This window comes from Lissotriton helveticus, chromosome 11 (genome assembly GCF_964261635.1).
Source record: "Lissotriton helveticus chromosome 11, aLisHel1.1, whole genome shotgun sequence".
In the NCBI taxonomy this organism is placed as follows: Eukaryota; Metazoa; Chordata; class Amphibia; order Caudata; family Salamandridae; genus Lissotriton; species Lissotriton helveticus.
The window spans coordinates 742,042,371-742,114,459 of NC_136072.1; positions in this window are offsets into that span (position 1 = coordinate 742,042,371).

Here is a 72,089-nt window from a genome sequence, read left to right on the forward strand (position 1 = left end):
GCAACTTAAAACGTGGATATTTGACAAGTAATCCTCCTCCCATCCCTAAGCGCCTTGAGACCCTCCGGGTATGTAGTGCGCTATATAAATTCTTTGACTTGACTTGACTTGACTCTGTTGCCAGTGCTGTGAAGGCACAGTGTGATTCCGGCTTCGTTTCCCGATTTTCCACTGGCCTAGCAGGTCCTAAAGGATCTGTAGAATGCATCTTTTTGCATCCTCACCCAGGGCAAATAAAAATGGGTGACCAGAATATCAAAAGTTTTGGCCTGCACAGATGTCCTACTGGGGAGATGTAAAGAGCCAGTTTATGTAGAGAGGACATGAAGCAGTTAAGGGACCACCAAAACATCGTTTGACCAAGGCTATGGTACCTTAGGTTCACTGTACAGGAGACCATTCACCAAATATATACGTTGATCACCAGAGGTGCTACAATAGGCTCCTAAGAGAAGGTACGTCTGCAGTTTCATAATTCTGCCTGCCATTGTCCTCCTTCAGCTTCCCAACCTACTAGTCCAGGCTCATTTCTCAGGGCATTAGTGTCCTCGCTGGTAGGGTCTGTGAGGTCACCGTCAGGTTCAGGTTCTTCTCAGACTGTGGAAACTTTAGGGGCAGGTTTCCTTTGCCACCTGTTCTTCCTTTTGCTGGCAGGCACCTGCTTCAGGCTCAAGGTCATTTTACCTCCACTTCTGGGCTTCCATATGGTCATAGGCACCACTCAGGTAATTCCAACATTTGCAAGTGAGATCTGAGCTCCTTTGTTAGCTTCAGTTTCCGCACCTTGCTCAACTTTTCAGCTCTGCCACAGTGAAGCTTTCAATGTTGCTGAGATCTACCTCCAAGCTGGCTTCTTTGTGAAAATAATATGGACACCAAAGGCACTCTCAGATCAGTGCAGTTGATCCCAGTTATGGCTCAGTTGCTACTGGACATTTTAAGCCAACTATGGAAATACTTATAAATGCAGGAGAGTCTGGCCATGAATTAATAGATGATTGAATGGTTAAAATCATGTGCACTAAACAAAAAGGTAACTCTCTATGGCAAATGCAATTACTTTGATTTAAAGTACATTGCGTTCTAGTGAAGAACAACCGATCATAACAAGGCATTTAAGAAATGTGATAGAGGGCCATTGGTGTAATGCGGATAGAGTTGGACTGGGACAGAAAATTGGCCTGTCAACCAAAATAAAAGTGCCCCCATTAGTGAATTTGACACCTAAAAAAGGGGCCCATGTTTGCAAAAGGGTTACAAAAGGGGGTGGTGATGGACGGAGCATCTGAGCCAATCAAACACTCACACCCACTCAAAAGATCTGGGTTTGATCCATCACCGTTCTTTAGCCCACTCTGCCACCCCAGTTCAGACATGGCTATATGCAAATCAGTCTGACCCTGTGCCTCATGGGAACAGTCCAGCCCGAACTGCCAAGCCATGTCTTTCCTGGACCGGAAACAAGCTTCCGAGGACCGGTTTCTGGCATTCCAGCCGTCTTCAGCCCGGCTTGCTTGAATCAAGTGGCAAAGTGAGCAAGGGACTCACGTCTGAGCATACCCTGCCACACTTATGGCGGCCAAAGCGGTACAAAAGGGGGTGGTGATGGACAGAGCATCTGAGCCAATCAAACACTCACACCCAGTCAAAAGATCTGGGTTTGATCCATCACCGTTCTTTAGCCCACTCTGCCACCCCAGTTCAGACATGGCTATATGCAAATCAGTCATATAGCCATGTCTGAACTGGGGTGGCAGAGTGGGCTAAAGAACGGTGATGGATCAAACCCAGATCCCTTGACTGGGTATGAGTGTTTGATTAGTTCAGATGCTCCGTCCATCACCACCCCCTTTTGTACATGTTTGCAAAAGGGCCATTTTCAATTTGTAAAGATATATTGTATGTGTTTTGCATGATATGAAAGACTGTACGGATTTGAGCTTGCTGCAGTTATTGTTTGTTTCAATGTTGGGGAAATCAACAGTAAAACCCCGCACAGCAGTTGATAAAACTGGCCCACAATAATAAAAATGCCAACCCATAAACTGACCTGTGAGACCAGCCCTTCGGGCACTGCTTTTATACTATACAGGCCAGTCTGACCCTAGATGCATGAACGCACATTTTTTATTAGAATGCCTGGTAATCCATGCCTCATAGATAGGAACTGTAACACTTCGCAAGGAGTTATCTGGCGCACAACCAAATAACTTGGTGGAGATTTTGCACTACACTTCATTAATGCTTGAGAAAAACCAAAGAAAGGCTTGGATGACATAATCACTAGTAGAGCTGGGAAGAGAATGGGAGGTGGAGTAATGTTTATCAAGGAGATCGTGCAAATTATGTGTTCTGGTTTATTGACATGAGAGATGGGGCAACTGAAATGGTTGTACAATGTCTATCTATCACAGTAGAGATGCTTATCAGGTGGAGAACAGTATAACCCTTTTTCTTTCCGTATATATCTATATGTCGGATTGATCCTGATCAAGGGTCGTGGAAGTGGTGTTGCGGCAGACAGAGCTGCTGTATTCAGAACAGGGGAACCAGCTTCTAGTCCCAGCGTTGGCGCAACATCCTCTGATTCAGGGCTATTCACGTAGGTCCTGATTATGAGTTTGGCAGCCTTCCTGCGGGCCGCAACACCAGAGCCCCGCTGGAAGACAGCCAAACTCATAGCCAGACCGCCTTTTAGGTTATGACTTCAATCATGATGGATGATGCATGCTGCGGCCGTCCCACAGCGGTGCCTTTCTAAGGCTTAAAGGACAACGTTAGATAGGCCTCGCCTTGGGAGCACGGCAGCACGATCCTGCACAGGAAGAAATTTACCATTTTGTGCATTTCTTCCTGTGCAGGAATAGAGGGTGCAAAAATACAGGAGGGTACACCATGTGCCCCCCTGCATGCACCACTACGGGAAAGCGCTTAGAGACCCCCGGGTGATAAGGCGCTCTATAAATCCAAAATACAAATACAAATACAAATACAAAGAGGCAACATGGGGCCCTGCTAAGCCCTGTTAGTTTCCTCACCACCAATCTGTTCATGGTGGGCTCACTGCCATGAAAAGGAGGGTGGTGAGGAAACTCATAATATGCGCTGCACTGCTGCAGTAGCACCACCAGCATATTACGTCTTTGGACCGCTGGGCCATCACCACAGGATTACAGACCCCCGGTGGTAGCAGTGGTCCTGTGGTGGTCCAACCGCCAAACTTGTAATAAAGCAGGTGGACTGGCAGTCTGGCGGTCCATGGACCATGACTACGGCGGTTCAGTGAACCACCATAGTTATAATCAGGGACTTAATCTCCCTAAACCTAATAAACATGAATGTGATCTTGGTAATGTAACAGGTAAAGAGCTCAAATACCATTGTCTAGAGTTTGCGCTATATAAAACTGCAAAACAAAAAATGCTTTCCTATACAGCATCATGGATGATGTTTTTCCCATGTCTCTCACTACCTAGATCTATGAATTTTATGATATCCTTATTGAATGTGTCACTCATAGGTGTGCATTTAGTTTCCCGCCTATTGCAGGTCCTTCTGAAACAACCAAAATGTCCAGAGAACGTTTCGATATCAGTTAACTGCAAAATTTCCCTTCGTAGAATTTAAGAATAGCCCTGAGCATTAGACTCTGGGTTATAGTCCACCCCATATGAAGTCCTTAATACCTTGTAGAATTTAAAGGTTCAACTTACGTTCAACTATCTCATTTCCAATATGTAATTTCAGATACATGCCATCTCCATGTGAGTTGATTCTGTCTTGCCACAAAGCAAGAGTTTAAAGTTTCTCTATTTAAAAAAATCCAATGGCTTCCTACCCTGTTAGGCACATATTTGACCTAGCAACATTCTATTCAAATGCATTTTAATCTTAATGCCTATATTGATTACATTTTGATTTTGCTGGTGTGAATCAATGTGAGAGCATCCCCCTTTGCCATAATTGTGTGCATAATGAGGATACCGAAATTGAATACCCTACATTACTAAATCTTTTTAATGAGTCGTCTTTTGTTTATTATGTTGTCTTTTAGAACACTGTGTTTAATTTTTCCTAGTGCTGAACCAAATGCTGACATGTTATAATTGCCTCTGATTGCAAAAGACAGGGAATGAAAATTATGAACAAAGACTGCTTGATGGGCTGTATAATGTTATCTGCTCCACAAACAGAATTCTGGAATCGCATGGAGAAGCTGAAATAATATTTATATGTAAAAAAAAGATCTTATCCTTTCAACTATCACCTCCCTGCTGGTCTGGAGCTTTTGGCAAAATATTTCAGAACTTACTTTGGTTCCTGATATTGCCTTGCTCATAGGTGTACCAGAAGCCCATCTTGTAGCAATGTGTTAAATGTAATTTGTACAGAATCTGCTTCCCCTGCATTGTCACCCTGCATCATTCACCTTCATTGACTGTACTTTGTGCTCTGGATCTCCTAGTCAGTGCCACTGTGCATGTGCTCTGGTCCTAAAATGCTACTGTTAAAATGTAATTTATCCAGTTGGTCTATTTATAATTCCATATAGCTTCGGAATGTGGCTAGGTTAGACCTTCCACAATACCATTATTATAATAAAAAAATACCAATAATGTCTGGGAGGTGCTGGGAGGTGCTCAAGGGAACAGTTGGAAAACAGCCACTAACGTTTTTACAAGTTTTTTGTGCCCAATGGGAAACAGAGAGCTGATTATAGAAAAAGATCCCGTCCCGAGCAGAGAGCAAATTTATATCATCAGGAGGTCAGTCCAAGAACATATCAGTCCAAAGCTTATGTGTTCATATTCTTCTTTATTTTCTCATCTTGTTCACAGCATTAGAAATTTTACAAATGGCTCATGACAGAAAAGAGGCGAAGCTGGTATAGCCGAGATGTAGCCAACACGTGTTTCGTCTTGGGTATATCGCCCATCCACTTCCTCTGGGCAAACGCGAATTCAAGAACAGGTCCGCCAAAATCCAGGCAGAACCTAGAATAGTCCCATTCAGCATGGGTCGTAGTAGAGAGAGACCATGGCAAGGAGGAAGAAGGCAGCCCAGAGGCACCACAGTAAAGGTAAGTGTGTTTTTTTCTTCTTTAATTCTTTTTCAAATTGTTTTATTAGTGGGGGGAGGTGGGGAGCGGAGCAGAACAGAGCGGAGTTCCAAAGATTTTTTTCTCCAAATCCGTGGCACCATGCCAGCTCCGCCCGGGGTCAGAGATGACAGTGAACATACACATGAATTAAGCTCCTAAACAGTGACAACTGTAAAGTGTGATTAGAGGAGAACAAAGCCTGCCCTTGGCTTATAAAGATAAGTGTCTTGTACTGATATGGACACCCACCACCAGCTGCATCCTCTGCAATCAGTCCCCCTGACTATGGCTGCCAGGGAGACACCAAAATTGTCTCCAAATCGAGGCACCACACCCCTCATGTTTCACTCAAACTCCTCCTTGTGTTGTTATACCTGTGGCTGTGATGATGTGGGCATGTGAGGGTCAGCCAGACATGGCCTATCTCATCATGCTGCAGATGTTTACAGAGCTGTGCATGAAATGAGGAGAAAATGCATGAGCTCTGGTCACCCTCACTGTGAGTTTCAATTCCCTGACTGTAGCCATGTTGTATGCCCAGCCCCCACACCACTGTCAATGTCTTCCCAAGTCTGTTGCACCACACCGTTTCCCCCCTACACCTTGTGTGTCCCAACCCGGTGTGGTGCCTAGTACTGCACTGGCCAGCCAGTGGCCCACATCAGACTCAGAGGACCTGGACATTGTGCAAATAGAGGACGACCGGAAGGAAACTTGACCTGTTGGACAGAATTTTCTAATTTGGACAAATATTTACTTTGCCCCTTGAACATTGACTGGCTCCTCTGATGCTCCCTGATGTGTTATATTTATGTTGCTTCACCCCAATCCAAGTTCCCTTCTCTTTCTGTAGTAAGAACATCATTTGTTTTCCTTTCTCCCTTCCAAACGGACTGTTGTTGTTTTTGTAATCCAACACTTTTTTTTACATAAAATGTTACTTTGAATCATACTATCTCTATCTTCTTTAGCTTTATTGTGAATGCCTTGTACAAAATATAGACATATATTTTGGGAGTCATCTTCTCTGCAAATGAGAGCTTGTTGCAATGAAGGGGATACACTTGTACATGTGTCACGCACACACATACATCCTCACAACTCTTGGGCACCACAATTGGAAAACAATTACTCATTAGGACATAATATGCAACATAGTCTTGCCCTGTGATGAGATTTTCTATTTATTTACACATATTCACACTGGTCAAAAATATTTTGATAAGATCAATGGGATCGTGCTTTCAACTTCGCAAATTTTGAGGTGAGGATCGCTGTGAGGGAGTATATCTGGGTTTTCGCTGAGGTGCAGGTTGGTGTGATGTATGTGCCTATACAGGGTGAAGTTCATGTGCAGGGGCGGATGGTGTCTGTACTGTTGGTGTTTGTGCATGGACAGGGGGTGGTTGTGCAGTGGCAGTAGTGCCTGTTCAGGGGGTGGTGGATATGCTGGTTGGGGGAGTGCCTGTTAAGGGAGTGGTGGTGGATGTGTAGGTGGGGGAGTACCAGGATAGGGGGAGAGTGGGTCTGTGCCCTTGCTCCGGCCATGTGCAGTTTGTGATACAGGTGTGTGGGTTTGACGTACTGCAGGCAGATGTGATGGCACCCCTCCCTGCATTGACCGTGAAGGGAGACTTTGCATCACTTTCAGCATGCCCTCAATCATCTTCATCGCCAAGGCATGGTGTCTTGCACTCTCTTCCTATTGGAAGGATGTCATGTTTTTTATATTCTTTTACATGTCTTGCCAAGATCTATCCATCCTGTCCAAACATGGGTCAGTCTGTCTCCCACCTGAGGGATTTGGTGCCGGCTGTTGGAAGAAGTACTGCTTCCACTGGCCATCATAGCCAGGTCCAGGCCCTCTCTGCAGGGGTCGGCCATGGATGAGACTGCCAGGTCCAACAACAGGGGAGATGGTAGCAGGTGGAAACCTGTGAACAGGAGAAAGGTGCCCAGGGAATACCTGCACCAGAACAGGGTTGGTAATTTCCTCAGATGGTGGAGATGCCTTGTATGCACTGTATAAGGAGGACTTTGTAGGGGAACCGCCATGTCTGCACCGGATGTGAGGCCTATGAGGGAGTGCGTGTGAGCTTTGGCTGGTTAGCTCTATGCTGAGGACAGGCAATCTTTCTTTGTTGAGGCTAAGGTACTTTGCTGGGCGGAGGATGTGAGGCCTGGCCAAATTTGGTAGATGTAGAAAACATTCTGGCCATGGAGTCTGAATCTTCAATCTCTGAGAGGATGGACTGATAGTCTTCATCATCCTCAAATTCTTCAGCCTCCTCAAGTACTTCATCTTACTCCTCTTGTGCAGTACTTGCAGCCAACATTACTGCCTACAGGAGCAGCGGATTTTCCCCGTTGATTGCCCGTCGCCCAACAGTGGTGGAAGGTCCATCCTCCTCCTCATCATCATCATCATCATCACCACCTGGAACACAGAGGTTGCAACAGGATAATTAATTGACCTAGTATAACAATGGTTGGTTCTACTGTACTTCACATCAACAGAAGTAGCACATGTGACCTGGATTGGGTACCCCTGCATGTGAGAGCTCACACTATATCACTGAGGTGTTGAACAGAGATGTACAATGCACAATCAAACTCACCAGCTCCAGCCACAGCTTTGTGTCCCTTTGCAAACCCCCTTGATGTCAGCTGTTAAACCTGGCTCCTCTTGGGTGTAGTTGATGACGCGGTCCCCAATCCAGCAGCTAGAGAAGGAAGTGACACCATACTCAATGATCTGCATTGCTAATTTACAAACAGGCACATGTGACGCTTATAGAAAAATTAAATGTTATGTATGTAACTTTGTAAACACCGATTGCAAATTCTATGCAGAACGGGATTTGGATTTTTGTCATGGTTTTGGAATCTATGGTAGAGATACACTTTATGCCACGCTTAAACACGTACATTTTTTCAGATTTCCGACGGCAGTAAATGCTGTCGAGTCACGGCTCTCAGGAGCGAGATTGTGACTGTAAAAACCAATGGAAATATCAAGTGTAGTTTTGTATATTTTATGAACAAGATTATTTACCAGCGCAGAGCTGTGTGGGTTTTGCACTGCAGAAGTGCGACAATAACTATTCAAATTACGGTTATCCAATACAAACCGATATGAACCGTCGGGTTTTGATATCGTAAAGAGAGGATTATTCATCAATGATGTACATGATTCAGTCACTCCTTGATAGTCTAACTTTGTTAGAATGTCACAAGTGTGAGCCTTTGCTTCAGGTCTGATTGGATATTGCGGTTGTGGCTGTGGCATAGAGCGTAAAGGTATTTTTATGAGCCGGTGAGTCAGCATCCCAAACCACCTGATTACGATACACAGACAAGGCAAGGGCCAAACCCCACTCAGCTGCAAAAGCTGTTGTATGTTCCTCAGGGACATAACTAAAAAAACTTGGAAGTATCACATCTTCCCCTCGGGAAGCAGCTAACACAAAGGGGGGAGGGCAATCTGCCTCTGCTAACAAAATGTCATACGAGGAGGTTAGATTCTCCCATAAAAACACCTTGATTAGACGAGGTATATCACCTTTAATTTGGAAAATAATCTTATCGAGCCTCTACGGGGGTGCAACCCGGGTGTCTGCAGTTTCTACTGTAATGAATGTATCAGTTGCTGTCGCCTCCAGAGAGTGATGCAGAGCCTCCCGCACTATGGTAACCTCCGCTGAGCTGTTGAGCAGAGTCATTGCCCACTTCCAGTCCAGGGGTTGCGTTCTCACCAGATAAGGCATATCTCGCTGTTAAAGAGGCAACTTTTTTCTTTTGAAACGGAGGTTGAAAACTAGGCAAATCCTCTTGTTTTCCTTTAACCTCAAACTGTCAAGGCTGATCTCGTCCCTGTGGCGCAGGTTGACTATTGCCACAATCTTGGAGTTACCCTCCACCGACTTGAGAGCCTGATGTGTCCTGTAAAGAACGAGGAGAGCGCTGATCAGGGACTTGAAATCTATCAGGACTCTTAATTTTTGCACAATCGCGCAAGTCATAAGTACGCTCAGAAGACTCAGGTTTCGATGACCCAGCATGCAAACCTTACTTCTGCTGTTGCTGCCCTGTTTTTTATTCTTCCAGTTCTTTTCAGGAAATAATAGATGCCCATCTTTATCAGTCTGTGCTTTATGTTGAGTTTAAGTTTGTATTTGCATTTGAGTGATCGGCTTAAATCCCAGACTATTGCGGCCTATGGTCTTATAAGCCTTTGCACTAATCTTTGGTAATTTTCGTGGCTTGTCTGTATTTGGGATAGCCTCCAAGCGGTTTGTCACTTGAAAGCTCACCGCATTGCCCTTGACATTGGCAAGGATCATATCAGCAACCATGTCGAACACCCCCACCAGTCTCATACCCAACTCAACAGTCGCTTCGGGCCCATGTTCATCTTGAACACTCTTAATCACGGAGGGGAGTACGGTCATGGAGGAAGTACCAAAATACTTTGTATATACCGCTGCAAACACCTTGCCCCAGGTGTTACAATCAGCTAACTCGGGAAGTAAGGCTTTAGGCAAACTAATATGCCATGTTTCTGCACAGGAGAGGTATTTGGAAAAACAGCCTCTAGTTGTCCAACTTTTTCAGCAAGCCAGTAAGGGAATTCATCCTTATTCTGTGGTTGCTTGCCCATGACTGAATTAACCATAAGGGGACTGATGGTCACGCCACCAGGTCCAGCAGGTTGTGCAGCAATGCCAGGTGCCACCTAGAAGTTGTGCGAGGTGAACTGTATAACAGCTCTAAGTATGCCTATCAAAGACGTATGTAACACGCAGAGTTCTGCAAGCGTCGCTGTTGTCAGTCGACCCGAATGTGGGGTATACCCAGCCAAAACGTCCCACATGCCCCCATCTATTGATAAAGGACCTAAAAGTACCGGCATGTTTTCTGTGAGGAAGCACGCCATTAAACCAAATCTGGTGTTTCCAAGCTGTGAGCGGAACCTCAAGAGGCTGATAAGAATGAGGAAGGACCAGGGCAGTATATTCATGAAACAAATCATCTGTTCCATCCACTGCCAGAAAGGTGACCCAAGAAAAAAACACCTCGAAGCGGAACGCTGGATCCGCTTCAACAACAAATATAAGCGCGGCTCCGGCATCAGGCACTCCATATTGAGTTAAATATGCCTTGATTGGGACGCGGCTATAAGGCGGAATATCAATCGCCATAACAAAAAACAAAGAACAACAACCTAAAGCCCGGCAGCGCAATAACGGGTCAAGAATAAAGAGAAACAAGCTTTTAAAACTTCAAGCTTGAAGGAACCTATAAAACATCAATATAGGAGGTTACACCGTCAAAGCTGTCTCCAGAAACAGAAGTGAGGGTTTTGTGGACACAGAAACAAAAAAGTCCCTAATTGGTGGGGATATACCCTTGGGCGTAAGATAACCTGGCCAAAGGGCTTGAGGGTTATCATCGCTCACAACAGCTAGAAATATGTCAACATACCATCATTCTATCATTCTAATAGCGGCCAACAGTCAGTGTGGGGACCCTAACTATATGAACACACAACAGTTAAAAGACTGTAATCTTTACCAGTGTAAAATCAACAATTTATTTAAAAACATACACAATCAATTTGCATCAGAAAAAACATTATACAAAAATACACAATTAAAAAAAACCAAAGGTCGACGCGGCGTTTCGGTGTCTTTTGTTGATGGTGACACCTTCTTCAGGACAGGGTTTTTTTGATTAAAAATATCTAAAAAGGTAAAGTTACAGAAACAAATAATCAATAGGGGCCTATTATACACTGACTGTTATGCTTATACTAGGTGTCACATATACTTTACATGCAAATCCATTATTTGGCATTGTAAGATTAATACATAGCAATTCACTATCTAGAAGCACTCTGAACATTCTTAAACATATATTTTATAAGCAACGAATGCATGACTACAATGGTCATCCCTCTATTCCAACTTTCTTATACAGAGATACAGAGATTCTTGTGTGTACATTAATTTACTATGAACGCAACAGAATGAGTAACAGTTGCTGAAACATTCACAAACATTAGTTGTAGCTATTTAAATTAACCTGGGCACGCACACAACAAATGATCGGGCACCTTTCAAATTTGAGATTTTTTTCTATTCATAAAAAATTTTTGGGATATTCTTTACTCAGCCCTGTCCCATTTCTTTGTCGGGATGTACTCATTCTTTAAATTCACGGTCTATATTTATTAATAACCACCTTTTGGATATACAACCTACCTCAACATTTATGGGAGATACAAAGCATATGTAGTTTCATAAGGATGCAGATTTTTTCTATCTTTACTCTGCCACCCAAGGACTTATCTTCGTTGGCGGAAATATGTCAATAGTTATTCCACCTAAGGGGTAAATTGCAAAATTCAAATGTACCCAGCTTTATTTTGAAATTAACCTGCTATGCTTGTTAACTAGTCTTATCATCAAAGGCTCATTACCTGAAAACAGAGTTTCCTATATATGGTCTTTGCTGTATCTGGGGCGACCACCGTATATCTTTTAGGCTTTAACCACATATAACTGCAAGAGGACAGAAATACATAGTAGTATTGGTAAACATTGCAGGTTTCTTAAGTTGAACAAAAAGTTCAACTTAAGAAACCTCCAATGGAAGGAAATAACTACAAGCTGGTAGAAGGAAACGGAAAGTAGAAAACGTATGCCTCTACCTACAAATGAGAAATTGGAGCCCTGTATAGATGACACCACAAAAGGTATAGTCTGTGGAATTTAAAAAACTTTTTGGTCCTTAAAATAAAAGGCTGAGGTTCTCTATCGTTTTCTGCAATGTTTACCAATACTACTATGTATTTCTGTCCTCTTGCAGTTATATGTGGTTAAAGCCTAAAAGATATACGGTGGTCGCCCCAGATACAGCAAAGACCATATATAGGAAACTCTGTTTTCAGGTACTGAGCCTTTGATGATAAGACTAGTTAACAAGCATAGCAGGTTAATTTCAAAATAAAGCTGGGTACATTTGAATTTTGCAATTTACCCCTTAGGTGGAATAACTATTGACATATTTCCGCCAACGAAGATAAGTCCTTGGGTGGCAGAGTAAAGATAGAAAAAATCTGCATCCTTATGAAACTACATATGCTTTGTATCTCCCATAAATGTTGAGGTAGGTTGTATATCCAAAGGGTGGTTATTAATAAATATAGACCGTGAATTTAAAGAATGAGTACATCCCGACAAAGAAATGGGACAGGGCTGAGTAAAGAATATCCCAAAAAAATGTTATGAATAGAAAAAAATCTCAAATTTGAGAGGTGCCCGATCATTTGTTGTGTGCGTGCCCAGGTTAATTTAAATAGCTACAACTAATGTTTGTGAATGTTTCAGCAACTGTTACTCATTCTGTTGCGTTCATAGTAAATTAATGTACACACAAGAATCTCTGTATCTCTGTATAAGAAAGTTGGAATAGAGGGATGACCATTGTAGTCATGCATTCGTTGCTTATAAAATATATGTTTAAGAATGTTCAGAGTGCTTCTAGATAGTGAATTGCTATGTATTAATCTTACAATGCCAAATAATGGATTTGCATGTAAAGTATATGTGACACCTAGTATAAGCATAACAGTCAGTGTATAATAGGCCCCTATTGATTATTTGTTTCTGTAACTGTACCTTTTTAGATATTTTTAATCAAAAAAACCCTGTCCTGAAGAAGGTGTCACCATCAACAAAAGACACCGAAACGCCGCGTCGACCTTTGTTTTTTTTTAATTGTGTATTTTTGTATAATGTTTTTTCTGATGCAAATTGATTGTGTATGTTTTTAAATAAATTGTTGATTTTACACTGGTAAAGATTACAGTCTTTTAACTGTTGTGTGTTCATATAGTTAGGGTCCCCACACTGACTGTTGGCCGCTATTAGAATGATAGAATGATGGTATGTTGACATATTTCTAGCTGTTGTGAGCGAAGATAACCCTCAAGCCCTTTGGCCAGGTTATCTTACGCCCAAGGGTATATCCCCACCAATTAGGGACTTTTTTGTTTCTGTATACTGCTTAACCGGTCCCCTAAACGGTCCTAAGGGTACCTCCCTCCTTGTGTTGTGGGTTTTGTGGACAAGCACTACTCAAGCGTCTCGCAGATAAGAACCAGACCACACATTGGCAGCGTCATGTTGCAGGGATTCTGCACATACACAGAACTATACACAGAAAAACATGACCTCAGTGTATAGGGGTGTACCAACCTACCACATTAGTACCCAAAATCACAAAACCGACTAGCTATAGTGTCTCATTCGTTCTCCTCCAAATATCACGAAGCTACAAATGATGAGACAACCCAGACACAACACTTCTGATTCTCTCAGGAATTGCAGGAGCAAGACATACTCTTTCGCTCACTCGCATGTACTTGTCCACAACAAGAATTGGCAGAGTTATTGAAATAGTTAAAAATGTTTATTTTAACTATCGTGCTGTACAATACAGTATATGAGCCACTACCAGCATCAAAATTCATAAACTCAACACAGTTAGCTTTATTACAATTCCATAGAGTACAAAGGGGGAAGTCGTTATATAAACACTGTGGAAAAAGGACAATGAGGCCTAACCACCCTCCCCTTGACTAGTAGAAGTTTATTTCATATAAAGGGAGATATATGGGCTTTGATAGCAGACCCCATATCTTAAAGCCTGGATGTAAGTTTTACATCATAGGAACAGCAGAGCTCTTCTCCATGGAAAAGCTTTTTCCAAGTGTGTTAAAACAGCATGCAACGCAGTAATATCAAAGCACAAGTCTTCAGTATTGCAGCTTTGTGTAGCATGTTATGTCTAGGTGCCAGGGACTGACCAGAACAGAATAACAAGGGGTACTGTTTATCGACCTTGCACATTGTGTTCATACTAAACTCCAGGAAAGGCAGAGAATGCAAAAAGCAGCCTGTTCTAACGTGAAAGGCACAAACAGATTCTTGCACAAATAAAGTAATGTAGTAATGTGCACAAAAGCTGCATCCTGGCAGCAAAGCTCATGCTAACTTAGCAATGTCAACAATGTCCCTAAGGGCCATACAACAGGGACACCTTACAGAGTGCCTGTACCTGTCCTGGCTGTCAAAGGAACAAGAACAGTACTTCTTCTGCCTCTATTTCTGGTAGGAAAAAAAACAGATTAGTCTCCATTGATCTAATCAAACCACACTATGTAACCAATACTGAATAGCAGGCCGCTTGGGCTCCTGGGTAGCCATCGCTCTCCTCTCGCTACCATTCAGGAAGTTCAGACACCAAGACTGATAAAGTTTGAATATTCTACTATACAAATTAATGGAGTTACCAAAAGTGGAATGGAAATTGTGCCTATTGAATTTGAAAAGCAACAAAACACAAATGAAACATGGATCTCAATTCAGCCTAATACCAATATCTATGTGAATATGTCTCGAAAAGAGTCAACTGCCAGTTCTGCACAACCTGCTGAGCTACCAAAGATAAATCGTATGGTGTATGGCTACTTAATTGATTTTGATAGCTTTCCTCCAAATCTGAGTGAACCTGAGATATCGCCAGCTTTTGTTTCCCATGAAGAAAAAACATATGATCTCTACCTTTGGCTAAAAAATACTTTGTTTCTCCCAGGTCACTGCTCTGGATTACAATTGGTCTACTTTTCCTAGTCCTTTGGATAGGTGTAGTGACTGTCATTTTCCTGCTTCTGAATGGACACTATCTCCCAGAATGCTCCGTAGTACCACATGTGATCTTGGTCCTGAACCCACATACATCATCTCATCATGAACACAGAGACCTGTCCTTGGTGAACATTACAGCAGTTCCCGTTCCTGAAGGAATAGTTTGGTAGGGTTCGGATGGTGTATTTGGTCCCACTGAACTTTTGAAAATATCACATTTGTTTAAAATTTCTTTGAATGATATCATCACCTCCAGGACTTTGGCTTATGATTGGGATTTTGAAACTGTAAATTCAATGCTGTCGGATTTAGAACGATCGGCTGAATTCTCCAGTAAAGAATTGTATGATGATACATTTGATTTTGACACCAGATATTGTTACCAACACTTTGGCCATCATTTCTTGCACAAAGCAAGTACTCCACGTAATGTTTTCACTTATCATCAATGGGTATATTGCCAAACACCACTGAAAGGTAGTTAACAAATGTTTGCACAGAAGTTTGCTTATTTTTCTGGGTTCAACATTTCAGACCCGACATCTTACTATTATATGGTTGAGCTAACTCCTACAAGGAAAAATATGCTCACTAACAGGGTTTCGACTTTTTGGAGGACACCATAGACACAAAATCAGTTGGGGGGACAACAGATTGGAAAGTTCAGGGAACTGAGGCATTATTTAGAGCATGTCTCATACCACTTCAGATTATTTTCCTAAACAACACAGTGCAACAGACTTTCTGCCTTGGGCTGGTCAAGATTAACCGCATGCGTGCGGGCAGAATTCCGCTCGCACGCTGAGATTTTCAAAACCGCACTTTACATGACGAGCTGGGCTCGTCATGAGCGTGCGAGGAGGCTACCTCATGACGAGCCCAGCTCGTCATGAGCGTGGAAGGGGTTAAAGACTTGAACACACCTCAGATTTCCTCAATTGCAAACTTAGAGAGGTGGCAAAGCTGTACACAACATAGTATGCATTTTTTTATGCAGAGGATGCGTTTGATGACATTATACATGATGGTTCATACAATTCCGCAGACCCTAATTGGAAGGAATGGTTGGTTTGGTCTATCGACAGAAATGGGTGTCAGTCACAATTCAGGGGTAACACTGAAGGGTTTAGTATCCATAGGCCTGACCAGTGCTACGTACAACGAGAACACTCAGGAGTGGTGAAAACTTACAGTTTTGGAAAGTTATGCCTAGAGTGGCTAAAAACCTCAAAACTGTCTCAAGTGAAACAACACTTGTTCTTACTATCAGATGACATGGATCTTAGGGACTTTTTGTTAGGTCCTCAGAAACCACATCAGAAATGCTTTTTATATGCTATTTATAACGAAATATGGAATATCTAGCAACAGGAGGCTGCTGGGGGATTGCATGATATTTACAGGATTATTCTAGAAAAGACTTTGGCAGTGGTCGACAATGGTATGCCCACACTAACATCCAGGATTTATTCACTGGGCAACATTGTGTCTTCTGCAATAGATATAATAGAACATGATTTGTCTATTCTTCAGCATGGGAAATCATAATTTTGGTCCATTATTTCTTTTAGCTGTACACTACACTCATTGTGCTGAGGTCACTTGCCATGGCGCTATATTAACAGTATGTCTCGGTTCTTTGTATATAATCTAAAAGAAAGGTAGACGACAATGGCACGAAGAGATCCAAAGTATGCAATGCTGCACATTGAAAAATTATTGGACCAATTACCTTTCACCGTGGCTGGGTCACCCTCCACAGAATGGTTAATCCATGGCCATATTATAGTACCGTGACGACATTCCAATTTAAATATTGTCTACAGTATCGCCCAGTAGACAGGTATAAAGCGTTGGGCAAGGAGTACATACATGAATCGTGGGAATTACCGTAAATATTTAGATGCAGGAATGGGGACACTGAAGTATTTCTCAGCTGAAAGGATACTGAGCTGCTGTGATTCATCCAGTGTTCAAAATTCTCTTGAATGGGAGTTATTTGATGTTGAATGATCAAGGTTGTTGTGAGATGCTTCCAGGCATTGCATATCTGCTCACAGTAAGTTCCAGGGTTACTTGTTATATGCAAGTATTGTTTCCAATGACCCACACAGTCAGGGAGGCCCCCTATGGTCTTCATTGAATGTTTCCCTTATACATTTTGATTCTGTGAGAATACTGAAAGCCATACTTTTACTGAAAGATGTGGCCTTAACTTCAGCCCAAGAGACTTTTGATCTCTAGACTGCAAGGTCTTCGGATGAGATACAGGCATTAGTCTGAACTAACTTCCCACTCTATTATGGGGAAATGGTACATTGTATCTTTAACATGTCTGATATGAGTGGGATAGTGCCCCTGTGTTAGACCTGTCTGCCTTTTGGAAGTCCCTCCAATTTATTATTTATTTTTATCCCCTTTCTGCCCCTCATACCTCTTAATTTTTATGTCCACTGGTTATTTTTGTGGTGATGGTCTGGGGGTTAGATGCTCTTTTTGCCCTCATAGTCTTTTACCAAAGGCCTAGGAGCCTGATCTGACTAAAATGTACCCAGACCTACAAAATGGAGGACAACAACTGCCATAACTGCCATTCCTGTGGCCTGACCCATAGGGAAGAGTAGGGACCCTCTAGAACCTTCGGGTTCCTTCTGGACCTCCTAGGGTCAGCCTATATAAGGCCAGAACTAGGGCGGCCATTTTGTGTTGGTTTTGGTGTGAAGAGGAGAGGTGGACGACCGGAGTAAAGGCGGCTGAAGGAGGAGACTGGTGCACTGTGAGGATTGATAGACCTGCTCGGTCGCGGTCCCTGTGGTGGTGAAACTATCCCTCATCTTCCGACCTGACCCTGTCAAGACGTGGACTCAGGAGACCCCCCTTTTGGCGAGAGTTACCGCTGGGGCTCCTATGTGGTGTCTGAAGGCGAGGACAGTGAGGCACCGTCAGGTGAGGGCAACCGGGGGCGCCCCCCTAGATCAGGGCCAGGCCTGAGTGGGACGAAAAGAAGGAGATCCCTGTTTCCCAAACCACCGGTGTCCGGTGAGACCGACGTAGTGACTTAAAAGAAGTGTCCTGCCTAAATCCGGCACGTCGGAATAGAGGTTACTAAGGGTGACTCACCTCAGTATTGGATCCTCTGCCAGTGAGGCGCCGCATCCCTCTGCCGGGAGTAGTGTTCCAGGCGCTGCGCAGGCTCCGTGGGGTGCAGAGCAGTACCGGGGAGGAGAAGCGCCGTCTCAAGGCCGCGCATGCTTAGTGCCAGTGCGAGTGGTTCCTGAGGCGCAGAAGTATCCGGAGTGCCGAGCAGGCTCAGAGGTATGCTAGGAGGCCTCTAGGCTCGGTAGAGGAGCGGAACTACGTAGACCGGCGGCCGGTCAGGCCGCGTGAGTGGAACTAGCAAAAAGGGAAGGAGCGCCGAAGTTCCCGGGTGTCTACAAGGAGGACCAAGGGTTAACACAGTAAGCGGTCCGCTTTGGTGAATTCCCAGAGCTGGGCGATTTTATTTAAAAGCGGCAGGGTTCGTGGGAAAGGAATGAAGCAGAGTCCCTGAAGCTCGACCAGACCACGAGGCGTAAGCTCGTCTTCCTAACTTCCGATTGGGACAAGACGAGTCCTGGTATAGAGAAAGAGTCCTGAACTCCTATGTTATCCAACGCTGTGGGGAACCGGCTTGTATTTTATGCCTGTGTGTTCCTTTGATTGCCCGGATAGTTGGGAAAAGGTTCCTGGCACTGTCCAGGCAGCAGATCTGGCCTATGAATTGAAGCTAGACAGAATCCACCAATTGACAGTAGAAGTAGGTGGTATCTTGGAACAGGTTCTCCAGGGTGGAAAGAGGAACTGTGGTGAGAACTGTACAGCTTATGCAGTCGTAGTAAGAGCAGGCCTCTGGCAGAAGTTAGATTTAGCCTGCCTGACTCCAGTTTTGCATTGAACCGTGTGGGGTTATCTAGCCCATGGGGTCAAATGTGGAAACCTTTGTTGTCATCATTACTCTGAGGGTTTAAAAATGCTGATGTTCTTCTGGGGGAATTGAATAGGCCGACGGCCTCAAACCACTGCTCATGCTGTTCCAACTGTGCAGTATTAAGGGAAATCTGGTGGATAAAGTTTAGTGTGGAATTCCTAGGTAATGTGTCAAAAGGAATGAAATATGTCTTTGAAATGTGATAACAAAGTTTAAAGGTGAAAAGAAACATAAGGAGAAATAATGGTGTGAAACCAAAGGAAAAGGATAAAGTGAAACAAATCTATTTTTATAAATCAATCCATATTTTTCCAAAACATTGGTGTAGTGTCATTTTTGTGTGGAAGTGCATTAAGTTACTGCATGGTGGTGCGCAACCTTTACACTTGTGCTTCTGGAAATTGACTGTCTTACCCTAGGCCAGGCTACCCTCTGTGACTTGGCAAAACTAGGTCCAACACCCTGTTTTTAGAGCATAGGTTCCAGACTATTGAGCACTATTCAGATGATTTTCCGAGTGACTCCATCATTTAAACACTCCATATCGGGAAACATTTTTTGAGGGCTTCCGTTGGGCCTACTGCTTATAGTGGGTATCCTGGCGTCAATTTTTCTGCTACGCAATGGACGTCCCAGTTTCGAAACAGATGGAAAAAGCACTCATTGTACGATGTTGCCATGAACACATGGTACTCCATCTGGGCACACCTTGGCTTTGGGAGCTAAGCGAGCATTGGTTCCTATTGTTCAGATCAATCTGTGCTCCACTGCCTATTCTGCGGATACAAACATATGTCTAACACTTCCATCGGTTGCGCCTCTGAACGTGGACGTACTGCTGGGTCCATTAAAGGCCCACGTAGTGCAGTGTCCTCAGCGTATTCCAATGTTGATTTTGACATTCTTAGAGCCACCACGGGATGCTTCAGCTCCTGCCAGAAAGTGCACACTTTTTAAAGAATCCAAAGCTCAAGGGATTTCTGGATAAAAAAATATATCTTTTACCGAAACATCCTTTGTAATACACATTAGATTTGGATCTAATTCTGACCACAACTAGATACTATGATTGTGATGTTGAGGTTGTAGGGTCTTTTATTTTAATCATTGTATTTTGTAAATGTCCTAAATGGATGATTTTCTGTATACATTCTATGTTTAATTTTAATGGTATCCTTTGAGAAATCAGTTGAAGGAGCGTTTTAACCTTTGCACAGAAGCAAGTATACTTCTGGTATTTTTATAAATAAATACTTGCTAGCACTACTTTCCAGTTTAGTCTTATGTTTATGCCACAGGTGTTGAACCTCTACAGGGTTGTATAAGTGAGGGATGAATGAGTGTTAAATATGACAGCGTTGTGAGATGCAAGTTACAGGTGTTGTGTGTACACACATGCATACTTCAATCCAGAGGAATTCTCTTTGCTTTCCTTTGACAAGGCTCAGTCCCCCAGGATTTTGCGAGCCACCGCTCTCTTTTTTGTCTATCCTGTTGCTCTGCGGCCAGATAAGGATGTCTGGACTAGTTCCCTTGAACTCAGAAGCTCCAGAGGGCCTCAAAGGGCTTGCTGAATGGCCTTCTGTGTGAGCTACAGGGACACAACAAGCTCCAGAGAACTGTGCTGTATCTGCCCTGCTGACCACACCCAACTGGTACTACATTAGCCCTTATCAAAAATGGAGCGCAGTTGCGCTCCTCTGCCAGACCCACAGCTTAATTTGTGAAGGTTCACAAAGATGCCGTAGACTTGTCGATTTTTTACAGTTTTATTCCATTTACTCTAGAGTTCTTTTTCTTTCATTACTTTCTAATGTGCCTACTATCACTCCTTCTTTAGATATACTATGTTAGCCCTGCCACTGGCCTCTGCCATTTCCTCAAGCATGCCCCACCAGGTCTTGGTCCCTTGGCTGGCATTTGAGTGTACTCCTGAGCAACCCATCAATCCACTGGTAGACACATACATTTTGGGTATGGCGGCACTGGGGCTAACCCTGAAAGTAAATGGGCACCCTGCCCCCATTGGTACCTGGTGCACCAATTTGAAGGTGTGCTGTGGTGCAAACAGGGACAATGAGACCGATTTGTAATATGGCCCCATGTATTCATCACATTGATAGAGGGTGACAAGTGATGAGGATGGCGTTGTGTGCATTCATGACTGGACCACAAACACACCCAAAAATCTAATTGAACTATTAAACGCTTCTGCCAATGATATATAAAGAAGTAGTTGTGTGTTGCCTGCATACACGTAGAGGGAAATGCCTAATCAAAAAGTAGATGAGAGAGTGAAAAAAGATAACCATTGCATAGACGAGAACTAAGCCTTGGAAGCCTTCATCTCATCTCACCTCCACACAACTGGGTACAGATGTAGAAGCAGAGGAAAGCTCCTAACAGTACAGCTTCAGATCTATCAGCTAAGAAGAATTATATCCAGATTCTGTCCTTTGCAACAAATCCTGCATCATGCTTGTAATACAAGAGAAGGAAACCAAAGGGAAAAAAAGAATATTTTCAGATAATACCTGTAGGAGGGATATCTAAAAAATATGCAGACTTGAAATTCATCCAAAATGTAGGACATTGAAGTGGCCGTAAATGAAAATTGTTCCCTTTGTGTGCTTTTTCCTATTTAATGCTATCCCATGCACACCTGCTCCAATCACAACCACTCTCGAAAATCATCTTCATAAGGATCACAACATTCCCTTTCTTATGGTATATCAAAAAGTATAGAGAGTAGAACCACAAAAGCAAACAAAATGTTTTGCTAGCAAATAAATAAAACAGTGATTAGCTTAGACAATGTGAATTATCTTATGACTCCAATTTATTAAAACAATATATCACAATACATTTATTTACTAAAAACGTAGATTCGTTATGTAATGAATCTTATCAAATACATTTGTTTTCCAAATTACAGTTCTTTTAAGAATTTTCATGCATTCAGATGTCAAATTGCATGATTATAATTAAAATCAGAATATCACAATATAAACAATATTTGTAAAAAGTATTCACTCCAAAACCAGAAATGTGTTGACGCGTTTCGATGGATCTTGCTATTATGCACCACCTTCCTCAGGACAATATTATAAACAATGATCTCATATTATAAAATATAGTCATCCTTTGTTCTTTATAGATGGGGAGTATGTGGATATTTATCAATATCAATCCACATGCCTTGGTTTTAAGAGGGGAGACATCCTCATACTTATTGTTAATGGGACATCCAGAGCCGTTGTGCCCCTACTGTTGCTCGTGCCAGGAGTGCATTACCAATATTTATTTTTTGGGATCCTTCCTCAGTAAAAATCGGGTATGCACTTTTCGAATAAACAGACCGGAGTTATGAAGATATCCACCTCTTTTCTCCACATGGGATTAATCAATTTCCCACAGGTCCTTAGAACTTTAAGGTTCGCCAATCTGTCTCGTATTGGGATTCTTTTACTTTTACAAATGCGTTTGTGATATATTGTTTTAATAAATTGGAGTCATAATAAGATAATTCACATTGTCTAAGCTAATCACTGTATTTTATATTTGCTTGCAAAAAAATGTTGTTTGCTTTTTTTGGTTCCACTCTTTATACTTTTGTGTGCGAGAGATAGCATAAGTTAGGAAAAACCACACAGAGGGAACAATTTTAATTTATGGCTGTCGTTTGCCCAGTTCCCTTTGGTGTAAAGGGTTACTCTTTATTATTGTATTTTGGACATTGAAGTGGTACATTAACAAAAGGGTTGTTCAATGCATGAAATCTGAGAAAGATGATAGGTTACATCAGAATGTGGCGAAGGAGAAAAGGACTTTGAATAGAGAAAGTTAGAATCCGAGCATGTATTATAACATTTAACTTTCATGCATGCTGTGTTTTAAAAACACATTTCATTTACTTCTATTGCCATTAGTCTGATATGTAGAAAATCGTGTATGAGTATATGATTGATATAGGAGTGCAACAAACATTGTCATTTTTGGAATTTATGCTAAACTTGTAAAGACCGCTTAGATGAGTTGTTATAATGTTATTGTATTGTGGTCACTAGGAACCTGAATTACATTTACATGATAATGAAAAATCCTCTGGTTTGCAAAAGGAGCACGAAATCCAGGGTATAACCCAGTCATAGAATTTTATTTACTGTACTATCTCAATAGGTCTGAACATTTTTCATTACCACCTACACACAAGTGGGTAGATTCACAAAGGGAATTTACACCTGCGAGTAATTTGCACATCCAATGGACTTTTACCATTTTTTTATAACATTATTACGTTGTATAAAGTTATTCATCATTGTAGACATACATGCCACCACCTACTGAGAAAGAGAGTGGAGCTTAACCTATGAGAATAAGTTACTACTACCAAAAATGAAACAGTACTAAGTCTAACACCACACATGACCAACCACTAATGGTGCAATACCCTCCCATAGAAATCAAAGGACTTAAAATAAAACTTCATAGGAAACAATGTTACATTTTATTTAATTAATTACAATATGTAAACTATAAATAAATGTAATTACATGGACACAACTATATTAAAATAAAAATATTTATCATTTAATTATAAAATATCTCAGCTTTTTTGTAATAACAAATTAACATATGATTACATTTAATACGATATAGCTAAACTATCCGTAAGTATATCTATACATCCCTATTAATATTTAGTAGTATATAATAAAAACTGTATTTTTTTAAGTGGGAATTTATTATTTAATTTAAAATTCAGAAAACACATTTTAATTTAAATTAAGATATTTAAGTAATGTAGTTTTCAAATCAAAATTGTGTATCATGCTGTGGCATTTTTTCTTGCATTCTATATTTAGATAAATATACAAAATTATTTTACATTAATATTTAACAACAAAATACTTTTACACATGTTTTCAAGTTTCATAAACGTATTATTGTTTGCCTATTCTTTACCATACGAAGATCACCAAAGTTTAGATTTCCCTATGTTAAGGAACAGGACATTTTTCCCTACACTTTACCATAATAAAATCCCCACCCCAACTGTGAAGTTTTTTCTGAGCTGGGGTAATTTACCACCATTTAGAGGAGCCTTTCGGGGTAAGTAACATTAAAAGGGTGGTTTCTGCATAGCGATGGCCTTACTCTTTTGGGGGTGGGTGCATACCCCTCTGTAAACCCCTCTCTAATACTCACAGAATACCTCCTTCTTCCCTTTAGGTGTAGATATACCTCATATTTTTTGCTCCCAACTGTCCCTTGCGCATTTGCAACTGAAATGTATACTTACGTGTGCAGAGCATCCTACGTCAGGGCTGAGATCTCTGCTCAGCAATTGATAGGAGAGGTGAAGTCTTAACCTCTACACGTACGTTTGAGTATAGCATGTTGTAGCACATTTATAGTATGTTTATATTATGTTTGAAGTACTATTGTATTACTACAAAACCTATTAAAAATGCTGTTTGTGAATAGGCCTTAAAGCATTTTTTAATTGTGTTGGAATAGACTGTATCACATTTTTTGGTATGCTAAGTCGGTGAGTGTGATTTGTACTCCCCTTAATTACTGTGTACAGTGCTGATGACTGAGGGTGTGTAATGAGAACTCTTACTCTGCATTCCTTCCTGATTTGCCCTTTCAATGATTTCCACATTTTTTGTTTGCGGTTGAGTCAAGGGATCTCTGGTCAGATTTTAGTATTGGCTGGGATTGGATGATAGGCAAAGGAACTCAACATTGCAATCATGAGGGTACTGCATTATGACTACATCACATTTAACGAACGCCCACCCTGCACACTTCATACCTGACGCAGGTATAAAGTGGAACAGGGCTTTACAAGGTTACGCATATGCCTAGATGCATCACTTTGTACATACGGCGCAACGTGGTGCATAATTCACGCTGCAAGCACATCAAGAAAATGGCGCACCAGCGGCGTTAAAGTGTTGGAAGGGGATCATGAATAAGTCCCCTGTATTGTTCCCCTACGTTGACGCACAATGACTGCCAAGCGCCAATGGAGGCACCACTGCGCCATGGTGCAAGGGTGACTGTGTTGCGGAGTGGATTGATGTTGTGCTGGAAGGGACACCTACCTGCACAAAACCAATCAATACAGGGTATTTCCTCTTTCTCTGTGTGCTGCAGAATGCTGCATACATTGAAAAAATGAAAAAAGAGGAGAAATGAAAACAATTATTCTCATAGCCACCTAAACTTTGCCCTTGGGGTGGTATTAGATTCTGACAAATTCCGAAGGTTTATGATTACTCGTAAACCTGGGAATGCTTCAGGTTCCATTGGTTTGGCGTGGGTACTCCCACAGCAACACCCATTGAATGCCTTGTTCACACTGTGAAATGCGTGAGAGGGGCACATATTTATAAGTCCGTGAAAAGCCACGTGAAGTAAATGGCCTTGTAAACATGCTATGGCACAGTGCGCAACAGGAAAGTCAAACACCTGACATCACAGCATTGCAAGAGTGCCACTAAGGCCTCGCAAATGTGGTTCTTGGATAATAGAACTCCCACAATTCATCTTTGGCAAGGTCAACAACGCCAAGGACCTCCTGCCATTGCAGCTTGGAGCATCAAGAAGATCACCACCACCACCCCAGACAAACATCTCTCACCTGAACAGCTGCTCCATTCCCTCTGGGTGACAATGGGATCTGATCTCCTCTAAATGTTGACCTCTGTAGACCGGAACTTCAGCAACAGGAAGGTGGAGACCAGGAACCGCAAAAAAACAGTGACTCTTCGGAGTTGGTTGTAACAATGGAAGAAGGAGAGACATTAAATTAGGTTATCTGCCGTCTGAGGAGTCACACCATAGGCAGCACAGACTTCGCACAGGATGACCATGTCGCAGTGAAGCACACATCACGGGGGGAGCGTTCAGATCCTGGCTCAAGTGCGATTGCACATCATCGCCACCGCATGCAGCGCCTTTCGACTCTCTAGTATAACCTACTGCGGATTGGGAGTGGCTTTTAGTTGTGGCAGGGAAGTCTTCTCCTCCTACGCCTGTGTTGATGATATTGCCAGGCATAATCTAATAATATTCTGATTTTATGTCAGGTATAGCAGTGTTTTTATCTGCTATAATTAGAAATATGCTGGTGTAGTTATCAATTTTTAGCCAAGTTGAAGTCAATACATTCCTAAACTGTTTTCTATAATTTATCCTGTGCAGGCTTTTGTATTTCTCCTCTAGTTCAGCCAATTCGTGGGCTTTCTATTGTGCATGATTTAGGGCTGTGTCAAACCCTTGGTCTATCCAATGCCTAGGACATGGTGGATTTATAGATAAAACCTCCTTTTGACGGCTACTAACATCATACCATATTTGCAGGTAGGGTATTCAAATTTTAATACCCTGTAGTAACTTTATGCACATGTAATAGTCTACTAAATAAGAACAAATTGGAGCATTATTCTATAATTTAATTAGCGTATCCTGATTGTTTTTGGCAAAGTGGAATGCCCTATTCCTCTTGCAGAGGATCATATGTAACTATCTTTCCAACAATGTTAAGTTTTGTTCCTTTTTTAAAGGCATACAGTCTTCCTCTTCTGTCTAATACAATATGTGTAGTCTGTCTCATGATCACAGTTGATACCAAATTCAGGAGGATGGCCACTCCTAAGTCTGCTATCCGCTTTATTTTCATTATACCTCCTGTGGTCACACTGATGTTTTGTACTTCCAATTAGTTGGTGCTTGTAATACATATAAGACAGAAATCATGTCAAAATGTCTTATCTTTAATGTTGCATCTGCAGGCGTACTGTATGTGTATCTATTACAACAGTGTCCCCCCAGCCTTTGTTTACCTAAGAGCCTTAAAACCTTAGTCCTAAACTTCACTCACTTAATTTCCATCCTTGAGACTTTATTGGACATCTCTCAGCAAACCCTAAACCCCACCCCTTCTAGATTTTATACTCCTTGATTTAATATTCTGAGTATTTTCCTGTACTTCCCTCAGAACATTCTTCAGACACCTATCCCTACCAGCCTTTGTATTCCCATGTTTTTTTCTTTAGGATTCCAACACTACAACCTCCAGCAAGTCCCTTATAACATTTGAATAGAGTATTTTCCATACAGCTCGTTCAATCTAATTCTTCTAGTTTTTGTATCACTGAGTCTTTTCTTCAGCTTATTTCTGCCCTGCCAACACCGGCTAATTTTCACCTCTCATCCCTGAGTCTTTCCCTTTGTCTTCCCTGGGTATGCCCACCAGCCTGTCCCTTCTGGCCTTTGAAGTCCTTAGTCTTTTCTTTAGGTTTCTTTCACTTTACCCTACTATCAGTTTGTCAAACTTTTGTGTCTGTGAATCTTTTTCATAACCCTGTAATGGCATATCCTTTAGTGTGCCTATTCTAGCTAGTGTATAATTGAGGCCTTTCCTAATGTACTCTTCGGCCTGTCTCTTAAAGCCATTGCTATTTGGAATCATTTCCATGGCATTTTTCTGCACATGATTTAGCTTGTCCATTCTTATATTATATACCCAAATCTTCTGATTGTGCTTCTCTTAGCACAACCTCCCACCTGCTGCTTCTAGTGTTTGTAGTTTGAGATTTCCCAAGCCCTCTTTCAACATATCCTCAAGCTTGCTTCATCTACGTTTTGCATCTATGAGATTTTGCTTCAGCCGTCTTTCAGCAACACCCCTTCTCCCAGTTGCCCCTTCAGACAGTCCAACTCCTCCACTTGGGACGTCTCTTGGTGGCCAGACACATTTGGAACCCCATGGGTCTCTATGAACCGCCAGAGCAATGCCGTTGACTCATCATGTTTCAACACTCTTTACCTCCTTCGAAATACCTTCAGATGGATCCCTACTGAGGCCATAAAGACGGTCGCCCATGTACTCATCAGCAGCATACTCGACTACAGCAACGCACTGTACACAGGCGTCATTCAGAAACTCCTCAGGAAACTACAGAACATTCAAAATGCAGCAGCCAGACTTGTCCTCGACATCTCCCACCGCAGCTACATCTTCAAACACCTACGAGAACTCCACTGGCTCCCAGTCAACAAGAGTCACCTTCAAGCTTCTCTCACACACCTACAAAGCCCTCCATTATGCTGAAACTGCATACCTTAACCACCGCATATCATTCCATGGAACTATCAGACACCTCCGCTCTGCCCAACTGGCCATTGCCACCATCCCTCAGATCCACAAGACCAGGAGAGTAGCAAGATGCTTTTTCTACCTCGTCACCGAAACCTGAAACCTCATGCTATCCAAGTCGCTAATTCAATTCAGGAAGGATCCTAAGACCTGGCTCTTCAACTGTACCTCAGCACCCAGTCGTACCTGCAGATCCCCCTAGCACCTTCACATCCTCACGCATGAGTAGTCCCGCTTAACAAATAATGATTGATTGATAGCTTGATTCCAGGCCTGTTATCCCTTAGTCTGTTCCTAAGACTTCCCTTGGTATACCCTTCAGCGTGCCGTTTTTAGATTCAGTGTTCCTGAGTCTTTCCCTAACATTTCCCTAAGCACACACTCCAGCCTGTCCCTTCGAGACTTCGTGTCTATGAATCTTTTCTGTAAACTTCGCTCAGCACACCCTTCAGTCTGCTCCTTCTAGGTTTTGTCTTGCTGAGCCTTTCCCCTCAGCTTCGCTCAGTGTACCCTCTATCCTGTCCCTTCTTGGATTTGTATCCTTGACCCTTTCCACAAATTGTGCTCAGTAAATAATTCAGCCTGCCCCTTCTAGGTTCTCTGTTTCTGAGTCTTTCCCTAATGCTCCCTAAGCACACCATCCAGCCTTCTAAGGGCCCGATGTAGGTAGCCTAATACCGGTCGGTAACGGCCGAAAATCGGTGTTTTCGGCCGTTACCGACCGGTATTTGGAAAATGAGACGTAGGTCGCCTAAAACCGGAAAAAATACCGAATCGGTAGATTACCGGCTCAGTAAAGATACCGAAACGTCAATATTTCCGAATCGGTAAAATTACCGATTCGGAACAAATGCCGAGTCGGTAAAAGTTCCGAATCGGTAAAATTACCGAATCGGAAATTCCGAAATGCAAAATACCACGCCATCGAGATGTACGTGAGCCTTAAATTACCGTTTTGCTCCGAAATTCGGTAATTACGAGTCGGTATTTAACATGGATTGCAAGCAGGTGGTAATCAGGTGCAGCCTATAAAAAAGGGCCCCAAAATGCAACACTGGAAGCAGAATGGCGGCTTTTTACGTCATAGCAAGACAGCTAAGGCTACAGGCAGCAGGTGAGAGGGAATGGAGAAGGGAGGAACAGATATATAGGCAAAGGATTACACTCCTCCAATTGACAGAGCCAGAGATACTGCAGAGATACAGACTGCACCCTGAAACCATCATGGACCTGATCAGGGAACTGCATCCACTCCTGGACCACCCAAGACCAAGGGCCCATGCCATCCCACCCCATGTCCAGGTGCTCTGTAGCATACACCTCCTAGCATCTGGGAGCTACCACATTATAGTGACAGCGGTAGGTGGGGTGTCCCAGAGCTGCCTGTCGCGTTTTTTCCGAAATTTCCTGGATGCCATGATGCAAAGACTGGATCACTACTTTCACTTCCCAGACTCTGATGCGGACTTGCTCAGGACCAAGACTGACTTTTACCTCATGGCAAACTTCCCACACGTGAATGGCTGCATTTATGGGACCCACATCCCCATTTGCTCCCCAGCTGCCACAGAGCACATATACAGGAACAGGAAGTCAACACACACAATTAATGTACAAGCAATCTGTGATGCCAAGTTCATCATCACCGATATAGTGGCCAGATACCCAGGAAGTACCCACGATTCATATATCTTCCAAAACAGTGGGATCTATACCCGCCTGACAGCGGGTGAATTCGGGGAAGGATACCTGCTAGGTAAAGAAATGGGTGACACTCCCTTGATAGATGAAGCAGATGTATGTCAATGTGTGCATCTGAGTAAGGTATATTTTGTCTTTCACTTTTGGGGATAGTGCATATGCACTCCGTTTCTTCGTCCTGACTCCCTACCTCAACCCCACAACCCCCAGCCAGAGACGTTACAATGTGGCACATAAATCCACCCGGAACATCATTGAGCGCACCTTTGGCCTCCTGAAGAGCCGGTTCCGCTGCCTCCACAAAAGTGGGGGGGCACGGCAGTACACACCTGAAACGTGCTGTAAGATAATTGCAACCTGTGCAATGTTGCACAACCTCGCAACTAAGAGGGGCACAGAGGTGGAATTGGAGGAGTATGTAGACCATGACGATGAGCAGGCACTACCAGCAGCCAACACAGTCGGAGTACCAACACCCACAGATGGAAGACAGAGACGGACAGAAATCACACACAACTACTTCTGAGTAAGTATCGAGACAAAGCATGTGTTGTACGTCAATGCACGTAGTTTATTTAGCACTACGTAGAAAAGACATGAGCCACAAATTTCACATACTAGTGTGCCGGCACTACTGTGTGTACAAGGGTTACCTCACCCTCACATGTCCAAATGAACATGCTAGACTCACTGCTTGCGCCCATGAACAGCCCCGCGTGATGCATGAGCTTGGCGGGGTTCTAAGTCTGCTGTGCCAGCGCCGGCACTCTGGCGTCTGCTACTCCTCCTGACTTCAGGGACAGGGGTGTTGCCCCTGCTACTAGTGGTATCTGTGTCCCCAAGACCTTCTGCTCCTGTGGCGGCTGACTGGTTTGTCAGCAACACTTCCATCGCTGTAGTTACTCTCTCCATCCCCCGTGTGAGGTCAGTACAGCAGTGCACCAGCCCCTCCTGCATTGCAACTGACCGGCGACACATCAGTGAAGTTGCATTAGCAAGTTGCCGCATGCCGCCTGTCTGCTGCTGCGTATGACGGGTCTCCCTGCGCCTTTGTGCACGGTCCTCACGAAGTTCCTCACAGAGTGTCATCACACTCTGAGACATGTCCCTGACTCCTTCTGCCATGTCCTTCATGCTGTCTGCCATAGATGATATTCCCTTGTTCATGTCTGTGAAGTTGCTGTTCAGAATTCGCATCTGCCTGTGTACTGCACTTATCCCTTTTGCCTGCAGGCGCTGAACCTTCACCATTGTGGTCTCGAGGCCTTGGAACACACTCTCATCACGGCCACTGCCGCCTGACTACCGGACCCTACGACGTCTTGTTCCTTCAGATGGCCTGACAGGAGTGGATGTGTGACCTGGTGCATTCCCTGCCATAGACTGCATTGACTCCTCACATTCCCCTTCCTCATCCGAGGATGTTTGTAGGATCCTATGCGGGGGACCCTAATGCCTCACAGGCCTGAGGATTTCAGACACCTCGGAGTCTGCTGGTGTGTGTGATTATTCTGACGCAGGTAGTGGTGAGCCAATGAGCACAGGAGATGCTTCCAGTTGCATGGTGTCGTCTGCCTCTGGTATGTCTGCTGCTTGTGTGCATGGTGCTGTAGGTCTTGCACTGCTGGGCCCAGCATCCCTGCCTTCTAGCTCACTGCTATCCCTTTGGGGATGTGTCTTCTCCCTCATCTGCTGTGACTTGCGTGATGTCTCTCCTGTGGACAGACATGGACAGTATCTTAGTGGTGCTTTCACCGTGTACATCAATATTAAATTACATTTTCACATCACTATTTTCTGCTCCTCCCATGTGTCTGATTGTATTGTGTGGCATGCCTGACTACATTCCATGTTGACTGCTCATATGGGTATTCTTATGACTACCACTCCCATAATGCATTGCAGGTGAGTACTAAAGTCAGAACTGGATTTCCTAAATACAAAGCCACATTGGGGGAGGTACACAGGCAGGGGGTGTGGGATGATGGACATGTCCCTTACCTTTCTTAGCTGCAGCTCGGGCTGAGCTGTCTGCATCACCAATCCCCAGGACGCAGTCTGGCTCCAGTGTGGACTCCACTAGCTCTTCCAGGTCTGTGAGTGGAGGTGCCTTGTTCTTCCCTCCACCTGTTAAATTGGACTCCTTGCTTCTTGCAGCCAGTTTCTTCTTAGTGATGATCCTTAGATCATACCATCGCTTTTTTAGGTCGTCCACTTCCATGTTGGTCACTCCTTTGGCGTTGATTTCAGTCTGGATCCCCAGCCAGGTGCTCCTCTTGACAGCCTCTGGTACCTGCAGGGACTGCTTTCCAAAAATTCTTGGGTAGTGCTTGACTACCTCCTCCACCAGCACCTGCAGTTCTCCAGTGCTAAACTTCATCTTCCTCTTCCTCTCTGCTCCTTCCCTCTGAGAGTCTTGGGGCTCCATTTGTTTCTCCTGCAGGGATCTGCTTCACAACTGCCTGTCTCTGTGTGTCTGCTCTCCTGTGTGATCAGTTACACTGCACCTGCATGGGTGTGGCCACTTCCTGGTTGTGGGGTGGGGTCGATGCACAGGATTGGTCTATTGCTCTGTTGGTTGGCTGAGGGGCGGGATGGAGACACGTGATTGGTTGATACTTCAGCTGCCTGATATTTTGTATCCCCGAGTCGGTATTTACCGAGTCGGTATTTACCGAGTCGGTATTTGCCGTATCGGAAAATACCGATTCGGTGAATACCGTGAAGGGGTTACCGATTTTTACCGAATCGGTATTTTTTACCGGATTTTGACCTACATCTCGTTTCACTTTTCTGAAATACCGATTCGGTAAAAATCGGTATTTAGGAGTCTGTAAAAATGTGTTACCTACATCTGGCCCTAGATGATGTATCCCTGATTCTTTTCTTTAGGCTTTAATATATATGTTTTCCAGCCTGCTCATACTAATAACATTTGTATTGCGCCATGCATGTCTTCGGCATCAGGGGATAGCGGCTAGAAAATGGACGATGCTGGGGCGATACTGATTTCAGAAGTGTTCGCTCGCGCCTCTCCTCATGCAGGAGATGTATTCAATTAGTGCTGACCGGCTTAAGGAATCCGCTCAGGGATACAACATTACAAGTAATTGTAATTTCGTTTTCCCGTATACACGGGGAATACACAATCCCTTTACAGCAGGTTGTTTTCTACATCCATTCGCACTACATCTGTTTATTCGTTCCCTTGTAGTGTGAGATAATCGAAGACATGAGGGTGCATTTAAGGTTGATACTTGCCAGTATGCTCAAGCCTGCAAACATGTGGCTACAACACCTCCATTCCCCCTGAGCCATAACAATTTCACCTGTGGGGTAAGATGTATTTTGTTATCCTTCAACATTAAATGTATAACTATAACTTCGGGAGCCTGCATCGCCCACTCAGGCATGTGGCTGCAAAAGGATGGTTCCCGTATCTTTACAAAAATGTCTTAATTATGAAGATACCGGCTTCAAAATGAGCAAAAAAATACAAATTAGCTTCGAAAGTTCCCTGCTGAGCCAAGATGCATCTAGGGATTTCTGCCGGGACACAAAGAAAACTTACGTTCCTGAAAAATAAAAAATAAATCAGATGTCTCCTGCCTGCAAAAACATATTGGGCTGCATCTCTGGCAGTACACATTGTGTGTGGTTGTTGCCAGGATAAACATTTTTTGATGAATTCCTGGCAGGGGAAGCGGATATTATTCCTTCCAGGCACATGCCTATGATTCCAAGCAGGACAATTGGAAATGAGTTCCCGCCGTGACAGATGTTTCGGCACCATATTCTTGACAGAAATTAACCTGCACTGCTTGATTTCTGGCTTGAAATTGAGCCAGGGTCACATATCTTGTATTATTACACAGATTCCGAGCCAGACAAATACAGCGATTAGATCTCGGCAGCCTAATTGCTAAGGTTCTCGCAGAGAAGATGAAAATCGACAGAGAGAGAAAGATATTGTTGTTTGTCTTTAGAGTCGAGATTCTTGTACATTGCAGTTATCTTTGTTGTCACCTTGTGGCCTTGGGCAAATTATTTGATATAATTGTTCTTTGGATGAAACCCTTTACTGGATGTGTTCGTTACGAATTTTAGTTTATCAACTTTAAAGTTAAACCACCTGAATACATCCATTCACTTAACTACTACCACCGACTGAATTTATTTGGAGTAAACAGCCTTAATTTGAACCGATGTTTGCAGTTGGGCTCACTGGTACACATTTTTTGGGGCGGCAAGTATTTTTCTCCCATCAGACCTTGAATGAACAAAATAGATAAAAACACACAAGGAAGAAAAATAAGAAAGGGAAACCCGGAAAACAACGAACTTTCAAGAGTGAGATTAAGGACAGAGAGTGTCTGGTGATGAATTAAATAGGCATTAGTTAGATTCAAGACTGCAGGCTTGGTGTTCCACACTCCAACATTCAATATTGCTGGCAGCCACCTTCTCAAACTTTGGCCACTGTCACGCATTCCTTTACAAATTAACCACTCGGAGTAAAGCTCCTTAAATCAAATTTTTCTGTGAAGTGAAATGTTCTAGTCCTGAAAATGTACGAGCAAGACACATCTATCCACAGGAACTGTTTTGTGAACCAGTCATGGGTATTTGGGTGTTGTTGTTGAAATAGTTTATTTCGGAATATTTTGTCCTTAAAAACACAGTACAATATAAATCAAATCCATCAATATACTGTTCATTTATCATTCATTTTTATAATGGTACAGCAACCAAAGTCATGATAAAAAAGAAGGTTGTTCACAGTATTATTAGCGCTTGGTCTAGAACACCCGTGTGATTGCGGTCTACTAAATCTAAATATTCAGGTGTAAATGTGTCAAAGACAGAAATCACAACTATTCATAACAAAGGTTTGTGAATCGACTACACAATGTAAAGAGTTTACTGGACAATGATACTGGAGGTGCTTAGTTAAAAGTAGGGATTAGGACAAAGTGAAGGCATGTTTCAACAAGTTGTTTTGCAGTTTTATTTTGTTTGACATACAGTATACTCTTGTCGAGCCCCATTGTTCAACTGCGAGAATAATTACCAATATATTTTTATGTGACAATAATTCTAACCAGAGGACCATTATTTTATTGACGTGGGTATAGTAAAAGTAAATGGAATAAAGTGTAATTCTCTTCACTATGGAGGAGGGGTAGGCAGATATATTATTCAGGTGGCTGCCTAAACACATGGGGCACAATTCTTGAAGACATTTGCACATGTGTTGGAACTGGCTCTTTTTTCAGGGTTGTCCCCAAACCTTTTGACTTCCTCCTGTATTTTGTCTGGCCTGTTTTTGTTGGTTTTATGACTCTGGGCACGTTACCACTCCTAATCAGTGCTAAAGTGCATGTGTTCTTTCTTGTAAACTTAGTAAGATTGGTCTACACCTGTCTGGCATATTACATTTACCTGTACATCCCTTGTACAATGGCATGTCATGTCCCCAGGTACTGTATATTAAATGATACTAGTGGGCCTGCAGCTCTGCTTGTGCCATCCACCAAAGTAGCCTTTCAAACCTGTCTCAGGTCCCTGCCACTGCAGAGCCTGCACCCACAGTTTACTGCCGCAGTGACATGGCACTTAAAGTGTTAGTCACATCTGAAACTGCCTTTTACTACATATAGGTCATCCCTAAGGTTGGGCCTAGCTGGCCTTATGGACAGGGTGCTGTGTAGGTAAAATATAGGACATGTGCCTTTACGGCGTGGCATGTCCTGGTAGAGACAAACAGCCTAATTGGATTCTCGATGCTGAGAGGCTGCTCCTCTCATAGGTTTGCGTTGGTTATTCCCTGATATATGTTTCAGTGGTAATTTCTCATATGTAAGGGGTAGCGTGCCATGTTTGGAATATTAGTAATAAATCCTGCTTATTGGTGAAAGCGAATGTGTTATTACTATTTTAAAATTGCCACTTTTAGAAGTGGGCATATCTGTGTGCTTATGACTCTTTGTGCCATGCCTGGTTGTGTATTCATCATCTGGTTTAGACTGACAGGAGAAAGGGATGTGCATTCACTCTAGACAGTTACAAGGAAGGTTGAGGCGTGTTGTGCCTTTCCTGGGTGACACAGTGCTGGGTTGAATAGACCTTGGCTGCATTTAGAGTAGTGAGAGGAGATGTACCTGAACCTGAATAGGTCAGTACCTGACTTTCACAATGCTGTCTCTGAAACCACCACTCTAGTCAGGGCAAGGGATTTACACGCTCAAGATAACTCCCGCTCACCCCCTTGGTGGCTTGGCACGAGCAGTCAGGCTTATCCCAGAGGCAATGTGTAAAGCGTTTGCGCAACACACACACACACACAGCAGCGACCCACTAGGCCCATCACAAAAGAGACGCCACACAAGGTTATATAAAAAATAGCCTTTGTATTAGCCAAAACACATTAGTATCATAATTATACAATATACACTGTGCCAACTGGCACTAGGCAATATTCACAGGGGATTATATACAGGACCAGGCCAATCTGGCCATGGTCAGAACCATCAGAATGCAGGTAGTAAATATAAAACACAACCAGTAACTACTGGTACAATAATGATCTCAGCATTATCACATTAGGCATAAAACACATTAGACCCAAACCTCTTTAGCAATAAGCACCATCCTAAAACATCATAGCATGAAATTAGGCATCAGCATACATACATTACCCCTAGGTACCAGGGATAAAAATCACATTAGGGCCTTGCACCCTATCACCCCCATAAAGATGAGCCCAGGCCAACTGGCCTTCCCCTTGGGCTCAAATGCCCTTTGTCCAGAAAGTCAGGGCTCTACTGTAGGACCTTCCACTAGCCCTCGGCTGCTAATGCAGCAAACTCACTGCGCACAACGCGCTGGGTGTGTGGGGGGAGAAATTCACGCTTTCCTCTATATCAATAAAGAATGACCCCCTGGTTGTAGCTGCCTCTGCTCTCACAGGGCAGCTGGGATTGGCACAATGGACACTGGCTCCAATGTGCCATGAGAACCCTACTCTGGGACTCTGCAACACAACTGGCCCCCCAAAGAAAAATGGCACTGGCACCACCATGCCACTTGGGAACTCGTCTCTGGGACTCCTACAATTATTTGCCCAACCATTACAGCTTGCCGCTACTGCGGTGCAGCTGTGAGAAAGAACAGACTCTGCCACTACTAGTGCCTCATGAGCTCCAACACGTCTCCAGGCGCCGACAATATGCCTCGGGGAGCCCCACTCACTGGGGCTCTTCTAGTGCCTTCTCTGGCAGGGGGGAGGCACTGACAATGTGCAAAGGGGAAGCCCCACTCACCAGGGCCTCCTTCTAGTGCCCTTGATTGGCACCAAAGATGCAGGTATGGCAGCCCCACTCACTGGGCTGCTTTGGACGCTCCTCCAGTCTCCCCAGTCAGCCCCTGGCACTCACTGGGCTCTTGTTCTTGGGTGCACCCAAGGGGCGTCTCCTCTCTTCCTGGCCCGCACCGGTCTCCAAACAGGTCCTCAGGTACCGCAATGGGCCTTAGCCAGACCCGCCCTTGGTTCTTCTTCGTCTTTGCTGCAGGGCCCTCCCCAGCTCATGGGAGGCCCGCTTCAGGCGTGCCCAGGCTTCCAGACTCCTCTGGGCTCTCTCACCACTTTCAGAGCGGGTAGGCTCCCGCCTGAATTCTCCTGTCGGCCACGCCCCCCACCCGGCAAGTAGCCTGTCTTCTGGCCTGCGTTGCGGCGGTGAATCAACGCGATTTCTTTGGGGAGGCACAAAGTGTAGGGTGGGCTCCCGCTTTAAGACAAACCTCACATGCAGTTTGGGCACCCGCTTTTTAAATATGCATGAAGCGGGTTGAGCTCCTGCTCCATTTGGCAAAATGCGGAGTAGGCTTCCGCCGTCGCCGTCTCAGCTAGGGAATCCACACCTCATCTCCAGGGCTAATCTCAGCCCTCCACCCTGCGTCTTCTCCACAAGGAGAGCTGGCTACACACTCTCCTCTGCAGGGTTATGGAATCAGGAAAGGTGAGCAGTGCTCCGCCCGTCTCTCACCTGTAAACTGAACTGGAAGTGGGCAGCGCTGGCAGATTCTCCCTTGTTGAGAAAGAGCTTCTCCTGCGCAGAGCCCCAGAGTCTTCCAAGATCAGCACTGGGTACAGGCAAAGCAGGAATGATAAAGAAAAAGTCTTCGTGCTGGGGACACCCTAGCAGGATGCAGCCGGGTAGGCCATCAAGAGTCATCAGCTTGGTCCCACGGCGGTTTCTCCTGGCAGGGTGTCCCCTCCTGTCCCAGTAAGCACAAGCACACACACTTATCATGGGGTCACAGCCCCCGTACTTATACTCCATTTCCCTTTGTCTGCGCTTGCACAGGGCTTGGGTGAACCAGTTCCAACTGGTTCTGGGGGGTGTTGAAGCACTTTGTGTACAGTGCTCACACTCTCCTTTGCCAGGTGGGGGCTCGTCATCAGCTACACCACAGGGGCGGAGCCAACATTCACATAGGCAGGCACAGACCAATTCAGGGTTAGGGGACTATTCCACCCACTACTCCAAATCCAGATGCCCTATTCAGCCTAGTGCTGACTCACCCTGTCCTCCCTGGAGCTACACACACCTCACCAGCACCTGTCACTCCAAATCCAGACATGCAATGCACATCAGGCAGGCAGACACATAGCACACAGAACAGCCAAATTCTAGAAGTGGCATTTCTAAAATAGTGATAATAAATCTGTGCACACCATTGTGCAGCATTTATTATTACTATTCCAACCATACCAAACTTGACCACGCTGCTCCTCTCATATCAGGAATTTCCACTGAAACACTTATCAGGGAATCCCCAATGCAGTCCTATGGGAGGTTAGCCTCACAGTAGTGAGAAACCAAAATGGCTGTTTGTCACTACCAGGACATGTCACACCTTTCACTTACAATGCACCCTGCCCATAGGACTAGCCAGGGCCTACCTTAGGGGTGACGGACATGTAGAAAAAGGAGAGTCACCGACAATGGCACACACTTTAGGGGACACGTCACAGCGGCAGTAACACTGCCCGTACAGGCCCTGCAATGGCAGAGGCCTGAGATAGGGTTGGAAGGATACTTTGGTGGGTGGCGCAATCAGCGCTGCAAGTCCACCAGAAGTATTTAATTTACAGCCCAGGGTATATGAGATACCACTTTAGCAGGGGCTGACAGGTAAATTAAATATGACAAACAGGTGTAGACCAATCCTTACCATATTTAACACAGAGAGCACATGCACTTTACACTGGACAGCAGCGCTTAAGTGCCCAGAGTCCTAAAATGACCCACACCATGTCAGAAAAAAGACTAGGAGAAAGTCAAAAAGTATAGGGATGACCCTGCAAAAAGCGCCAAGTCCAACAGCCCCCCTGGAGTCTGTTTGGGGCCAGGGCTTGGGACTGCATGGGGGTGTTGTGCACTTTTGAAAGTTATTTGAAAATTGCCCAGAACAAAGACTTGTGGAGTCTAAGTACAGGGGTTGTGACCCCTTATTTCTAGACACTGCATGGGAATTGTAACCAGATGCTGCTGGCTCTACATCCTGCAACAGAGGATTGCTGTGCTACAAGAAGAACCGCCATTGGACTGACTTGCCTGTGGCCTGCTGAGCTACTAGAAGGGTTGAAATTTTGTTTACCAACTTCTTTTGCTGGCCTGCTGCCTGCTTCCTACTGAGTGTGTGTCCCAGTGATCTTCTAGGGTCTGCAGCTTGCCCTGTTTCATTTTCACAGCGCGTAGTGAGTGCTTCATTTTACCTTGTGTAAGCAATCAGCATGTGTGGAGAACTCTGTTGCTTCCATATGATCAGTGCGAGGCAAACACTTTATTTATTGTCCGAAACTCACCCCCATCTAGCAGAGATCGTTCTGCAAGAATCCGCTCTCCAATCTGTAGGAGCATATTTGATTATCAGCTGCTATGTGAGTAAGGAAGGAGGGCGGCAAGTCAATTCCGCCTTCGGCATCCTTTCCAAACAGAGAATTTGCTGTGAGGGAAACCTGCATTTCACCTTCCACTCTTCCCTTCTACATGAGAGGCCCGGTCCACAAAAAAACACTTCAAGGGTGTCTGACCCCTCATCTCCAGGGACACACTGACAGAAAGCACAAGGGAGCCTGAGGTGAACTTGCCGTGAGTACAGCGGTGTCCTTTTGTGAGGAGTGGCAGGTGAGAGAAGCATCTGTGACCAGCAGGCGCGGAAGAGCCCGCATCCAGTATTGAGGCGCTGTATCAGGAGGAGCTCCGACGAGCACCCCCAGGTCCCACCCGCTGTCTTTCAGCATGAGCCGCAGCACCACTAAATGCAGGAACACTGCCTGCTTCTGAGAAGGGCACTGAAGCCTGAAACCTGCATCGCCCTTTCAGGCAGAGGCCGCCTGTGTGCTTGCCATGCTCCTGATTGGGGTGGTAAAGTGGCTACAGCTGAGCTGCATGCGTGAGAGCTGCGGAAGTCTGAAACTTCATGGGAGAGGAACCTAGGGAGCTTTCCCCTCTTCCATGTGTGTGCCCCAGCATCTGTCTTTTGTGCGCATACGTGGGAGCACAGTAGTAGATTTGGCAGGAATGGGGTAAACCTCGAAGAAAGCCCCATCTCCTCATTTGGAAATAGGTGGAGCATAAGAGGTCCAGATCGGGAGCGGTAATTAACACATTTCCTGTTGTAGGCAGGCAGGTGGGCCAGAAGCTTACAGGAAGGGCACACACACAACAGGTATCAAATAATAGGAGTGCATGTGCTCCTCTCGGTGTTGTTCCTTGTAATGTATGGTAATGTGGAGAGGCTGGGAGTAATTATGCTGTGTTTTGCACTGCCTAACCGCTTGGTGTCCATGCCCTGATGTTGCGATATAGGCTTTATTTGCCTACATTCCCAGGATGGGCATAGTATGCCCAATAGCCATGATTGATGTATAGCCTAATTCCTGCATTTTAGGCCCTGCTGTGTTCTAATGTTTATTGTTTTTACCTTTCATTTTTCAGGATAACGGACACTATTCCAGGATTTACCTTATATGTGATTAGAGATTAGAGATCTTTCCCCTTTTCCACACCATGTCATTGACTCCATCCCATGCATGGATTTGGAGACCCTAAAATCACAATTGGAGCGTCTAAAATCTAGCTCCCCTAGTGATGCAGCACCTCCCCGCATGCTCTATCAGGTGTTGGATTCAGTCGCCCCTGTCTTTTTAGATCTTATCAACAGCCCTTTCTCCTCTGGGATCGTCCCCTCCCATTGGAAACAGGCTAGGGTGAAAGTCCTCTTAAAGAAGCATTCTCTGGGCCCCAGAGTCCTTTCTAACTATCGACCAATATCGCTACTTCCTTCCAAAATTTGCGAAAGGCATGTCAATTCTGTGCTTTCTGATTTTACTGGAAGAAAATCACTGCCTTCATCCCTCTCAAACGGGCTTTAGGCCCCAACAGAGTACCAAAACCGCCCTGTTATCAGTTGTTGAGGAGGCTAAGAAAATTCTTGACTCTGAAAGCTCCGCTGCGATCATTTTGCTTGATCTCAGCGCAGCCTTCGACACGGTCAATCAGCAGCTCCTGCTGGTAAGACTTAGAGAGATTGGAGTGACGGGCTTCTTACATAAATGGCTGGAGTCTTTCCTTGCTGATTGCTCATGCCTTGTGTTTGAGAATAAGGGTGGGCGGACATTTCCGTTCCGCCCACGGAATGGGCAGAAATTTGCACTTTCCACCTTCCGCAAAGAAGAAAAACAGGTCAAATTTCTGCCCATTCGCGGGAGGAACGGAAGTTGGCCGCCCGCCCGCCTCCCGCTATCTGCCCGCCTGCCTCACACCCGCCCGCCTTATTAAATTAAATTAAAAGGCTAAATATAACTTTAAATCAAACTTACCTTATTGCGCCGCAATCTTTCCCATCATGGCTTCATCTTTTGAAACTGCGCATGCGCGGGAGCCTGCGCATGCGCAGTCCTGGCCAGGAATGTGCATGCGCAGGCTCCCGCAAATGCCCAGTTTCCAAAGACGAAGCCTGATGGGGAAGATTGCGGTGCAATAAGGTAACAAACTTTATTTTAGAACATGGGAACCTACTATATTTGTGCACTGAAATCTGACATTTTGAAGGTAGACAGATCTTCCTAGGAATAATCGGAAGCACACATTGCTGTCAACCCTTACTCCTGTGGGTGGTCAGCAGACTTTATAATTCACTAGAGATGCTATATTACAACAGATATGTTTATTTCTCCTATTTCAGAGCCCTGTAGAAGTGTCTGAGTTATGTAAGATTGTTTTTTAGCCTTAAAACCAAGGAGAGGGCTCTTATCTCCAAAGGGATGGAGCACCCAATTGTTTTAAAGTTCAAAAATCCATGTACCCTTTGCAGTACAAATTGTATGACTAATACAGATATCTTGATAACTTCTCCTTTTTTAATGTAAATGAATTCCCATTAGGATTTACTGTGTTTTTAATTGTTTAGAATATTGTTTATTTTTTGTATCTTTATTTGTGACTTTTAAACTTGATTAAATTTGTACATAAGTGCCTTAAACATACTGAGAGGAGTAATATCTGTGTACAGTTTGAATGCGGTTGCATCAATTGTGGTTTCCAGATTACCTAGGGTTTCTCCAAAGGGTACATTGATTTTTTAACTTTAAAGATTGTTTTTTAGAACATTAATTGTACTACAGAATATCGAGCCCAAGAATATCAACATACAAGAACATTTTGGAAATAAAAACCTGGGGAAAAAATAAAGAAAGGTAAGTGCATATAGTGAAGTATAGATTGACTATTCCTTACTCCACATCTATGTAGCTTGAAGTTATAAATATATCGCCTAGGGACATATTTGTGGAAAATCTATACTTACTTACCTCTTGATATTTTGGATAGTTTATTTTGACCTCGATATTTACACGCTTTAATGTTCTGGATTCCATATTCACGGTGCGCACCTATAATGTGTCAGGATCGTCAGTAACACAAGATAATATCAACGCCACTAACTTTTTCCTTGGGGCCAACAGGGACGATGGTAGCAGATATTTCCCCCAGTTCCCTAGAACACAACCCCCAACAGAGGAAGAGAAAACCTACCGCATGAGGTCGTGCCCAGGGGAAAAGGGAAAGGGAGAAAATAATAAACAGGACTGCAGTGTCAGGATCCCTATTGCACTGTCCTTTGTCTCCCCTGCTCAGTGTCATAAAGTGTTTATTTGTGCTGTGCCAATGCTTTTGTGCTGTACCGCTGCTTCTTTGAATTGTATCTGTGCCCTGTGCAATGCCCTTTTGGAACGTTTCCTTTTGCCAATGCTTGTTGCATTCGTTTGGCAGCTACCGCTTTTCCACTGCTTGTTGGCCCCAGGGCTTTTGAAGTTCTTTCGAATTTGCTGCCGAGGTCTTTTTTCCCTCTGCAGCCCCTGTACCTCCGATCTGAACTATAAAAGGAGCCGCGCCCTGGTCTCCGTGCGGATTATTCTTCCCGGTTCCGAGTTTGGAGGTCTCCTGTTTCCTGTCTTCGCTCCCGCGCTGAGGATTTCTCCGCTGTTCCAGTTTCCAGACTCCTTGAATGGTAGTAATCTACCACGAATATCCGCTTGCTGAAAACGCAGGTAGGATTTATCCTTTTCTGTTCTTGGTGCCAAGTCCTGAGTTGCCGGCTGGTAATTTCTTCAAGGGTGCTCGTCAGACAACGCGCGAGGGGCGTTTTCTCTGGCGACATTATTTGCTTTGGCTTGTTGAACGACGTTGTTTAACTAGTTCTTTTGGTTCAGACTTTGCCTAAATCTTCCGTTTCATTTGGTGACGAAACAAAGGTGTCAAGGAACTTGGTTCTCATTCAAACTTCATTAAGATTGTTTCAGTCAGTGCTGTGAATTCAACAGAGTGGCTAAAGTATTGTATTGAACCCAAAGACTTTCAGAAGTTAAACTTATACTTTGATGCTTTGAGTTAACTGTGATTATTCTTTCAAGAAACTGTTCATGTGAGTCGGATAATAATGTTAATGGTATATTGAACTTTTATTCCTCATGTGAGACTAGAGCTGATACTTCTGTTATTGTTCTGTATCTGTGCCAACTTGCCTAACTGAATCTGTGCCAATTTGCCGAACTGATTATAAAAGCTTCTTACTATAATGACAGCCATTCTTGCCTCTTTTGTGATGTGATGATTTTGGTTCCTAATCATTGCTATTGTTGAAACCCACCTTATCTGGTCAAGGCTTACTTGCTAATTGGGGAATAAGTGGTGCTGCAAGGTGGGCCTAGTTGTCTGCTTCTGAGGAACTTCAGAGAGCCCAAAAATCAGGGTTCTGACAGAATAATCCGCCCACGAATCTGTTCCTCCCGAGCAGCAGCCAAATGGAAGCCACCATGAATGATCTGTGTGCAATGATAGGGAACTTGCAGACGGAACTACAAGCTAGTAGGAATGAAACTGCAGCTTTAACCCATAAGGTAACTCGCTTACAGTCACGCATAGACTCAGTACCGTCTTTAGGTCATCCCCAAGCAAATGTAGCTGGCTCATCACCCTCTGTGTCAGTAACTGTTCCTACAACTGTTCCCTTGGCCCAGCCTGAGAGGTTTGCTGGGGAGCCTAACACATTTCAGACCTTTTTAACCCAGATTCAGTTACATTTCATGGTCAAACCAGCTTCATTTCCAAACGCTCAATCTCGAATTGCCTTTTTGATCTCCTTTCTGAGTGGTGACGCAGCTATGTGGGCAGTTCCTTTGGTGCAAGCAGATGATCCCCTGTTATCCAATTGGGTACAGTTTAAACGTGAATTTGAAAGAATCTTTGATAGACGTACTATAACAGGGTCCGCTGATAGAGAACTGTTGGAGCTAAGACAAGGAAATAAGGAATTAATACACTATCTTACCCAATTCAACCGCCTAATAGCAGAGACTGATTGGCCAGAGGCAAAAAGGGCGGCTCTTTATTATCAAGGGCTTAAAGACGAATTGAAAGATCTTATAGCACCAATTGATCCTCAGCCTCGAACTTGTGCAGAACTTATAGCTCTTAGTCTTCGCTTGGACCATCGAGTAGCTGATCGCAAAGGTGACAAAAGAAGAGCAGATGTCCGAATCTTTTCTAGAGCCAAGGAAAGGTCGCACCCAAATAATCCAGAAGCCACTGAGCCCATGGAAATCGGAAGCCTAAGGAAACCCTTAACATCCGAAGAAAAAGAGTCTCGACGAAAAAATGGACTGTGCCTCTATTGTGGTAAAAAGGGGCACTTCGTTAGAGAATGTTCACTAAAACCTAAGAACTCTTGGTCTCGAGACAAAAAGGAAAATAAGTCGGAAAACTAGAGAACTCGAATTTGGATCAGGAGACTTTTTCGAGTTGGCTATCCCCTCCTGAACAGTCTGTTGCAAATACCTTACAGTTAACAGTGCCTCATTTGACTTTGAATGTTTTTTTTAGCTTGCCCAATTTGAAACAAATTATGGTGGCAGTGATGATTGACTCTGGTGCCACCGGAAATTTTATTGACTCCAAGTTTATCGAAAAGACACACATACCTTTGATCACGAAAGAAAAACCCGAAGTTGTTTATGCAGTCGATGGAACTCAGCTGACTTCTGGAATGATCACCCACTGTACCACTCCCATTATTATGGTTTGCAATGTAGGTTCCGGAAGACACCAAGAGACCATATCTTTCGATGTAATCGATGCACCCCAATTTGGCGTTATCTTGGGCATCCCTTGGTTAACGCTGCACAATCCAGTTATCAACTGGGTAGATCGTTCTGTTGATTTCAATTCCCCCTGGTGCAAACAAGAATGTAATGCCTGTTCTGAAAAAGACTCAAAGGACTCTCCTAGTACCCTCCTGCATTCAGCCTCTGCCCTATATATCTCCACAGCTGCTGAACAAGACATTGACTTGCCATCCGTATACGAAGAGTTCACAGATGTTTTTTGTGAGCAAAAGGCCGAAACTCTTCCACCACATAGAGACTATGATTGTGCCATTGATCTAGTACCAGGTGCCAAAATACCCTGTAGCAGAATTTATGCCTTGACCGAGCTGGAGAACACTCATCTTCGTGAATACCTTGATACATTTTTGAAAAATGGTTTCATTAGACCCTCCAAGTCTCCAGCAGCCTCTCCTCTTTTCTTCGTGCCTAAAAGCAATGGAGAACTGCGCACCTGCATTGACTATAGAGCTCTCATTAACATCACTATCAAGAATAGATACCCTCTACCTTTGATCCCGGTGCTCCTTGATCAAGTGCGCTCAGCCACAATTTTTACGAAACTCGACTTGCGAGGTGCCTACCATTTGGTACGTATCAGACCAGGTGACGAGTGGAAAACAGCTTTCCGAACTCGCTTTGGTTTGTTTGAGTATTGTGTAATGCCTTTTGGCTTATGCAATGCTCCAGCTGCCTTTCAATTTTTTATTAACGATGTCCTACGAGACTTCTTAGATAGGTTTGTCATAGCTTACATTGACGACCTTCTAATTTTTTCAGCTTCACCTGAAGAACACATACGACACGTCAAAACTATTCTGAACACCTTAAGAACCCATGGGTTATTCTGTAAATTGTCTAAGTGTGAGTTCCATACTACCAAGGTTGAGTTTCTTGGATTTATCCTCTCTCCATCAGGGATTACTATGGCTCCAAGGAAAATACAGGCAATCCTAGATTGGCCAATTCCAACTTCGGTGAAAGATATCCAACGCTTCTTAGGCTTTGCTAACTTTTACCGACGTTTTATCAAGAATTTTTCTACCCTGGCCACACCCTTAACCCAACTTCTAAGGAAAAAGGTTAAATTCATTTGGACCACCGACACAGACTCTTCTTTTCAAACTCTGAAAAGAGCCTTTACTCAAGCTCCTGTTCTACGACATCCAGATCCTGAGATGCCTTTCATTGTAGAAGCCGATGCTTCTGACTTTGCAATTGGGGCCATTTTATCTCAAAGAGACCAAACCACCAATGAATTGCATCCTATAGCCTTTTTGTCTAGAAAATTTTTACCTGCAGAAACCAACTATACCATCGCAGAGAAAGAACTCTTGGCCATTCGTTATGCTTTCAAGGATTGGCGCCACTACCTGTTAGGGGCTAAACATACAGTGACTGTTTACACAGACCATCGGAACCTCCAATTCCTGAGATGTGCCAAGGCCTTAACTCCCAGGCAGCTTCGCTGGACATTATTCTTTGCAGAGTTTGATTTTATCATCACTTTCAGATCAGGCACAAAAAATAATAAAGCAGATTCTTTATCTCGATACGATCACAAGTCTGATGAAGTTCCTCAAGATCCCAAACCCACAAACATGCTTTCAGAAGGTCAAGTAATAGGCGCTACAATGTCCGAGGTCTTCTTTCAGCACATAAGACAAGCTATGCCAATTCCAACACTGTTATCATGGGTTCAAGAAGGGCCTAAAAGAACTATTCATCAGAACTTACCCTTTTACTCCAATCTTTTATTTGTTCCAACTAAAAAGTTACAAACACAGGTATTACAGTGGTGTCACGAAAGTCAATTGGCTGGTCACCCTGGGATCACCAAAACCAAGGAACTTCTACAAAGGAACTTTTGGTGGCCGACATGGAGCAAGGATGTAGTTTCGTTCATACAAGCCTGCGATGTTTGTGCTCAAGCTAAAGGGGAACATGGTCGTAAAAAAGGTCTTCTGCTTCCACTTCCCACCCCGACACAGGTCTGGGAGGACATTGCAATGGACTTCATAACTGATTTACCAGAAGAAAAGGGGATGACTACCATTCTCGTAGTTGTGGACCGTTTATCTAAGATGGCCCACTTTATTGCTTGCTCGAAACTTCCAACCTCTTCTCAACTAGTTCAATTGTTGCTGGAACACGTGGTGCGTTTGCACGGTCTCCCCAGGTCCATAACTTCAGACCGCGGATCACAATTCATTTCACAGTTCTGGAAAGCCTGGTGTTCAGCTCTCCACATCAAAACTAACACTTCTACTAGCTTCCATCCTGAATCAGATGGGCAGACTGAACGAGTTAACCAAGTCCTGAAACAGTATTTGAGGTGTTTTTTGTTCAAAAAGCAGGGTTCCTGGTTAGCTCTGTTATGGGAAGCTGAATTTGCGTACAATAATCTACAAAATGTCTCTACTGGTTTGTCGCCATTTTTTGCTGTCTATGGCCGACACCCCCATTTCTCACCTTTACTCCTAGCTCATCCGGAAACCAATATACCGTCCTTGGATTCCCATTTCCGTGAAATGGAACGAGTTACTAAGGTCTTGCGGGCTAATGTGTTTAAAGCTAAAGCCTCTTACAAAAAGTTTGCCGACAGAAAAAGGCAGAAGGGTCCAGATCTCCGCATTGGGGACATGGTCTGGCTTTCTACAAAGAACTTTCAGTTCAGGAGCCGTTATAAATTCCACCCGAAGTTCATCGGCCCATACAAAGTGATTAAGTGTGTAAACCCTGTGACTTACAAACTTCTCCTTCCCAAGGGCATGAGGATTTATCCTGTTTTTCACGTGTCGCTGTTGAAAAAGGCCACTGTCAAGAAGAGGGCTCGTCCTCCGGCCTTGTGTGTGAAAGGCCAGGATGAGTTTGAAGTACGTTGTATTAAGGATTGTAAACGTGTCAGAGGGAAATTGTGGTATTTGCTTTCCTGGAAGGGCTACGGACCTGAGGAGGATTCCTGGGTATCCGAGGTGAACATTCATGCTCCTCGTTTATTGCGATTGTTTCATGTCAAACACACGGTCTCCCGATTTTGAGCCTCAGGGGGAGGTGTCACCTTTTTTGTTGGGGGGCACTGTCAGGATCCCTATTGCACTGTCCTTTGTCTCCCCTGCTCAGTGTCATAAAGTGTTTATTTGTGCTGTGCCAATGCTTTTGTGCTGTACCGCTGCTTCTTTGAATTGTATCTGTGCCCTGTGCAATGCCCTTTTGGAACGTTTCCTTTTGCCAATGCTTGTTGCATTCGTTTGGCAGCTACCGCTTTTCCACTGCTTGTTGGCCCCAGGGCTTTTGAAGTTCTTTCGAATTTGCTGCCGAGGTCTTTTTTCCCTCTGCAGCCCCTGTACCTCCGATCTGAACTATAAAAGGAGCCGCGCCCTGGTCTCCGTGCGGATTATTCTTCCCGGTTCCGAGTTTGGAGGTCTCCTGTTTCCTGTCTTCGCTCCCGCGCTGAGGATTTCTCCGCTGTTCCAGTTTCCAGACTCCTTGAATGGTAGTAATCTACCACGAATATCCGCTTGCTGAAAACGCAGGTAGGATTTATCCTTTTCTGTTCTTGGTGCCAAGTCCTGAGTTGCCGGCTGGTAATTTCTTCAAGGGTGCTCGTCAGACAACGCGCGAGGGGCGTTTTCTTTGGCGACATTATTTGCTTTGGCTTGTTGAACGACGTTGTTTAACTAGTTCTTTTGGTTCAGACTTTGCCTAAATCTTCCGTTTCATTTGGTGACGAAACAAAGGTGTCAAGGAACTTGGTTCTCATTCAAACTTCATTAAGATTGTTTCAGTCAGTGCTGTGAATTCAACAGAGTGGCTAAAGTATTGTATTGAACCCAAAGACTTTCAGAAGTTAAACTTATACTTTGATGCTTTGAGTTAACTGTGATTATTCTTTCAAGAAACTGTTCATGTGAGTCGGATAATAATGTTAATGGTATATTGAACTTTTATTCCTCATGTGAGACTAGAGCTGATACTTCTGTTATTGTTCTGTATCTGTGCCAACTTGCCTAACTGAATCTGTGCCAATTTGCCGAACTGATTATAAAAGCTTCTTACTATAATGACAGCCATTCTTGCCTCTTTTGTGATGTGATGATTTTGGTTCCTAATCATTGCTATTGTTGAAACCCACCTTATCTGGTCAAGGCTTACTTGCTAATTGGGGAATAAGTGGTGCTGCAAGGTGGGCCTAGTTGTCTGCTTCTGAGGAACTTCAGAGAGCCCAAAAATCAGGGTTCTGACATGCAGGTGCTCTTTTCCTTCCCTGGTCTGGTCTATGAACCCGGAATGCGCCATTCTGGACTGCACCTATGTAGGACAAGAAAGAACACAACATGTATAAAGAGACACTTCTACTAGACAGGCTTCTTCTAAAATATGTAAAGTTTCTGCACTCACTCACCAGAAAGCCTGCAGCCAAATTCCTATGAACAGACCAGATGGCATAATATACTATGCAAAGAAAATGATTACAGTGTGAAAATAATACTAGGGGCCAACAAGAGTTTATAGTATCCAAGGCAGTGCTTATTTGTCCTACTGTTGTAAGCACATCAATATATAACAACCCCAACTTGTAGCACTGATCTCTGGACACCACAAAACTGCTGCAAAAGGAATACCCCAGTACTTCAAATCATGCTGCGTGGGAAGAAATAAATACTGTGAAACAGAAAACAATATCTCTGGATAGCAGTACTAAGCACGCTATTAATCAGTGCTTATGTTCTGCCTGTTTGTCCACTTCAAAATGGTGTACACAAAATCCCTCCGGTAACTAATAGCGGTGACTTGTCCGGTGTGCTAAACAACCGGGAAAAGCTTGGAGAGGGGCTGATTGCTCTCAGCGCTCTACTAATTTGCAAATCAATAAACAATGGAAGAAAGCTCTCCAGCGCGTCTTCCTGATTCACGAATCGGAAATAAAGTTTGCAAATGCGCCGCTCTGCAAAGAAACGCTCCGGAGTTCTTGAGAAGTCTGCTGCCAGGAAAAGAACACACAGGACAAACAACGGAGGGAAGCGCTCCTGCGCTCCTTATGAAATACCTGCGCCTTTCCTGACTGTACGGCCTGAGTCCTGAATCGGGGGTCGGTTCCTTCGGCGCTTCTCGCGGCAAGGAACGGGCTGGAAACGCTGCAAGTGCTTTAAGCTAAATTCCGGCGGGGAGCACCTTCCGCCATCTTCATCCTTTGAACACGGGTTGCCAGGTACCTTCCTGCTCTGTCTTGTTTTCGTCTGTCAGATTCCTTCTGACAGTGGTGAGTTTTTCGATACCGAGGCAGTAGCCTCATTACTCCACATTCATTTCGAATTTTTTAGTCGCTGTTTAGGTTGTCTTATTGATGTGTGACGCTTTGTCAGATTCAGATTCAGATTCAATGATCTTTATTCGGTTAAAAACAAGTAACCAAGAAAGAAACAAACATCAAAAACAAATTACAATAATTACAGCTCTTAGAGTAAGTTCAATAGCGAGGACCAAAAAGACAGATTCTTAAAACGGAAAAAGAACTAGGCATTTATCAGATTTCTGTTATCATATGTTTCCGTAATTTAATAACACTCTTTAAAAATTTTAAAACCACAGATACAGATAAAACCGTATCCATTCTCTGGAGCTCTAAAAAGGCTGGGCGACATCTGGTAAAATTCATTTCTTTTAAAAAGGGGATTATGATTTCTCTGCGTAAGGCACTATAGAGTCTGCAAAAGAAAAGGATATGGATATCCGATTGTTGTGAGGTGACATCGCACGGGCAGAGGGGCAAAGTACGTATCCATGAGTTCATTTTTGGAAGTGACACCAATCTAAAAAATATACAAAATCTGAATCGAGTTAAAAGAAAACGATCATAGTTTGTCATAGGCAGGGATAGATATGGCTGTACAGACTTAACCTCACATAAGGTCAGGAGATGTGACTGTACTGAATGTTTTAGAGATTCAACTCTCCTCCTCTTAGCTTCGAGGTGAACCAAGCAGAGGGCCTTCAGTGAGCCCCTTGAGATGCTATCCATTGTAGATGGATCCGAATAATAAGAATAGCACCCAATCTCAGTCAAAAAGCTCTTAACGTAGCCCAACCATTGTGATCTCTCCACGTGATCCAAATCGAGGGTGTCCTGTAATAGAGCCCGGTTCATAACACATTCGTTTGTAGTCCATACCCTGTGCCACAACAGGATGGGTTGAATTTTAATAATGTCAGTTATGTGAGACAGGGCAAGTTCAGCGTGACAGTTAAAGGTGGCAACACACTGTGGAACAGCAAGGACTTCCCTCAAAAATTTGTTTTCCACAACCTGAATTGGATCAACATTTGAGTACCCCCACAAGCCTGAGCCGTACATAGCCACCGACACACATGTTGCTTTGTAAATGGTTATCATTTCTTTTATCGGCTTCCTGCCCAGTTTTCTTACAAAATTCTTTAAAGCCATGATAGTTTTCATAAATAAAAGGGTTCTCGCCTTGATGGCACTTGTCCAAGAACCTGACTCATGGAATAAAATGCCTAAATACGAAAAAGTTGGGGTATTGTCTAGTGGAACGTTGTTTAAAATCATCCGTTTCATCGGTTTACCTGATTTGGGACCACAGTTCATTGTGAAAGTTTTGCTACAATTAACTAGCAGGTCTAGATTAAGCATAAAATTCTCGAAGCTTACTACTAGTTTTTGCAGAGCCCGGGGAGTGCGTGCCATAAGCACGGCATCATCCGCATACATTAGTGCAGGGATTGCCCTCCTCCCCACTCTGGGCATATCCCCGCACTCATGCAACAGGTGGTGCTCAAGCCCGTTAATGTAAAGCAGGAAAAGGAAAGGTGCTAAAACGCATCCTTGGCGCACTCCACGACCCACACTAAATTGTCTGCAGCATTCACCCCCCCTGCCGTAGCGAACAGAAGCTGTGGCTCCACTGTACAATTCCCTCAAGAAAGAGATGATGGTTGTGTCCACTCCCAAAGTTTTCATAACTGCCCACAGTTTGGTGTGCGACACACAGTCGAACGCTGATGAGAGGTCTACAAAAGTAAAATACAAGCGTTCCGACTTAATCCTTATATATTTGTGTTGCAGTAACATCAAGTTTAAGCCTTGTTCGGTTGTGCCAATCCCTTTTTGGAAACCAAATTGGAGGTCGCTCATAATTTCGTTTTCCTCCGCCCAGCTTTGGAGTCTTGCCAGCACTATTCGACCCAAGATTTTGATTGAGGAATCAAGAAGGGAGATTGGCCTATAACAGGCGCAGCTGTTTCTATCGCCCTTCTTATAAATGGGAACAATGACTGAAGTGAACCAAGACTCCTTTGGGCCCCTTGATAAGGCCGCATTAAAAAGTTGTACCAACAATGGGCCCCAGATTTCAGGGTTTTCTTTGAATATATCCGCGGGGATCCCGTCAGGTCCTGCTGCCTTTCCTCCTTTAGTCGCTCCTAGAGCGAGCAGTACCTCGTCAAGTGAAACAACCAGATTTGGACCTGGTTCCAAGTCCCAGCTGGTCTGAGAATCGCTACTATGAGTATCAACCTGTGCATTGTAAAGATTGGAGAAATGGTCCACCCAATTGTCTTCAGTAATAGCGATCTCCAATCGCGCCTTATGGGTTTCGTAGGGAAAAGGGGTGTTGATTACTTTCCAAAATGCAGCGGGGTTTTTTGACTTTGAAGCCTCACAGAGTGAGTCAATGGCCTCCTTATTTAATGCAGATTTCCTTGCTGTAAGGGCCTGATTGTATGCCAACCTACATGATCTAATTTCGCCAATATCCCTGGGGCTTCTATGCACTGCATGTTTTAGATTTTTCAGAGCCCTGGTGCATGCATTATCAAACCAGCTCCTAGGACCCTTACCTCTACGCTTCGACTCCACCCTTAAACTGCTTTTTATGTTTGCAGCTATTATGCCAAAGTGGTCAATTATTTGATCACCACTTGAGTTATGCCCCAGACAGATCGAGAAACTAGTAGAGCACGCCTCCCAGAGTTCCTTGAAAAAAGTCGAGGGGATTACTTTACTCCAGTTAAGTGAATAGCCATTATGTCTCCCAAGAGCCACATCAACCGCTGCCTCAACAAGTGGCGCGGCCGTAGATGGGTCCTGGAAGAGATCTACAATCTTAAGGCATTGGGGAAGATGATCACTTATGGGCAATGGAATGTTAGTAACCGTCGCGACTCTATGGCCAAGGTTACTGGAGGCGATGATAAAGTCAATGATGGACAGACCTCTACCTACAAAGGTCGGGACAAAGGGTGTGGGTTTTAATGCTAATTCATTGGCAAACCCTAAGTCAAACATAAACAATATTTCGTTCAACAAATCCCCCATTAAAGTGTGATCGAAGTGGGTCAGATTCACATCTCTCTCGGTCATTAGGCCGCATAGGCCCTGCATCCCTTTGGTACAAAGCGAACAGTTAAAATCCCCCCCCCATAAAACTACTAGTTCTTTATCATTTTTGTCTACCTCTAATTGAACTTCCTCCTTAAGTAGCTTAATCGCGACCATGATTTCATCCCTCGGGACATTATTGTAAAAATTAATAATAATCACCTTTGCTCTTTTAAGGTCTCTAAGAATTATTAACTGGAAGTATTTGGAGTTTAAGTGACATTGGACCTGTTTTATTTTAAGGTGGTTAGAAACATAAGTAGTCAAACCGCCTTTTGCCCTACCGAAATGGCCTCCAACTGCGGGGGTAAAAAAGGTTCTATAGCCATTTATATGGATTGGGTCCTGGGTCCATGTTTCTTGTAGGGCCACTATATCCTTACCTCCTATTACAGACTCCCAGGCTGGATTAATATTTTTTTGCTTCAGCCCAGCTACGTTCCAAAAGAGCAATTCACAAAAAGTACTCTTCACCTGCCCTGGACCAATGCCTATCTTTCCCCTACTCCCATTATTATTAACACCTACGAGGGAATGCACCTGATCCAGACGAACACTGTCACAAGGTGTCAGCCCATCGGAGGCGCAAGTCTTATTTAATATGGAAGGTTCTTGTAATGGTTCGCTAGGGGCATCTATACCATTAGGAATGATATTAAAGAAAGAAACTCCATCCTTAGTGCACATTTCGGAAGCTGGAGACAGGGGCTTATTCCCATCCAGAAATTCTATAGGGAACTGGGCTTGTAGTCAATCTACCCCATCCAAACCAGAAAAAATCTGGTATCGATTTTGGATCGGTAAATTATACATGTTTGGTAATAATTCTCTGTGGTTCCCTAATCTACGTTGGTAAAGGTTGGGTTCCAGATGTAATGGGTAATGGTCACTGAGAGGGGGGTGTTGGTAGGATGGATACCCATTTCTGGGATAATAGTCCTCCGGTCTCTGGGTGTAAAGGGAGGAACCTTGACCATTTACATAACCATGATTACCCAACGGTGGCGGTACTCCCTCCAACTCAGCCATGTCCCATAATCTTGCATTTCCGAACCTCCGACGTTGTTGAACAGGCTTCCTAATAAGTTGCCTATCCCTGCCCCAGTTGTTAGTGCTTTTCGGGGGTGCATAGGGATAAAAGTAGGAAAGGAGATGTGTAGAAATTGAATCACTACTACTAACATCAAACCAGTCCCCGATATGCCTCACGGCCCTATGATCCTTAAAATTGATGATTATTACATCACCAATTGTGTCCTTTGGCCTCACTCCTACCCAGTTAGCACACCTTAGGCTTAGAATTTCACCGTTTATTGAGGCAGGTAACGGTCTATTATCACGGAGCCAGAACACCACCTTGTTCCGTAACGCTCCCTGATCTTCCCATTTACCTGCAGGCAGTTCCGGTACCCCTGCCAATACAATAACATAAGGGGCTGAGTCAGGGGTTAGGTCTATATTATGGTTGGTTTTAGTTTTAGTTTTTTGAGGGACAGTGGGATTATTGTTAGCTATATTCGGCTTAGTCGTTACCATGTCCTTACTAGCATCTTTAATTTGACCTCCCCCTGCCTTAGACGGTTGTTCCTTAGTTACAGGAGCCACCGATTGTGGTGTAGCTATCGGTGGGGTCGGGGTGATTAATGTAATCGCCGGGCTGGCTGAGCTTACTCTCTCTTTCACTGGTTTTTGCTTAGGCTTTGATATTATTTGTGCTGGTGTCGTTATTACTTGCAGTGAGGGGGGACCTATTACTAAAGGTTTCACAGGTGGCTTCGATTTTGGTAGCGGATTTTCCTTAGGGTTTCCTATCCCCTTTACCAGATCTGATAGGAGGAGGGAATTCTGTTCAACCTTCTTTTCAATTAGGTCTAGATGTGCACACATCGTAGAGGTCCTGTCAAGGAGAGGTTGCATCACTCCCCTAATAAGATCTGCAATTTTGGCCATCATAGCTTCCTCACAACCGGGGGTTTCGCCAGTTTCTGATAGGGAAACAATCTCAACTTCTTCCCGTGTTTTATGTACTTGACTTCCCAATGACTTCCCCTCCCTATTTTCATTACTTGACCTGATGAGGGTGGATGTAGGGGACATGGGAGGTGACTCAATAGGGAGTTTCGGGGAACCTGACAGCCTAATACTATCATTCCCAATGAGTAGGTCCAGTACAGATACACTAGTAGGTGTACTGGACAATGGCTGGTTGTTAGTCATGTTAGGTTCATTGGCAACACTTTCGCCATTGGCAGCAACCCCTGTGTCTGAAAAATCAATCAGGAGACAAGAAACACCAAGTCGTTTAGGCACAGTAGTATCTCCTGTCTCACCAAATGCACCTAATCTATTTCCTATAACAACTGATGAAGATACAGACTCAACCCCCCCTCCTTCTGGATGTTTAGAACTATTTTTCCCTTGCTTCCCCCTACGCCTCACTCGAGCGTTTTTTTTATAAATCTACGTGGTGATTCCTTTACTGCAAGCTCATGTAATCCAGAAGAGCCTATACCTGTCCCTAAGAAGGCTGGGCCAATGGAATCCTCATCATTCTGGCCCGCATGTATCAGGGCAACTGCAGTAATTGTCTTGCGTACAGGGACAGGGGGTTCCTCTAACAGGGGAGTCTCTATGGAAATAAGTGGTTGCTCCAGAGTAGTTGTAGAAGAGAGGTCCAACCCCAGAGACGCCCTTCTATTACTATTAATTTGGGCAACCTTTTTAATTAAGAAATTGTCCATGGTTACCAATTTAGAGGGCATTATGGGGTATAATTAGGAACTTAGATGGACATGCGTGGTTAATATTTCCTGAGCAATTTCCGTCTCAAATATCAAAGTACTTGCGCTGGTGGGGAACAGACTTGCCAGGGGATATGGCCCCGGCCCGGCTCCCTCGGTCCCCGGAGGGCCACAGAGGGCCCGCCCTTTGCCCGGGCTTAGCCCCGGGCTGCGTCCCTCGCGCGTCCCGCGGTACGCGGTCCAGGCCCTGCTGATATAGAAAGGGCTTCCAAGGGGGCGTGGCACTGGGAGGGGGCGCGGCTCCCCCGGGAAGAGGACACAGCTGTAGTTGTTGGAGGCTGTTCCTCGCAGTCCCGGGGCCGCGCCTCTCACCTCCACTGCGGCCTCACGCCTGACCCTCCTCACGATGGCAAAGTGACTGGAACAAGTGTAGAAGCAGGCTACTCCTGTAGCGCGATACGACAGTGAAACAAAGGAGACTCCTCTCACGAGCGGCACCCGCGAAGCGGGGGCCGCGAGGAGTGAAGAGCGCTCAGATGGGGCGGGCACTGGGAGGGGGCGCGGCTCCCCCGGGAAGAGGACACAGCTGTAGTTGTTGGAGGCTGTTCCTCGCAGTCCCGGGGCCGCGCCTCTCACCTCCACTGCGGCCTCACGCCTGACCCTCCTCACGATGGCAAAGTGACTGGAACAAGTGTAGAAGCAGGCTACTCCTGTAGCGCGATACGACAGTGAAACAAAGGAGACTCCTCTCACGAGCGGCTCCCGCGAAGCGGGGGCCGCGAGGAGTGAAGAGCGCTCAGATGGGGGCGGGCACTGGGAGGGGGCGCGGCTCCCCCGGGAAGAGGACACAGCTGTAGTTGTTGGAGGCTGTTCCTCGCAGTCCCGGGGCCGCGCCTCTCACCTCCACTGCGGCCTCACGCCTGACCCTCCTCACGATGGCAAAGTGACTGGAACAAGTGTAGAAGCAGGCTACTCCTGTAGCGCGATACGACAGTGAAACAAAGGAGACTCCTCTCACGAGCTTTGTCACAGTTGAGGTTGTATCACATGGTCAGCTCAGTGATGGGCCGCGGGTAGCGGTCAATTGAGTTTGCAGAATTGTCAGCATGTTTCCTCAGAGAGTCTCGTCTTTGTCTATCAAGTACCTTCTGATAGTGTTGAGTTTTGGGTGCCTGCCGCGGCGATTATGCCATCAGACAGTGAAAGGGTTTTGGTAGCTTGCCGAGGCGATTATGCCATCAGGCAGCGGTGAGTTTTGCGTATCTGTACCTTCCGTATGAGGAGTAGGTGCTTAAGTATGGGGCTGTCCCTGACCTGTTTCTATCGCGCCCCACTGCCTGCTGGGAGTTGTAGACTCTACACCTTTTTCTCAGCCGCCATCCGGGTGAGTTAACACAAAAGCGGCGTGGATGAGCCTGTCGGGTTAATACCTGATGGGTGATCGCTACATCATGTTGTTTAAAGAAATATTGTCTAATTAAAATAGTGTGCCCTAGACATTGTCTTATTAAAATAGCATCTCATTAGTTGTTGATTTTGCATTATTAACTCCAAATTGGTGATATTTTTGTAGACAATATTCAGGGCACAATATTACAGCCGTACGATAGTCTGACAACGTTATTCTCGTACCATAACTGATATTCGTTATGATGCAGGGAAAAGATGATGTTAGGTGGGCACCAACTATATAGTCTTTCATCACTACTCATAACTGTGTGCACATTGTAGGTGAGTTGTAACATCACTGTTGTCAGGCATTTCCTAAAATGCATTTAGCTGAGCTTATGGTCTGTCAATTCCCCTATCTGTGTGAGAATTTAATACTCCCAAATCCCTTTCTCCATCTTTGATCCATTGGAAGTGTGTTGGTTGATCGAGTGCAGTCACTCAAAATTGGACTTCTTGGGAATATGGTGGGATTTAAATTGTTGTAGCTATCTTGGATATTTTCCCAGGTTGGCATTTTTTTCACAGCAAACAAAATAAGGCATGATCTACCCTGTGCAGTAACATATAATTCCACTATGAGAATATTTATACTTATGCATCTCGATCTGTATTGGATGAAGACAAAATTATATAACAAACATAAAACAATCTATATTTGTTTAGTCTCCAGAAGGCAATAAGAGCTGGCACACAAAATAGCCCACCACAACTCCTGCTTTGAAGTGTTCTGTGGCTGAAAGTACTATCGCAAAGGTGAACTTTCAAACTATTTTGATAAGTTGGCTAGTTCTGCTGTTTTTTTTCCCTGATTGTTTAATGAATAAATGACAAAGGACCTGATTTAAACTTTGGCATACTGAGAATATAATGTTGCAATGGTGTAATACTTGTCTCCCGCCATTGCAAGGGTACTCTGCCTGACAAATGCAGAGTAGTTCACCAGCTGAGTTGGCATCTCCTGCATTTCCAGGTAACACCAGCGCTTTTTGTAAATGCTTTGAAAGTTTGACGGACTGCTCCATCAACATGTCGAAGCTGTACATCCAACTTTCAAATTTTTTTATTTTCAAAAACAAAATCCCAAATGCATGATTTTGTTTTGAAAAAAAAAACAATAACCCCTCATCATGGGTATTTTTTCAGTAGGGGTCATTTAAAGCTTTTTTCTTTCACATACCAGTATGTTCTGTAGGGTGGTATGTGAAAGCAAAAATGGGTCATACGTGTGCACACTCTAACCTGACCTAAATCTCTAAAGCCCTTACTCAGTCGTGCTGTCAGAGGTGTAAGTAAGCAGTGGGGATGAAGTTGGTTCCGCAATCTACATAAGAAGCTCTGCCCTACTCTAAATGAGGCAGGTGTAACTTTACTTCAGTAGAGAGGGTACTCTGTTGCCTTTGCAATGGAGTACCCTCTCATCAACTTCTAAATCAGGCCAAAAATTTGTAAAAACAATAGATTTATGTTATCTGTAAAAACACATTGTATTTCTCAATTTTAATAAGTGTTCTGCCGGAGCTCATATAAGGTAGTCCCTCAGAGCAAGGTTTCTCCCGGGGTCATGTCAATGTATTTAGAGGATCCCTTGTTGACTAAAGCATGATTTAGTCATCTTTACTCCCAAATATTCATTATACCCTTTTCTGGTCTTTTTTATCCTCCTTGAATTGAGATGTGACTGTACTGCCTCTCCTCAAATGAATGTTCCCATTATACTTTCCTTCCGAGTCTTCATGTTACCAGAAAAGTTCAGATGGTCCATAGAATGTGGCTAATAGTACTGCTCGAAGACATTTATCAAAGTACAATTCCCAACATAACCTTAAATGTTGTGGTAACTACATTTTATTTTGCTGATACTTCAGTTCATTAGATACCATAATGCACCATCACCAATGTGACAACAAATTGTAAATTAATTGAGAACGCTATTGAGTTTTGTGATCACATCTGCACAAATCATCAAAATATTTATCCTTCACTGTAAATTAGCAAATAACTTGAAAGAATGTATGATGTTACTACGCCATCCTTTACCCCGCAGTAATTTACAACGCGGATGTTACATCGTCCGCATTGTTACCACGCGTGGCTTTACATCGCAAGTCGTTTCTTCGACTTGCACTACATTGCGCGCTGGACTTATGAATAATATAAATTACTATTCCTCCTCCAGTTAGCGCAACAGCAGGGAATGTGTTGGATTTAAAATCCAACACATTCCTTGGTGTTGCACACCACTAAGCGCAAGTCGTAGAAACGACTTGCGAAGTAATGCCATGAGTGGTAATAACGGGGACGATGTAACGTCTGCGTTGTAACCTACCCACTTGGTATTACCAGCGTTGTAAACGCTGTTTCCCAACTTTGAATATACCTGAAGATTTAACCACAAGTGTTCACTCAACTTCAGTATGTTGCAATATAACTTCCACCACGACCTTTCCTCAGATTGCTGCATGAATTCTACTATGGAAAAGAACTACGCTTGGAACCATAGAACATCAGTATGTAGGGACTGATTCACTATACCACTTCAGTATCCATGAGCCTGAGTCCGACTAGCTCTAGTGCCTCACTTACTTCCTAATCCTACCAGAGAAACAAATGAATTGGCACCCCAGAACACAACACCCTCCACCCTCTCAGGGGTCGCAGTAACATGACTCCCCTTTCACTCTCTCACTCATACTTGTCCACAATAAGATAACAAGAGACACTAAGTTTAGAATATTTACTCAAACTATTGTGCTCTGAAATACAGCATATGTGCCACAATTGTAAAACAAATAAATAGTAAAAATACTGTTAGTATGGTCAATAATCTGTATACCATGAAAAGTGCTGTCATTTTATAAAACAGACTAAACTAACCCTTAACCCCTTTGACTTAAGCTAAATGATTATATGAAATATCTCTGGGAATATCAGCAGACCCTGTTTCTCCCCACGCACAGATGACTGATCTACATCGCAGCAGATGCAATGCTCCTGTCCCCGAACTCTTGTTCCATGTGTCTGTTTGTGGCTCCTTTACTCATCTAAATGCTGGGACATGTGTGCACATAAAAAACAGCTGCATTCTTCTGTTATGCCTAGGTGCTAGTGCCTGGCCAGAAGGAATAGCAAGGTACACTCTTCTTTGACCTTTTCTGTGGTGCTCAACCTAAATCCCAGGAAAAGAAAAGACTGCAAAAACATATGCAGGTTCCATGTGAAAGTACAATGTAGCCCTAAAGCAAATGTTTAGATAGTAAAGTGTGTAATGGAAAATGAAGCCTACAATGTGCACAGTTACGCTAACATATGGAAAACTACAATGGGCCATGCAGGAAACACATGACACTATCCTAATCTGATTTTTCAACTGCATACACCACTAACATTCTGCCAATCTTCAATATAGATTGCATTGCCTGCAACAACTTATATCAACACAAACAAATCTAATTTTCAGAATGAAATTCAAATTCCTATTTTCTAAATCTTGGACTTTGGAGGTTCAAATTGGCTATTTAGGGAAATCAGCTATAGGAATAAGCTAATGTATGTACCCCAGGAGAAGAATTTTAAGCCCAGGGACCAGAGACCTGGGGTTCACTAGAGAGGGTATTTACGTAGAATATCTAATACTGAGTGCAAAGAGTGCATCTTTGTCACACCCTAGTACTAATGCAAATTATGCAGATCAGACTAGTGAGGTTGTTCTACAATAATATCAAGTATAGGAAATCCATTTACAACAGTATTGAGTTTACAACATCAACTAAGCCTATAGCTCCTAACTGAGTACACATAGGTAAATATGGATTTACTATGTTTAACTCTTCATCTATGTAATTTGGCAATACCTATATAGACAAGGTACAATGACGTGGTGTTAAGAATAGAAAATCTACACTTCACTATGTATACTAACCGTGAGATTATAGTGGTAGCCGACATTCTGCACTTAAAATTGTTGCAGGTCAATATTTGATCACTGAGTATTATGGCATACAATCAGATGTTATGGAAATACTATTTTCAAATTCAAATCAGTGATGAATAGGTAATTTATGTCCGTAAGAGTCTATTAGCATCACTCATTTAATTGTCACCCCTTTAGTTTTCGTCTGCCTGCACTCTGCAGGTGTAGGGAAAATCAAAGCACAAAAAATCAATTGCTCCCACTAATAGGAAGCACGAAGTTTTCTGCAGATAAAAAAAAAATCAGTACAACATAATCTTTTACAGAAAACAGTATGGACAGATCCAGTGCTTGATCTATCTTTTGAGAAAAAAATGAAAGTCATATTCTCAGAAGATTCACTCATTGATCTCTCGGACCAGTTTTCTTTCTCTCTATTTTTCTACAAAGTAACAAAGAACAACATATCGGCTTGCAAGAGAAAAGCACTTACATTCAAAGCTATATATTAACTCTTTGTCAGAGACATGCACATAGGAAAAATGAGGACAGCTGCGGCCTTTTTTTTAAGGGAAATAGTGCACTCGCTTTATTAAACGGATGTGATGATTGGGAGCATGGCTTGTATTTCCAGTTGTTTTTCAATGCCTTTAATGTTTTTCTTTCCTTTAAACCGCTTCATTTTGAGGGGAACATGCGGTACATAATGTCACAATACATCTCAAAACCCCAGCTGACATAATCAAACAAAGAAACATTCTAGAAAGCTTTTGTTAGAAAATCAGGATTAGGATAAGAGAACTGTTTCTTTTCTTATGCTCCGGATTGGCTTTTTACACTGCACATTTGGATAAAAGCCATTTGTTTTTAGACCATATACTATTCTCCAACATCTCATTACATTTAGTGGAAGGCCTGAAGTAGTAAGCCTGCACATTTCAATATTTTTGGAGCGCTGTTTTTCAGAGAGGCAGAGTACATTTACATATAAAGCGGCATCAATGTAAATATAACTTTATTCGTCGTTGATAGATATTTCTTGAATATGTAAACCGTTTACTAAAGTATCTCGCATTAACAGCAAGTATAATATAAAAAATAACAAAATACATACATAAAGGGAAAAAAGAAGCTTTGTTCTTTATTAAGCAACTGAAAAGATGCCTTTTCCATCAATTGTAGTCTGGTTAAGCGAGTCAGGGATAACGAGTTAACACAATATTGATGCTAAAATATTGAGGCACCAAAATGTTGACAATATAAGTGCCTACAGTCAAGGATAGCTTTGTTGTTCTTTTTTTTTTTAAAGGAGCATTTAGAAAACCTACCTACATACAAATTGTGGGATATTTAGCATCAACTACTTATTCTTACTAAGCTGTGGGACCCTGCACCATCAGTCCTATTGAAACAATTCAAAAGGCAATCCAATTCCCAGGGGAAATAACAACATGAATACCCAATAAATACGCAGAAATAAAGGATACAGCGGATAATCAGTAGCATAATTTCCAATGTAGCCATGTCATAATCAGCCCTCGTATTCTGGGTCTCGGGGTCCATGTGCCCAAGCTATACATAACAGTGTGAATGTTGAGAGTGCGCTGGTGTAAAAAAGTTCTTCATAATACTCTTTCAAAAGCGCCCTAGTACTCCTCATATTGACAGCTGCAGGCTGATCAACTGAGCCAGAGCACGCCTGATTAAGCCAGCTCGCCAACTTGCCATGTCGGTTCACTGGCATCCATGGCCCACCGGCATCCATGGCCCACTGGCCGACAGTCGCCACCATGTCACATCAGTTCATCGACATCCGCAATGGATCGGCATGACATCCATGGCCTCGGCAATCTCGATGCTCTTGCCTCCTGGGGGCAGGAAGCCGGGGGAAGTGACCTGTGGGGCAGGACTACATTACACTGTCGTTGCACCATGCCCAGAAAGGTGGAGGGCTGATGAAGGCAAGTGGAGCAGGAAACAAAGGGGGAAGGGGGACATGGTACACTAAAGGTGGGGAGGTTTAGGTGAATCAGGTGACATGTGGCCATTCACCCAGTGAACACCAGGGTTTAGCGAGTATCGGTGAGCTAGTCACTGCATCACAGGGCTAGGCACCACCTGGTGCGGAGGTGGCCAGCCTAGGGTCCTATGTGGATTGTTCTGTGTCGAGCACCCTCACCCCCTCACCCCTGCTAAGCTACGTCCCACTATGCCACCCCTCGTGCTATTCCCCTCATCTCGATTTACTAAGTTTGGGTCATTGTTTTAGCCTCTTTTTTTCCTGTTGCAACTGTGTGCGCAAGGCTTCTTTGCAGTACAGGAGCCAGTCACCAAGGAAGACCAAGGAGGACTTCTGGGGGGGCAAGCAAAATTGTGTAGAAAGTGTGCCATACCTTGCTCTTAGGCTCCAGGACCCAAGGACTCAAGATAATTCCTCCTAGTCCCGGCTACATTCTAGCAGCATCTATTTGCTCTGGCTTGGCAGGTCTGTCAGGAACTGTTCTCATACAGCAACAATGCAACACTCCCCAATAAGTTACAACAAGCAACCTACGTAGGGCAAAGTCCAAGCCAGTGGAACTCCAGTGGACGCCCTTTAAAATTACGAAGCGAGACACCTGAGACATAAGACATGTTGTGCTGGGCTTGTGCCCTCCGATATGCTGTGCTAGTCCCATCAGCTCTTTGCCAACTTACATTCATTTATTCCAAGTAGCAAAAGCAGTGCCACAGAGAAGGCACCCGCACCACCCGGCAAACACAGCTCTTTACAGCCAGATGAATGCCTTTATTAAGTGGACTAAAGTGCCCCATTACATCGCATCAGTTTGAAATGAGATACCTGGTTGGCTGAAGTATGCACCCAGGCCAGGCAGGAACCACCAATCTAGTCAGGGTAAGTTAGATACACACTAAAAGATAACCTGTGCTCACCCTCTGGTAGCTTGGCACAGAGCAGTCAGGATTATCAAAAGAGGCAATGTGTAAAGTATTTGCACAACACACACACACAGTAACACAATGAATACATGACAAAAAGTTCACATAGGTATATTATATTCTGAGCAAAACAAGACCAAAGCAACAAAAATCAAATCTATAGAAGTTGAGCTATTGAGTTTTAAAGGCACACATGTAAAGCGCTCACAAGCAAGTAGTGATAAAAAGCTCACTTTTGGTCGTGCTGGACCGAGGCAAAGTCACATTTCAGGCCAACCGTGATGGAGTGTCAAAAGTCTACACGAACCACACAGGCCCCGGTGAACAAAGTACTTTCCTGGTTGCAACCAGCAAAATGGGTTGTTGTTCTCCACGGAGCGACGGCCATGCGTTCGTTCCGAAGACAGGTGCCGATGTTGAGATATTCGCCGGATTTTACCATTCAGTTAAGGGGATGCGTCAATCTCACAAAGCTGCAGCTGCGGCATTATGCTGCCCAATGCATCAATCTCTGGAAGCAATTTGCTGGTTCCAATTTGATGCACTGATTTTACTCCCGAAATCTGGTCGATCCACTGGTCCTGCTACATGCAGACAGGAGATGCTTTGAAGTCCGTTTTGCAACCACTACCAGTGAGTCAAGCACAGGAGCAGGAGTAGAAACGTTGATATCCCTGAGTCTCAGGCAACAGGAGGTAAGCCAACATGCCTTGTTAGATCACTTCGGTTGAAGGCAGAGTCTAGCTCTCCTTCAGCAGAGTCATAGAGCAGCAGGGCAACAAATAGAAAAGCAGGCCTTCCAGATAAGCAGTCCAGTTGAGTCCTTTAAGCAGCACAGCAGTTCCTCTGGCCAAGTTTCAGTTACAAATCCGGTAGTCTCCGGTTTTAGGGGGTCCGAGACCCACTACTTGTTCCTAAAAGTACCTTTAATGAGGGAATGACTTCAAATCAGCTCTCTGAAGTGCACAGGTATCCTTTTCAACCCTGTCCTGTCTGGCAGGCTATCTGTGGGGGGTAGTCAGTTATTTGTGTGAGGACAAGACACTGCCTATTCCCTTCCATCCTGCGCAGTTCGGCTATCAGAATACACACATATCCTATCTTTTCCCAACATGGCACCCTGTCCTTAGGGTTACTTAGGTCCTACCTTAAGGTGACATATGTGTAATGAAAGGAGAGTTTAAGGCTTGGTAAGTAGTATCATGGTGGCACACACAGGCACCAAAATGGCAGGCCCAAGACATTGCTTTAGGCCCACTAGTAGCATGTGACTTACAGGCCCTGGGTATATGATAAACCACTTTACAAGGGACTTAGAAGTAAATCAAATATGCCAACCAGGTAAACACCAATATCATCATGTTTAGCGGAGAAGCACTTGCACTTTAGCGCTGGTTAGCAGCGGTAAAGTTCTCAGAGTCCTAGGAGCCAAAAAAGAATCTGCAAAAACAGGCAGTAAAATGCAAAAAGTCTGGGGAAAGTCCACACTAAGGGGTCCATTAGGATGTCGGGCGGTGGCACCACCGCGGCGGTGGCGGGGCGGAAAAACAGCTTTTTTCGCCCGCGAGCAGTGGAATTCACGTCCGCCACATTAGGATAGGTAAACACAGGTCATTTCCCGTCCTCCGCGGAGCGCCGCGCACCGCCATCAAGGTGCGCCCGCCACCGCGGCGGCTGCAGCCAATGGAGACCCTCCGCCGCGGCCGATGACGTCCGCCCCGCTCGACAAATTAGGATGGCCCAAACAAGCAGACGCACCGCAGCGGATACACCGCACAGCTCTAGCAGGCGGAAAGTCGACAGCGGAGCACGAACGCCGAGACCCGACATGAACCCCATGGACCCAGCCCTCCACATGCATCCGGTCATGTACCTGCTGCAACACTATCGCCAGATGGGCCGCCGCGGACGCCGTCGCAGGTACGCCACTACACATATGCACCAAACATCTCACATGCCGACACAGGGCCCAAAGTAAACACTGGCATGCTGCTGGGGGGCACACCACATCCACATGGGCACCCACACATCACCCACCTCACAACAAGGCACCCCACGGCATCCGGAACACACAACGTCAGCCAACCTGTAGCAACGTCACGGTCACGGACACGTCACCGCCGCGGTCAACACATGCGCACTATGCAAAAGGCAGGGCAACACCAAGGCATGGGCAGGTCCCAAACATCACAGCGACACACCACCCCGACCAACACTGCACACCACCCGAACTAGTCACAGGCCAGGTGCATATCCCGTGCACCCCCATGCACATCTACAAGCACTGTAACAACAAGCACAATACACACACACTGCGACACACAACCAGGGACACAGGCACTGCAGGATTGGCTGACAACGAACACACAACACCAGTGCACTCCCCACAGGCCACACAATTGCATACAATCATCCTCACAGGGCAAGACAAAACAAACAACAGGCATACAACTCCTGGCTGACACATGTGTGTCTCACACCATAGAGGGGCACACATACATACACTACAAACTAACACCATTCACACTGCACACCTCTGCCACACCCAACACCACACATGCCATGTAAGCCATGCCACCAGGACTAAGGGCCAACACAAGACGACCATACACATACACGCCTGGGCACACAGAAAGGAAAACACACACCTCATCACATCATAGACATCCACCACACCACAGCACAGCTGCACACCCTGTGCTGCCAGTGTCCCCCAAGGTGACCTGTGAACAGTGTATGCAGCAATAGCAATTCACCAACACGAAAACTGCATGGCCTGCAAAATAACCATCACAGAGTACAACATCAGCAGGGCCACAATGGACTGAAGACCCTGTCCCCCTGTCTAAAAATCATATGGCCACATAGAGCCTTGCAATGGTGATGTACAAAATAGACCATGGTACTCAGTCAAGCATATGCAAACAAGAAAAGGACTTTAATCAGTAAGGAGACAGAGAAAACACACCATAATTTACTGTATTTATTCACATATTGCACAGATGTAGCTACACAACATTAGTAGACACCAGCAAGTCTCAAAATCATGTACAAATGGCATAGACTATGCACTGGTCAAACACAATCGGGAAGTGCAAAGTCCTTGGCAGGGCAGGGGAGAGCACATCAGAGCAACAGGCCCAGAGTCTTTGGCAGGGTACAGCACATCAGAGCAACAGGCCCAGAGTCTTTGGCAGGGTACAGCACATCAGAGCAACAGGCCCAGAGTCCTTGACAGGGTACAGCACATCAGAGCAACAGGCCCAGAGTCTTTGGCAGGGCAGGGTACAGCACATCAGAGCAACAGGCCCAGAGTCCTTGGCAGGGCAGGGGAGAGCTCATCAGAGCAACAGGCCCAGAGTCTTTGGCAGGGTACAGCACATCAGAGCAACAGGCCCAGAGTCTTTGGCAGGGTACAGCACATCAGAGCAACAGGCCCAGAGTCATTGGCAGGGCAGGGGAGAGCACATCAGAGCAACAGGCCCAGAGTCTTTGGCAGGGTACAGCACATCAGAGCAACAGGCCCAGAGTCTTTGGCAGGGTACAGCACATCGGAGCAACAGGCCCAGAGTCTTTGGCAGGGTACAGCACATCAGAGCAACAGGCCCAGAGTCTTTGGCAGGGCAGGGGAGAGCACATCAGAGCAACAGGCCCAGAGTCCTTGGCAGGGCAGGGGAGAGCACATCAGAGCAACAGGCCCAGAGTCTTTGGCAGGGCAGGGGAGAGCACATCAGAGCAACAGGCCCAGAGTCCTTGGCAGGGCAGGGGAGAGCACATCAGAGCAACAGGCCCAGAGTCTTTGGGAGGGTACAGCACATCAGAGCAACAGGCCCAGAGTCTTTGGCAGGGTACAGCACATCAGAGCAACAGGCCCAGAGTCTTTGGCAGGGTACAGCACATCAGAGCAACATACCCAGAGTCCTTGGCAGGGCAGGGGAGAGCACATCAGAGCAACAGGCCCAGAGTCTTTGGCAGGGTACAGCACATCAGAGCAACAGGCCCAGAGTCTTTGGCAGGGCAGGGGAGAGCACATCAGAGCAACAGGCCCAGAGTCCTTGGCAGGGCAGGGGAGAGCACATCAGAGCAACAGGCCCAGAGTCTTTGGCAGGGTACAGCACATCAGAGCAACAGGCCCAGAGTCTTTGGCAGGGTACAGCACATCAGAGCAACAGGCCCAGAGTCTTTGGCAGGGTACAGCACATCAGAGCAACAGGCCCAGAGTCTTTGGCAGGGTACAGCACATCAGAGCAACAGGCCCAGAGTCTTTGGCAGGGTACAGCACATCAGAGCAACAGGCCCAGAGTCTTTGGCAGGGTACAGCACATCAGAGCAACAGGCCCAGAGTCTTTGGCAGGGCAGGGGAGAGCACATCAGAGCAACAGGCCCAGAGTCCTTGGCAGGGCAGGGGAGAGCACATCAGAGCAACAGGCCTAGAGTCTTTGGCAGGGCAGGGGAGAGCACATCAGAGCAACAGGCCCAGAGTCCTTGGCAGGGTACAGCACATCAGAGCAACAGGCCCAGAGTCTTTGGCAGGGTACAGCACATCAGAGCAACAGGCCCAGAGTCTTTGGCAGGGTACAGCACATCAGAGCAACAGGCCCAGAGTCTTTGGCAGGGTACAGCACATCAGAGCAACAGGCCCAGAGTCTTTGGCAGGGTACAGCACATCAGAGCAACAGGCCCAGAGTCTTTGGCAGGGTACAGCACATCAGAGCAACATGCCCAGAGTCTTTGGCAGGGCAGGGGAGAGCACATCAGAGCAACAGGCCCAGAGTCCTTGGCAGGGCAGGGGAGAGCACATCAGAGCAACAGGCCCAGAGTCCTTGGCAGGGTACAGCACATCAGAGCAACAGGCCCAGAGTCTTTGGTAGGGTACAGCACATCAGAGCAACAGGCCCAGGAACACACCCACATCGCTAACAATGGTCTAGTGTAGCACACCTATGTGTGGCACAGGCGTCTGAGGGTGTTGACAACTCACTCCTGGTTGTCATGTGGAGTGGGACCTGGCTGTGTGTCAGGGACTGCAGGGCCACTTGACTGGTGTGACAGAGGGACATGTGATGTGGCTATTACAGAGGGCCTGCAAGGTGGAGGGCTGTGCGGACCAGGTGGCACCGTGGCACGTGGAGGTGGAATCATGCACGCCCTTGACACAGTGTGGGTGGGAGAGGTTGGAGGGGTGCCCTTCCACTTCTTTTGAATATGAATTTGCTTCCCTGTCATGGGGTTGATGGGAAGTGGCTTTGACACCACCGGCACACCTCCCAACTGTCCCACATCAGGGGCAGACACTGCCACTCCCTCTGGAGAAGTGCTTGATCCTGCAGTACGCTTGGGCTGGCTACGCCTCCGGACCACCTTACCCTCTCTGGAAGTTTTACCCCCCACAGTGACCACCTTCCCACTTACCCCAGGGGTGGTGTCCACAGTGCCCTCCTGTCCCTTCTTGCCAGGGATGGCCACTACACTGCCCTCCTTTGCCACAATGACTGGGCTGGTCACGACAGGGGTCTCCTCTGCCACAATGACTGGGCTGGTCACAACAGGGCTTCCCTCCACCTGCCTCGATGTACTTTGTTCTGGGGTTGATGTGGTAGGTGGTTGTGTCCCTGTGTTCTCCCCAGGTGTAGCCATGACATCCCACACATCCTCTGTGGGCATAGCAGAGTCAATTTCTGGTGATGGCTCTGCAGCATGTGAGCCTGGTGTCTGACACAATGCTCTTCTGGCCTTGCTCTTCTGTGACTTCTCCTTGTCTGTGCATATTGTGGGGTCCCTGCTCTTCTTTGGGCATGGAGTCTGTGGACGGGACTGTTTGCTTTGCGTCTGACCTGTGCTCCTAGTGTTGTAACGTTTACCCGATGTATGTCCCAAGTGCTCACTGTCATCTGATGTGGCCACTGACTGGGTGGACGTCACAGGCACCTGAGCTGCAAAGGGGGCATGTGCTTGTTGGAGGGCTGACGTCACTGTACCTGACAATGACAGGAGTGTACGATGTAGGCCACCCACGTCAGAGTGTATGCCCTCCATGAATGCCAGAACCTGGCCTAATTTGTTATCGTGTGCACTGAAGGCATTGAGCAGGGCGGTCTGGCCCACGCAAAGTTGCCGCAGGAGCTCTACCCACTCTGCACTGAGGGCAGCAGGGGGGACAGGTGCAGGTGCAGCGGTGCCATGTGTGAATGTCACACGTCCCCTCTTTGTGACATGGATACGGCCAGCCCCAGAGGAAGTGGATGGGAGGGTGGGCAGTGGCCGTTGGTAGTCAGATGCAGCAGCAGACTCCCCATCTCCTGTGGCTGCTAACAGGGACGCCTCCCCCATGCCCTCAGATGAAGTGGTACTCTGTGTCTCAGCCACAGATTCCTCATGCATACTCCTGTCACCCTCATCAGCGCTGGTGTGGTCAGTGTCACTTTGCTCCGTCTCACTCTGCTCTGCTGCCGCTGTCGTGCTGGTCTCGCCACCACTTTCAGGATCATGTTCCGCCGTGGTGTATTGCGAATCTGCATTAGTGACAAAAACATGGTTGTATAAGTGTCATTGTCTGGTCACATGATATCAGAGCAATGCAGCACATGAGAGGCCTAGAGCTACATGGTAACCACCACACCCTCAAATCAATGTGCAGCTACACACCATATAGACCACAACTGTGCCTGTCATGCGGACAAACAGGCAGGAGTGGACCAATGTCGATGACACACAGCACTACACCCTGCCCATGGATGTTGTTCCACCAGCCCACATGGACCTGCCCCATGGACATGATGTAGCCACAACTAACATCACCACTTACAGACCCAAAAGGGATCCAGAGGGGAATACACACACCTGTATTGTCTACACATGCCACATTGTCAAATAGGCCATTACAATCACCATGTGCCAATCTGGGTTCACATTGTTGTCAGATGTGTGGGCCACTACCATGAAGGTGCATGCAAAGTAGACAGACATGGTGTCACACTCATTAAGTGGACACAGCTGTACGGCATAATAGGGACTCCACCCACCATCACAAAGAAGAGTGACCGTGTGGACAACAAAATAGCTGTCAAGGAGTGAAAACTGCAGGCAGGAGCTGCAGAGTAAGACCATGGTGGCCCAATGCCTCATACAGCCACACATCACAGTCGCCACTCACATCACATATCACAGCCTGGCAGCACACGCACATCACATGTGTCAACGCAGGCACAGGCACTGTACACATGCATCCACTCCCAGACAAACTCTCCCTCCCCGGATACTC